The sequence below is a fragment of the Calonectris borealis genome, chromosome 5 (genome assembly GCF_964195595.1).
Source record: "Calonectris borealis chromosome 5, bCalBor7.hap1.2, whole genome shotgun sequence".
In the NCBI taxonomy this organism is placed as follows: Eukaryota; Metazoa; Chordata; class Aves; order Procellariiformes; family Procellariidae; genus Calonectris; species Calonectris borealis.
This window is the reverse complement of record NC_134316.1, coordinates 29,410,017-29,482,105: the sequence shown is the minus strand read 5'-3', so window position 1 is coordinate 29,482,105 and position 72,089 is coordinate 29,410,017. Positions and strand designations below refer to the sequence as shown.

Genomic DNA, 72,089 nt, shown 5'->3' with positions numbered 1-72,089 from the left:
ATTTCCCTCCATCATTGTATCAATTAGGTCATCCCCAGCCTCCTTTCTGCAGGTCCTTCTATTGGTTCTCTTCCTTAACGCATCTCCAGTTGTAAGCATGTCATATTCCTACTCAAAGCAGTCAGGAAGATGAAAAGCTGCTTTGTGTGTACAGTTAGCAGAGAAGAAAACATGTTCATATACTCACACAACCTTCCCCCACCCAAAGCTGTGCATCAATGTCATTAACCAGAACTGTAACCTCTTTGAGGCAAGAACTGCACCGCTACTTTGCGCAGGGGTCAGGGTTCAGCCCTGCTGGATATTTCTGAGAATGACCACTGACATAATGGTGATTGGGCTGATAATGAAGGATAATTGCTCCTGATTTCTTAAGGTTACCATTCACAAGTAATCCATTTAAGAATACCTGTTAGATCTGCTGTGAAGAAGTCTGGCATTTTTTTCAGCTGTTACTTTGCACGAAAAGGCCAACCTTTCATCAAGACAATTAAAACTTGTTAGAAGCCTGTTTCAAGAGGGGTTGTGGGGAAAGTCTCTGGACAAACTAGACCCAGGTGACTTTGGCTCTAGACTGTAGAAGACCGAGGTCTGACCCCAGTGTCAAAGCTGTAACACTAGTTCTCAAATTCCTTTGCAGTCAACCCGACTGCATTCATCCAAGTATAACACAGGATGAACAGGTTTAACCCTGAAAGCATATTTTACTAGTCTCAATTCTAAGAGTTTTCCCCTGTTTGCCGCTAGAACATACTGACAAATACTAAATCCTTTTTTGCGGCTGTGTAGAGCCCCATCCATTACATTTATGGAGAAAAAAAATCCTGTGCTGACTTCTAAGAAAACTGAGGCCAAGCTTGTTTTCTTAGTCTTACATCTATATGACAGAATACTGATCCCTTTCTTTTCCTGGAATACAAGCAGGTTTCATGTTTCCTCTGTGTATAATAAAAGTAGTTACCCTCTGGCCAACTCAGATTGTTGTTTCTGAAAATTGTTTTTCTCTCTGGTTTTATTGGGCAGTGTAATTATTTGAATTGCGAGAGCACTGTCTGAACAAAACCTGGGATATCAAACCTATCAACTCACAGATTTCCTAGACAGTCAGGGGCTGTAACAAAGCTTGCTATCTTTTTCTTTGCATAACAAGGCAATAAAAGTGCAGTCACTAAAAGAACCAGTTTGTGCTTTTGAGACATGCATTTTAAAACCCAGTAACCCAGTTGTTATGAGGAACTTTAATATTTAATGTGCAGATTAAGTGCATATTTAAGAACTTGTGCATGCATGCAACTCATGCAAGCAGCAAAAAATACTTTGCTTGAACACAAGGTCCCTGTCATGTCAGAAGGATGAAGCAGGGAAAACAGCATTCCTTGGTGACCTTATAGATCCTTGCTACATCACAAGGAAAGTTTACATTCATCTCCTAAAATACATTTACATCTCATTCAGACCCCTACAAAGAAAACCGTTGGCAAGAGAATTATGGACACCTTGCTTACCAAGGAGTGACAATGGCAGCACTGTCCCCTGCAGTGTGCAAAACGGAAAACCAGTCTGCTCTAGAAAGGCTGGCAAAGAAAATGAGAGGCAGAGGGAAATCCAGAAAAGTAGCTAGGTCTTGTTTAAAAGCAAGTAATAAATGTATCAATAAAACTGGGGCAATGAAGTCACACCCTGCCACTTCTTACATCACTCTGCAGCAGGGACTGACATGAGATTTGCTTTGCAAGAGCGTCGTGGTAAGATATTCTGATGCATGGGACACACCTGATTTTTTTGAGCTTCTCTGGTTCCCCCTCAGCTGCCCCTATGCAGAACCCCTCTACTTATCAGCAGGCAAAAAAAGGACACCTTGTTCCTACTCTTAGCAGTTACATGTCTAACTAAAACTTTAATCATTACGTTCCAGAATACATCTAACCTGTGCTGGTGCTCTACACTCATGCTCTTAGTTGAGGTCTTGCATAAAACTTCTGAATGGAAAAGACTAAGAACTAAATGCTGCTGTATGTGGCTCGTTTTCTTAAACCACTTAGAAATAATTGGTCTAACATTTCCAAGAATCCCACCCCAGGCTTCAGAGAAAGGCAGATGAATCTTGTACATTGTATTTTTAAATTTAAGAAACATGTTTTGATTGAGATAGCTCTGCTTTTTGATTAAAGTAAAAAAACAAGTGGAGCAGAGCCTCTCAATAATACTGAACTTGTCACTTTACAATGCGTGCAATAATTTAACATTGTGTGCTCAGCACGCATGAAGTAACAAGCATTTCATATTAATGCTGTATTCATAATGGTATGTCTGAACTGCACAAACAATAGATAATTGAGTCAAAAATGAAACAAAATAAACACACTCAGAGTGCAGAGTTTGAATAGAAGGATTAAAAGGGGTCTGAAGTTGGTTGTCATGACCCTCTCTTTGCAAAAATATCGGGTGATAAGCTAGATACACCCCATGAAAGTTATCATCACGCCAGTGGCTTCAAAGAGCTTACACTGGTTCAAACCATCCCACAGCATTCATGTTTTGACACCTTATAATAAATATTTGGACTTTATTGTCCTTCATAACACATGAACACTTAGGGCCAGATTAAAAGTATTAAGGCTCCTAACGCTACTGAAATTTTATTGATTTCAGTGGACCCTTAGACACAAGGGTGGAAATCATGTGTGAACCTAAGCCTTAGCCAGCCACTACTCCATGGCACCTACAATTCCATTTATGATCAAATGGAATATAAGGAAACGTTATATATAATGCAGAATAAGAAGAATAGAAAAGGAACTAAGTTGTGTGGGTTTTGTTTGGGGTTTTGTTTGTTTAATTTTTAAATTAAAAAAAAATCTAGGGTCTCATAATGAAGATGACTTTTGCCAAGGATGTGGGTGGGAGGAAAAGACATTGGATTACATGATGGGATTGTTTAAAGTCAAGACAGAAACTAGGTTAACCACAGGCAACCTTTCAAACAACTATCAGTGATATGGTCTTAGCACCAAGGGCCAGTAATTTTGGATTTAACACCCAAGAAAACAAAAGAGACTGTGAAGGAATATTTGCACATCCCATTTAAGTGTGAGACTTAACTGAAGACATTGAGGTCTCTGTCAAAATTAGTGACATCCTAGAAGCTGCGTTTTCCATTAGCTGCAGGAAAAACCTTTCAGCCGTATTGAATGGCAATAGCTATTATACATGCTTGGATGAGGCAGCTTCATTTCTCATTTATCAAGCTGGTTTCCTCTTTACAAACACCTCTCTATCCAAGTGCTCAGAAAGCTACTTTTAAATACTCTTTTATATTTTCAGACGTGCATGCGAGGTTTGCCATTTTTATCCAAGAGAGTAATTTTAAACTGATGAACCTTTAGCTATGAGGATCTAAAGGTCACTTAGGGAGCACCGCTTTCCACGTAGCTAATTCTCACCATATACTCAACTTCCGTGCAGTTGATTTACTTCTGCACATAACCAATCCGTTCCTTTCCTGTCAGAAAACGTTTTTATTTTACTCCAGTCATTCTCACACCTCACTGGCTGCTGGGGCTAAAAATTATTTTCTTAGATGTATTCAGTCTTTCCTTTCTCTGCTGTTACTACCTCAAGTGGAAAAGGATTCCAGTATCTGGGTAATTTAGCACATTTCCAGGGATTCCTCCAGCCCACCACCGTCTAGTAAAAACACCAAGGAGGGTGGTAATACAAGCACCACAGACCTTCAGAATTTATCACCCCTCTTCCCGATTCACTAGCAATGTTTTTGCCGTTCCTGCTAGTCTTGAGAATCACAGAGAATTTATTGCCTTAGTGCTGTGTTGCGGCTTCAAAGATCTGAAAAGCAACTTCGTGTTTCAGAAAAATGTGTTCCCCTGTTTTCCAAAGCTTGAATGATCTAAGTTCAGGTTTTTCATTACTCGTGTCACTGAAATATAATTCTAACTCCATAAAAGTACCTAGTAATCAAATCCAAGGGAAAAAAAAAAACAGTTTTGAAAGTTCAGATCTATTTCTAACCCCCCATCTTAGTCAGTAGGATTTTTAACTAAACATTTTGACATGTAGTGATTTACATCTAATGTAAACAAAAACCACAAAAAAAAATTAAATAATCAGAATGGTGTTCCAGCATTTTCTTATGATCTAAGGCATATGAGCAAGTATGACTCTTTTGGGATGAAACTTCCCCACGCAACCTGAGCTGTCTCTTGTGGCAGACAGGTACGTACATTGTTCTTCTCTGCCCCAACAGGATCAAAAAGAGGTCCCAGGCTTCTCTACTTCTAAACCTCTTATCAGCTTCAATCCATAACTCGTGTTTGATCTTCATTCTGCAGACTAAAGCTTGCCAAGCACAGAATTGCTCATGCCATTCCCATGTTCTCATCACATTCGTTAACACTTTAAACAAAGAAAAAAATGGGTTTGTTACTGCTGTGTTTTGGAAACAGAATGAGCTCTCGAAGGAAGGAGGAGTTCTCAGGCTTTCACTTCACTCAGCTGCCAGCCGGCCCTCGGAGTCTCTGCTCACGCATACATGGCAATCACCTTCCTTGGTTTCGGAGACCTATTCTAACCCTGCTGCAAATTCTGCTGCTTCTAGTGACATCCAGCGATGGGATGCTCTGTTGGGGAAGCTGGGAATGCTCTTGGTCACAGAGCAGCAGGAGTAACTGACTAAATACCTCAAGACTTGGGAAAATGAGGGTGGATGGGAAGAGAATCAGGTTATCTTCTCCACTCCTGACTGAAGCACATCCTCAAGTTCTAGCCATTAGAAGACCTCTATCCATTCTTCTCCTGTGTCCTTCATGGGCACAGACATCACTTCCAGATGCAAGATCTGTCCTTCTCTCACTACAAGAGTCTAAAGCAACTTGAACCCTGAATCTCAGACTTTTCAGGAAAGCATCCATATCAAATTATTGTGCAAGAGCCTTCAATTTGCCTAACTTGCCATTTTCCACACGCAGGACAGCCTGTGCCAATTAAAATTAAATGAACCCTCAACAGAATATTCTACTAGCTGCTTTTCAGGTCCAGACAGCTTGGCTCCCCTGACACGGTATCAAACCACTCCATACGTACAGAGCACAATTTTGATATGTTGACTGAAGGCAGCAGGGTGCTTTTCGCTCTCTCCCCCCAGCTTAAAAATAAATCCTGTAGAAGATGCAGTGAGTTCAGTGGCCTTCATTTCTATCACTCTTTACATTCAAGTCTCCACAGTGTGATAAAATAACCACTCCTTTTCCCAGTGCTGTATGGGGGCTTGGGCTGAGGGGCAGTTTCTGTTAAGCTCATGTATCCCGTTCTTCCTCCTTTTGCTCAGAGGAGTTCCTGGTAGTATGTAGCTATTTGGAGGTCAAATCAATTACTGTAGTCGAGGATGCTGTTTCTGGACTGGAAGCAAGAGCACTTTCAGTTTAACAAGACTTAATAGAGGTTGTTAAGAGTGTCTGACATTTTTTGACCTTTGCTTTTCTATTTCAGAGTTTGAATAGGTCTGATTTAATTAGACAAAAACAGCGTAAGAATGAATGCAAGTGCGAAGGCTCAGAAGAAAACACGTATAGGAAAAATTACCAGTTCGGTAACTTCAAACTGCAGCCAAACAAATCATTGTTCACACTGATGAGGACAAACAGAGCCAAGGGGAGAACTTTAACTGGTTGGAAATTATGAAGAGATCATGCCAGCACCATAGTTTTGAGTGCATAGACAATGCCCACCACGACTTCACTTTCTCGAATTACGGTTAAGGAAAGTCTAAATGTGGATCCAGACTATGGGTTTTGTTTTCTTTTTTTAAACATAGTCAGCTTTTGGAAATGTCCACACAGAAGCAGAATAGTTTTTTCTCTGCCTGGCCATCTCCTCTCTCTGTGCTGGGGATTGTTTTCCCTCTGAAGGAGGGAGCCTTTCCTCCGAGCGGGAGAAAGGGTAGATAAATTCAAATCATCAGAAATTCCCAAACTAGCAGGAAAGCCTTGGGGTCCCACATGTAATCTCTCTCCAATTTGGCTTGGAGCCTGAAAAACAGACACTAACATCAAGTTACTATGAATTTTCTGAAGCTCTTGATTTGTGTAACTCAGCTAAAAGCCAGCTGGGGGTGAGGGGTTCAGAAAACATGTCCTTTTCTCATTGGGTTCATTGTTCCTTACTGGAGTGTTAAGCGGGTAGTTTATTCCCAAATGTCACGTTTACCTCCCGCTTCGAACTGGTGCACTCTGTCATGACCCTGGCTTTTATTATTTTCACCTGGTCTTCTTCCACACATTATTACTACTTCTATTGTCTCATCTCCTAAAAATAAAGGGACACTGACATGAAAAAATTCCTGCTCTGTGCCTATGGAAATATATATCACGAGGAGAGCCCCTGAAGTTTCATAATGTCAAAGCTTTGATAGGAAAATTATACTGTATCCTAGGTCTGGGTTATTCCAACAAACGTAAACAAACCATTGCAACTTGTAAAGTCAACTGACCAGTAGCCCACATCCCACCATCAAATGGCTTATTTATCTACATTACTGACAATACGTCCTTTATCAGAACAAAGTTCATTTTGTAATATTAAGGTCAATATCTTGGGAAAGAAAAATAAATCATAGAGGACACAGTTGTAGTATTATTTTCAACAGCTTTCTGGAAATCATTACATCATTCAGGCTGTAGGATTGAATTTTCTAACCTAATGACACTCCTGTCTCCCAGACCTGATTTGTAGGTGTGCGATTTACAGCACATGTAAAATACATGCAAAATACATTTCAGCAACCTTGTGCAGGTGGAGACAGATGCACATACAGGTGGATGTACAGGTAAAGCTGGAGCTGATGTAATCAATGGTGGCAGGAATAAAACTCCTCGACATCAGTTAATTTAAAAAGAAAAAAGAAGTAGTTTATGTTTTACAATATTATCTTAAAAGGGAAACAAAAGTATATTTAGACAATGGCTTGGGAAAAGTTTACAAAACAAATAAAGCTAAAAAATATTTATCTCTAAATCAAGATGCATTGGGGCAGGGAAGGGGAAGAATAGGAAGGTAGTCATCTCAAAACCCCAGGAGATAACAGTGATGAACAGAACGATAAAAACTTAGATAAATGTAATTAAAATATTTTCTACAGTACATTAGATTTGGACTTCATTATAGCTGATATTTTGGAGTCCACACTGATGCAATCTAAAACATACTAGAGATATCCAAAGCAATCAGGAGAATTACATTTACAACTAAGAAAACAAGTAGTCTAGCTAACAGCCAGTTTCTGAGGTTACTGCTCTTTTCTTGAGGCCCTCGTGGGCCTCAGGAGAGAGGGTTTTCAGTTCAGGGGGATTTGATGATCTAGCAGGAATACCTAATAGAAATTTTGGCTTAATAGCTTCCACAGCTCTAAGGCATCTTGCAATAGTTTATTTCTGTTTACCGCAAGCTTAGTTATTACCAGATAGGGGTGAACAGAGAATAATCTGAAAAGAGAAGCCAAGCAAACTGCATACTTGGGAAATGAAGGACTTGTACGGTGAAATTAAAATGTGTATTAGAAAGCGTGGGTTTCAGTCAGACGAAGAGGTGGGCTTTTTGGAATGAGTAAATCACAACATGGGATAATGCACAAGGCATAAGACACTACATAAAATATTTGTCTGAGATTCTTCCTCATAGATACCCGGGACAAAAGTCAAGCTGCAAACTTTCAGTGACAGTTGTAATGAGATGTTTACTGCATAGCTGAAGAAAAAAAAAGACTGAGAGATAAATAGAGGAGCTTGGCAACAAATCATGTATGATAGGCTTTTGGCCAATAGCAAAAAATGGGGAGTTTATCTTGAGTGCTCCGGAATGAGTGTAGTTAAACTAAAAGAAAGATTCAGGCACCTTTTGCATGGCTTTGTGCCAAGAATCAAAAATTCCTGCAGCTCTTTTTATGAGGCCATATACAGACCTGATTTATTCCAGCAGGATGACAATTCAGTTTATTGACAGAAAGTGAAATACTGAAAGGGATTTGCATTGATGTCTGCCAGGAACAAAAGTGGGTTTTAGGCAGACTTTTCTTCACCTTTTCTGAAGAAACATCAAGGTTTTGCCGCCAGCAAATTACAGCTCGGGGAGCTGGGACTTTGTTTGGCCCACACGGAAGAAAGTGCACTAAAGCTACTGAAACCAAATATTTGGGTTTTTCCAACAGTCATAGGAAGCCGAGACTCTTTAAAGGAAGTGTGGGTCTCAGATGTATCTTCAATACTATTTGAAAATTCAGAATTGCTCAAGACCAACAATTGCCAAGTATTCCGTTTCATATGCTAAATAATTTATTATTTAACTTACTAAATAATAAATCATTAAATTATATTTATTATTTAATAAATATTATTATGTATTAAAATAAATTATTAAATAATAATTTATTAAATTACTATGACTAACTCCTGAAACCCCATGCCTGACACCAAGTTTCTCCTGTGGTTCCTTTGATGCTTTGTCTGAATATTTTCACTGTTTTCCTATTGTAGCAATGAATACAATACTAATACTTCCCATTTCCCGAGATAACTGCATCAGAGCCATGCAGTAAATACAGACCTTAATTCACATTTCTCCTCGTGGGCCTCAGGAGAGAGGGTTTTCAGTTCAGGGGGATTTGATGATCCGGCAGGAATACCTAATAGAAATTTTGGCTTAATAGCTTCCACAGCTCTAAGGCATCTTGCAATAGTTTATTTCTGTTTACCGCAAGCTCAGTTATTAGCCAAACCCTCTGGCCATCAACCAAATTATCTTGTGCTCTTGGGAAACATGGACATTCACTTTCATTTAATCTTCAGATGGAAATTAATGAACTAATTTCAGCAACTCAACTCTTGCACCACCACTTATTTCTTCCAAAGAGGCCAAAATAGAAATATTGAAATGAAATAATCTGAAATTTTTGATGTCATGTCACAGAGGAGGAAAGTGGAGCCTGCTCTACTGGTGAGTTCTTGGACTCTGAAGCATCCTGAGAATCAGAGTTGCACAGGATATGGGCGGAAGACCAAACCAGCAAGCTTTAAAAAGAAAAGTAAGCACCACCTTCAAGCCATAATCTGCTGCCTTTTAGCCACGCAGATAGCATCCACTACTGACAGCTACTTCATTACAGTGGCTGTATTTAATTCCAGGCCAAAAAGGCCTCTCAGACTTCCCACAATTATTTATACTCCACAGGAGCTACAGAACTGGAACTCAGTATTTCAAAAAGATTATTTCAAGGCTTGACCAGAGTGTCATCTAGGATCCATAGCTCTGCAAGCCAGTTCTTTTGACAACTGTGAAATGCTTTTCTGTCCCCTTGAGACAGGCTGTATCTCCACCTGGAGATTGACTCTTTGGCCTGCCATGGGACTGCCAAAATACCAACTGGCAGGACCTCCAGGCACAACATTGGAGGGAAAAAACAACCAAAACACATTCTGCATCCTGACAGATAGCACAAATTGGCTTCTAGGCCACTTAATGCCATTTACGGTTGCTTCAGAAGTGGGTATAACGCTGAACTATGCCATCCTTTCTGCTATCGCAGGATTTAACCCTTTGGCGTATTTATACGTATAAATTGTGTCCAGGATAGCCAGCAAACAACTGACAGACAAAAGCGATACCTTGTACATAATTAGGTTCATTGTGTACTTATACAGAACTCTGACATAAAACACCATAATGATGTCATTACTTTTCCTATGTGTCTGGATTTACTTAATCTAGATGAACGTTTTATACTAGTGTTCCCCTTACCAAAAGCTGTTCCATTCACCTCATCTGATTTCATTTTCACCCTTCCTGAGAAACAAGATTTCCTCCCCGAGGCTTCACAAATAGCAACTGTAGGGAAACTTTGCAACACCCACCAATACAGCATCAAAGGAGATAAGTGTCTGTTGAAATATTTACAAGCTCAACTTCCATGCCACAACACAAGACCAATCTTTAAGAAACTTCCTTCTTCTACGTGAGTAAGATAAACACCTATTCGAAGGAAAACATATCTATCTAAGCTATTCTGTGATGTGTGAAGTAGGAGAGTAAATGATTCAGGTCCAACTCAGTCACTCTGAGGCTGTTGTAAAGGCCATGACAAGAACATAGACCTAACAATTCCAGTTAGCAAACTCCATCTCGTGATGGAAACTTCACGGACAGGCTATGACTGATTCATCTAGAGGGCTGAATTTGCTAGGACCTCTAAAACACAGGCATCCCTGCAGAGAAAGCAGAGAGAAGTTTGTACTGACACTGTTCACACTCTAGACAAAATGTACCAGTTTCCAGCGGTGTCACCCTGGGACCTTTCAGTAATCCTTAGGTAAATATCTATTTCTTTATTAAACTCCTGCAGGAAAGTTTTGCATTTTGGTGCAGGCAGGAATTAAAGAACTGAGTCTCTGTCAGGACTCGCTGGCCAGGTGAAAGATCTAATCAGGAGGCCCATACAGGCATTCAGCTGGAGGAATTTCAAAGGCGGATTTAGTGAGGTGAAGAGTGTATAACCATTACCATATTACACAAAGAGAGCCTGCATTCCCCCTGGCAGTACCCCGTCATCCCTCACGTCCCCATCAACACTGCAGCTACATCCAGCCTCACCTGACACTGGGTTCCAGAAGACCAGCTACACTGACAGAGTTTGGCTTAGTGTCATCTCAAGGTCCTGACCGCACACCTTTTACTGCACAACCCTCAGCTCAGGTGATGTGGATGTGGCACCTTCAAAAAGCTGAGGATGAGCTTAAGAAGCAGCCTTAGTATAGCAGAGCGACATCCCCATCAGCTTCCCTTGGCAAAACACACCCAATCCCTTGCTGCATCGTACTAGCTTCAGAACCAGTTTTATCAAGTAAAGCTGGGACTAACAGCATGAATAATTCCTTCCAGTTACTTTTCACTTCCCTGTGCTGAGTATATCCAACAAAACTAGTACATTCACTTCTCTAGGAGTAAACCAGAAAATTTTTCACCCACTGGAATGACTGAAAACAGAAGATGAATATCAAGACTGTCTGAAACCTACGCAGTTAGACTCAAAAATTGCCCGAAGGCATGTACATTGCCTCTCCTCCCTTGGCAAACTCACAGGCACAGACACTCACCATTCAAATACTTCGGCTTACTCCATTTGCTTTGCTGCTAAATAAGCATTACTCAAGAAAAGGCAATTTATGGGCCTTTCTGGACTTACAAATCCACTCTGGAAAAAATAACTTGATATCAAAATAAATCAAATCCCCTAATGAGATCAGAGCTACCTACCTGGGATGGGAACCCAGTTTTTAAATGCAGTACTTTTATCAGTGATGGAGGAAACCAGAGAACGACACACACAAAGATATATAAAAAGAGAAACCTGAGTAAGTATTAGCCTTTCTGTTGGTCAGACTAAACTGGAGCTCTGCTACAGCTTTCAGAAGTGCCTCAGGCAAATTTCAGTGTGTTTTAGAGACAGCTAGTTTTATATTTAGCTTAGGTATCAAAGAAAAGGGTACCTGCCTAGTGGCAAGGAGTCACTCCACAGTAGACAGCAACTATTTTAACGCTCAGAAAATATCTGACTACTGATTGCAGAATGGATATGCAGATATTTGCATCAGGCAAAGAAGCAGTGGTGGTCATGTAATATTTATCATAGCATTTAACAAACATAACATTTACAAAATAGCATGGTCATACATCATCTTATTAATGTGCATAGAAAAATACGTTGCTGCTCTACAGGCATTCAATACGCCTCGAGAAAGCCACGGAAGTGATAAAGGATGTAGTGGGGTGAGATGACAGCCTGAGAGAAGAAAAGGTACTACTGATGCATACAAGAGATTTCAAAAGTCTCCATATGGAAGCTGCTTATCTTTCATCATTCTGTCCAGCTATTGGAAAGGCTTTTGCACATCTAGTTAGAAAGGGGCCTGGACAATATCTGAGGAATAGAGCTGCTCCTTGATTTTATGAGAGTAAACATATAGAAGGCAGCAGGAGAAAGGTGGTGGTGGCAGGAGGGAGCAGGGGAAAAAAAAAACAACCACCAAAAAAACACCAATGAGGAAATGGCAACTCAGATCGCTTTAGATAAAAAATTTGGGGGGAGTGATATCACTGGAACCTTGTCCTACAAAGTATCTCAATACTGGCCTTAAAGATGCCTTCTCATATGGAGCAGTTGTCATTTTAGACCTTTCCAGAGCAGGACCTCAAGGTAGAAAACAAAGAACCAGATAAGGAAAGAGGGACTCCATATCCATAAGGAAGGTGATCAGAGCTAGGCAAGCACTTTTAGAGGTAGCAAAATGCAATCCCCATCTCAGGAGAATAATTTGCTTGGGGAGAGCCTTCCTGAAGGCTCCTCTTGAGCCCACTGAGTCCTCTTGTGGAAGGATTTGCAGATAATTTTTCTTTTATTCCACTCACAAAAGCATTAATTGAGAGGCATTTTATTGAGGCAACACAGACAGCGTGGGTAGGCTTACCAATAGCCATGACAATTTTACATGAATGTTTAAAGCCCAGTTTCAACATTTCTGCACTGTCAAAGCTGGTATAGAGCTTTTATAGGCCCCATATAACAAAAGCAAAACATCCCTTCAGGGATAAGGAAAAAAGATAATGAGTGCTTATTATCTAGAGAATTGTTTACGCTACACTATTTATGCTATAAAGGTTGATTAAGTGATGTGAGCAAAAGCAGTAAAGGGAATTCATTCTCAGCCATGGACTGCATGAGGGTTTAGGGCAGGCCCCCTCCTTCCCCAGGTGAGAATGCAGATTGGAGGAGACACGGTGCAGACACCATGTAAACAAGTACTTTGGATCTGTGCAATCACTCAAAGTGATTTATTTGCTGAGAAACACAGGAGGTGCAAGAGTTCAAGTCCCTTAAGCGCGGGCGATACACACACACAGGCTTTTAGAAGTTTTACTTCTCGTGCCTTCAAATTCTTCTGAGCACTTGCTGCCTTGCAGAGAGAATGCCACCAGGTTTCTAGAATAGAGCTACTATTACAGAGCAAGGGCAAATCCTTTCTTCATTAAGAAGAGTTCATGCAATACAATTCCCTCCTACATAATTTAAGAATCCCACAAATGATCCAAAATAACTTTTTATGAGTATTCCTTAAGTAGATTGTTTCAGTGCTTCTGCCACAGCTCTGCTTTGGGCCGTGTTCTTCACAGTCCTGGATGGTTTTGTTTTCTGATGTATAGTACCTCTGCAACTTAATAAAGGTGTAAGTTTAAGTAACAGTTTCAAAAGTTAATAAAAGCATTTTAAGTAAGAGGCAAGAATCTAATTAAATGCATTTCCCAGAGGAAGATGATTCTAAATATTTAGTTCCTTAAAATCACATCAATCACCTCCATATTGTGACAGTGGTATATACAGGAAATATAATTTTAAGTAAAACTGCAAGGCTCATATAGGAAATTTTATAGATAGTCATCTCAATGGAGGAGCAGGAAGACTTGACTGGAGGAACTTAGGAAGGCCTGTTGTCCACACAGAAGAGCCTCCAGACCAGCTGATTGTTAAGGAAAAAAAGAAGTCTAAAACCCAGATGTTAACATGGAGTTAGATCTTCCAGCGAGGCAGCTACATCAGGGGTGCCCAGTGTAAGGGTCCCACACCGCACAGCAGAATCTCTCCCTGCTGACCTCAGGCAACCCCTGAGCAGGAGAAGGCATGTCAGTCCCTCTTTTCAGTTAATCCTTGGCTTTTTTCCAAAGACCTCTCCAGAAAAAATAATTAATGCTAATTACAGGGTTTGATTTTTTAAATTAAGTATACAAGCCTCCATCTCCATAAAACTGGGCCCTATTAAATGCTGAAATAAAGAAATTAAGGAGTTCAAGGGTTTTTTTTACTCATTCTCTGAACCATTCAGTACATCTTGCATCAAAAATAAGTTGTATTAAAATTAAATTGCTTTTAAAGCAGCAGTGCTCTCATGCTTGTGAGCCAACCTACAGCTTTGAACTTCTGTCAGTGTTCTTAAAGACAGGCAGGAAAAAAAATTGCAAGAGAAATTCATTTTTCACTTAAAAAAAAAATGTAGAATGCATTTATGGAGTGCCTGTTGAATTGCTCTAAACCAGTGATTAAAATAACATAAAATACATTATCATTCTCTCTTTAAAAAGACATAAAGTCTCCAAGTAGAATCAATTGTTAACTTTTATTTGTACAATATTTACAAATATGGTATTGTATTTACTTATTCTAATCCTATACCACACCTTTTTTTCTTTTTATTTACACAACATTCGTAAACATTTCATCTCATTCTCTGGCAACAGATTTTCCATTTCTTCCCCTCTAACAGATGCCTCCTGTATTAAGCTTTCCTATGCACTGTGCAACACTTCTGGAACCAATGATGGTATCCTGGGGTTGCCCAAGGCTGGGACTTGGTACATCCTGGCCATATTTTTTAAGTGTTCCTTTAGGTAGCAATGGTGGGCAAATGAGTATTGCTGTTCCTGCTACTACTTATTATTTGCATTGCGGTAGCTTCCGGATATCTCAGTCAGGTGGAGGCATCCTATTGTGGCAGACACTGAGAACCATGATGAAAAGTTGTTCCTTACTCAAAAAGTCTGCAATCCAAGCAAGACTGGAGTAAGAGTCAGGTTTAAAGAAGCCAAAATCCACAACAGAGTTGCCTTCAGTCAAAGAGGTAAGAAAAGTACAATACGCAATACTGTAAAGAGGTGGAAAAGTCAGGGGAAAAAGATCTATCAGCAAACAATTTCTGCCACTTTATAAAATTTTTCATGTCCATTACAGAAGAGAATGAGAGAGTCCAGCTCTGAATTTATAGTGATATTTTTGTTTCAGTTTCTTGTCCTGAAAAGGCTCTCCACAGGAAGGTCAAAGCAGCAGGGTGGGGGTTTTTCCCCTCCCGATAGTCCAATCTCTATTTCAACTAAGGAGATTTGGGTAACAAAACAATTTGAACATAAAGCTCAGGTTGGCTCTTGCATAAGTTGTGTATGAGGAAAAACAGCAGCTGATGCCCGTGGAAGTAAACTGAAGCAGTGACAGGTTAAGTGATACCAAAAGCGGACCCATGTATTGTATTGCAGAGCTTTTTTTGCCAGACCTTCCACAAATCATCCTATCCAATGGCTTCCCGTGCCAAACCTGGCATCTGAGTCCTAGAGAATCAACAGTGGTGAATAAAACTAGTCCCCAGGCTGCCCATAGCAGGAGTACGTCAGGTCCTGATGTGCACCTTAGACATGGAGACTAAGACATCCTTTCATAAATAGCAGCTCTTCTCCCGGAAAATGATCAGGGAAAAGAGAGACAAAACATTATTTTCACTTTTTTCCTCCCATCACAGCCATTTTAGATGGCACTTGAGCAAACAGCTCTTTGTCTGTCTTCTTTTTAACAGAGAAGTTCACCCTAAAAAAGATGTAAACATGCAGTTTTGATGACCAACATCTGAGCACTCATTTAAATGTTCATATTATGCATTTTCCTGAGTCACTTCCAAATACCGTGAGAGCAAAGAGGGATTCTTCCAAACACTCAGAACAGCCAGAAGCGCACCACACAACACTGCTTCGGTGGTTTAAGAAAGCGTTTTAGCTTCAGCTGAATGCCATTCATTTCTGAAGGCACTACTCTTGGGAACCTACATTATTTTATCTTTGAGGAAGCCTTGTAAATGATATTATCATGCAGTATTACTAACTTCCTGGATTGCACAGGTATTCAGGGTCAAAAGCAAACAACTTATTCTGTTCTTAAGATAGTCCTTATTTTTCTCCTTCCCACAAGCTCTTGAACATCCCTAAATATCTACATTTACTCCCAGCTTCTCGCCTGGTCTTTCACAGATGTTTGCCCTTATACCAAGTGAAGGTGATGCAGGTGAAAAACTTGATCACTGTGATTGGAGAACATGTTCACTTTGGTATATTTATGTGACAAAAGGGACAAAGGCAAATACTGAAAAACGACTGCTCCTCCCCGCCACATCTCTGTATGCTTCCACAGCCTCTTGACTATCTCCTGTGCTTCCCTGTGGGTGAGATCAGCTCCTCTTTCTAACCCTGGCAACTGCCTTGCCTCCTTCAGCTTGAGCAAGCTTAGATCTCCTTGAGCTGCTTTTCTTTTGCTGATCTTTCCTGCCAGAGTTCACATAAATCACAGAGACAGCAAGGGTCAGATTTGTACCTTTTCTTCTAAGAAAATGGTTTGCTTTTCACAGTTTTTTACTCACAACTGCAAAAGGCCAACCTAATCCTGCTTTTCATCTTGGTTCTCCAAATGCATACAAAAATAAACCCGCATTTTAGCATAGAGTATTTTTCTGCATGACACTCGCCACCGCTTGCATTTGCACAGTTTCCTTTCTGTTCCCCACAGTGTACACCTGACCCCTGACCAGATCACTTCCCCAACATTATGAAACCTTTTTATGATGTACCTAGTCCTTTCAAATCAATCTTTACTCACGGCCAAAGGTTCACTAACATTGTATTTTTAAATGTTATTTCTTCTCTGCTATTTATTATTATCCACTTTAGGAAGCCAGTCCGTGAACTTAGATAACAGTTACTCCCCAAGATGATTAATGAGGTGATCTTAAGTATCAATAGCTCAACACCAGCATTTTGAAAAATTGTTTATATTACAGAGCAACAAAGCAATTTGTAACTTCCACAGAAAACAACTCCAGAACGGACTCCATCCAGAGGAGATGTTTCCTCCAGTTAGATCTTTGTTTATCTTAACCATGAGGAAAGCAGGCCCCTTTACTCAAAGGCACATGCTGTAGGTTTCCGACATGGAGTGTTTTACGTCCACTGGTTTCAGAAGATAAACACAGAGTATTTTCCTATGAAGTGAAGATGCAACTCTGTGGAATTAACTTCTGTATTTATAAAATAAGCTTATAAATGAAGCAATTTTCCTGGAAGGGATCAAGACACGGGAGTGTTCGTTTTCTAAACATAGTGAGATACTGTACAAGTCAAAGCTGGTACATTAATGGGCTGTATACAAAGCCAAAGGCAAGTTGATTATATTGAAGAGCGCCTTTGAGAGCTACCATCCTAACACTGACAACACACTACGCAACAGAGTCAGGTTTCCTCCTCCAGCTATTTACATTTCTACTAAACACATCGGCAAATTTCTTTGTATAAAGACGGAACTAACCTGGAACTTCACCTGTCCAAAACTTTAAAAGATAAAGTTGGCAGATCTAAAAAGCTAAGGTAAGAGGGTTTTATAGCTTCACGGAGGTTTTTTGTTTGTTTTGCAGTTTCTCTGCTTGTGTCCTTCTACGTCAGTCTATGATCAGAAAAAGAAAATGAAATATCACAAAGAATGGCTATTCTCAGAAAGCCCAGCTATGCTGAAAGCAGCAGGTACCAAAACCACAGTGACAGCCTCTCTTGCACGAGATAGCTCAGCTTAAACACGTTGGGCAGTTCAGATAAGGTTTACCAAAGCCTCTGGATATGATTTTCTGAGCCTCCATGGCTGTCCACTGTCAAATACGTGCATTGCAGTAGCTTGTTCAGCAGTCATTTCCCATCCCTTCTGCTGGGAGTTAGCAGTTACACAGACAGCCAACTTCCATAAAGCCAACTTTCAGCTCTCCAGGAGCTTCCCAGGAGTTACCATGCTTCCTAAATCTGGCACCCGGCCCAGCGTCGCCTTGCTCTTTGCCCAAGGAGGTTGGGGAAGGCAGTGGCAGGAGGCCTGAACAGCCCTGGATTTGGGCGAGAGAAAGCAAGCACCAGGGAGCACGCCAAACAGGCAGACAGTAATGTGCAGGAGTCCTGCGAGCCCAGCCGCTGCTGAGCTGCTGGCAAAGCTGTCCTGATGCTCCCCCGCAGCAGTCCCCCACGCTTGCAGCCCTGCCGACCACCTATAACCAGGGCCACTCCAGCCCTTCTTCTATCACATCATGAAACAGAGACTTGGTGGTAGAGACTATTTACAATGCATCAGGATACAAATCTTGCAATTGATGAGCTCTTCAGCACTCATTGCTTCCCTTTCATGCATAGCTATGGTATTTGCATGCCTTCTTTACCCCCCCGCCAGTGCAGATACTGCAGGAAAGTCCCAGCAATCAAAGAAAGGAAATACAATATATACACACTGGTCTTTAGTGTCCAGACCATGTTTTGGAAAAAAATTCCTTCCTAGAACATGTACATCTATTCACACTAATAGCAATAGCAATTTCCAAATTTGAAATGTCTATTTATGAAAGACTGTACAAGTTCACCAGAGGAGAAATGGACGAGAGGTGGAGTGAATGGGATTTTAGTGATGTTCATTGTCCTAATAACAGTGAATAATATTTTGGCAGAGTGACTAGAGTCCTGATTGTTCCAGGAACTTCTAACAATCACCAGACTATTACCTCACTTAGTCACACCAGAGACCTGATCTTCCAGTCCAACAAAGCACGTAGGATGGGCTTAACTTTAAACACGTGAACAGTCTAATTGACTTGTTTGGCATGACTGAGGTGCTGAGGAATGAACCTGAGACTCAAGTGCAGGTTCTCCTGCTAAACGCTTTCCCAGTCTTCTGTATACTGAAAACACTCCAGCCTCCATTTCTTTTCCCCCTAAACCTCTGTGGTATACTCCCTGCTGTGGGTCTAGCTGAACTATGGGACTGTGGGAACGATTAGTGTCAGGGTTAATCTGAAGAAGAGGGAGGCAGCTCCCGTTAGCAGCAGCTTGTAAGAGGAAAGACAGAGAAGGTTATGGAGATGAGCCCTGGCACTTCGCTTCCAGGGGACTGCCTGGGATTTGTTAATACATTTCACCATCTAAGATTGCTATTGATATCTTGGCTATTTAGCACTCAGTTATCTTCTCAGGTCTACATTTGGATTGAGGGATGTGACTTTGCAGTCAGGGGTATGTCTCATCAGAAGTGTCACCGCCAGATGGGAATAACGCAGCTCACTCAATGCAAGTCCCCAGCTGAAAGTCACCAGGGAACCAACCATTACAGGCAGGGCCATCTTTGAATGCTCCCCCCAAGCACTGCAGTCTGCCACAACCACCTCTTTGAACAGAGCTGGCGGGATGCCCTGCCACCCACTGGACTGGCATGTTTTAATTTGAAAATTCACAGTTTACTGATGGTTTACTTGCACAAGAGCCCAGTGGAGCTAAAAAGCACAAGTGGGTACCCCAGTCACTTAGGAATGGTTGGAGAAGGTTGAGAGGTTTGGCTTTGTTTGTAGTAATTACAAAGCTGGTAGCTAGATGAAAGCAGACTCATGAAGTTCACCCCCCACTTTTGCTCGCACTGAGAACTTGTAGCCAAACACAAGCTTTACAAAAGGGTAGAAAAATTAAAAATTCCAAGTCTCCACTAAAAAAAACTCCCCTTCCCCCTCTTGTGACTTCCTTCTTTTAGGGCAGAGAAAGCTAACAAGGAATAAACCTAGAATTGGAAATCAAATAATCCTATTTAATTTTATAGTTGTTGACACAACTTGTTACATGTGTTTCCTACCAGAATAAATGAAATCACAATCATCTGATTTTCAAATTACCATATCTATTGTTTCAGAAATACAGGGTGTAAATAATTGCAGTGCAATCGCCTATGTCTGGACCTCTCTCATCCGGAACCGTTATCAGGATTAGCATAAATTACGGTGCCATCTAATAATGAAATCACTGAACACTGATTGTGCCAGCTATTTAAACTTGTAATTATTGCTCATTAGAAACGTGTTTCACGTTATTTGCCCCTTACAGACCCAAAGTTGTTGTCAAAAGGCTCCTGCAAAGAAATCTACAGAGAAAAGCGTAGAGAAATTTCAAACAACGGGCACTAATTTCTTCTGCAAAGACTGTCTGCGTGGAAGAAACATGCTGTGGGCACCATTCATCCACCCTGAAAGACCTTTGTATCTGTTACCAGAAAGAGAAGTTGCAATAGGTGAGAACAGGAAATCTCCAATGTAATTCAGATAGGTATGAACAATATGTGGTTTTCTACCTAAACGGACAGTGATTAGCTCACAGTGTTCATTACCATAGTACACAATTAGGCATCATACAGTTGACAGACTAAATGAAATAAGCTCCTGACCTAGCCAGAGGGAAGGCTTTTGGCAGATCTTATCATGGCTGGGTAAGGCTCAGGTGGGACAGGTAGCTACTTTGAGCACCACACCAAAGGCACTAAAGGACAGATGCCAGAAGCAAAGCGAAAATAACTATAACCTTTGCACGCTCCTCTATAAAGGGTTTGCAGAACACAGTTGATTAAGATTTGTCTGCTTCCCTGCAGATCAAGCTCTTTACAAGATGAACTGGCTAAAAAGGGGCTCAGATAAGTGCTCTTCAGTCCTAATAGATATTTTTAATCAATTCTCCTTAACAGAGGGAAACTGATGCATTTTTTGCCATCTTCCTCCTACTGCACATACAGACTTTTGCTACAGAGGGAAAAATAATGGTTTCTACCACTTTCAGAAGCAAAAAGGTACAAAAGCAAGCGGGGAAAGACACATATATATTATTTGGTAAGACTCACCTTAGTTTGAAGATCTCAGCTGACAATGAGCCTATCCATCTTCCCTGATGACTCCTTCCAACAGTTGATTCAAGTCACAGTTTAGAGTTTCATTCCTGTGGTGAGTGGGTTCAGTGGACACACAAACAACCCAGCTGCCAAGGTACACCTCCTCCTTACAGACTGTAGATCCTCACTGCAACTGGAGCCACACCTGTTAAGGCTAGAGTACTCTTGAAAGTTTAGCTTATATTAATGCATCACAGTCTCGTAGGAGCCCATCTCCACTTCAGCTGGGATGCAGAAGGCTCAGTCTGTCCTCTCTCTGACCAGAAGGCCCTTAGCTTACTTACTACAGGCCCTGGGGCAGGGAGACTCTCCAGCCTCCTGATAATGGAGTGATCCTGCCCAGCTCCCAGCCATTTGCACTGCTATAATGCCCTGATGCAAGGTCAACAAACCTAATCATTGGATGGTGCATTTAACTAATTGGTTCTGTATCCTTTAATTCCTGACTATCAGCTAGCAGGCATTACAAGCCTTACCAGAGGTTGTCATTTGATAGGAGTTGGCTATAAAGCAATTGCTGACACTAGGTTCAGATGCAGAGTACAGGAGAAACTATATCCTTAGGTGATGTGAGTGCAGGTCTTCTTTTTTGCATCCCAACAACTAGCAGCTTCTAAAATAAAAACAGAAAAACTTTTTCTTGAATGAGTGGGACACAACATGTTCAGAAAGCAAGCCACAACTGTTCTGTTGGCAGATGTTTGCAAATAAAATGAAATAATCCAGACAAAGCCAATGTAAGCCTTTTTGTCCCCATATTTACCCTCTGACAAAGCTTTGCATACCTGAATATTGCCTTACTTATGTCTGTAGTCTATGGTGTTACTACTACAAATATTTGAAATTCAATGGCTGATGGAAATAATGAGCTGACTTGGACTAAAAAAGTATTAGGAAGTTCTGATGTACCGCCATTAGCTCTAGTTGTCTGCACCAGTACTCACTATGGTGAATAACTTTACAGAACTGTTAGTTAATAAAACAACGCCCCCAAAAAAGCCATACTTGGCTCTGTTCTGAGCTGTACCTTTGAATTATGAACAACCCAAGTGTATTTCCTTTTTTATTACCAAATTATCTTCTTCAATAATTTGCTGGGCACTAAGCCAGATTCTGTTATTTGGTCTTTCTCTCCAACTGTTTGGCTTTGCCAGATTTTGCAGGTTTATTATTTATGTTTCTGGAAAGAAAAAAGCTCCAGGAGATTGTTTATTAAAAAGAAAAAGAAAATCAGCACTTTGATCATTTGTCAGTGTCTGTAACCTTCAACCTAGACTACTCTGCTGTGTGGACAACCCTGGTTTCAGTTGCACAGGATGATGGATATGCCAAATGAAGAAAACAATATCCATTGTTACAGAATTGTTAAACTTCATTAAAACTGTTGAAACCTTTAAATGACTCGCAGTTTATGAAATAAATCGGTTTTCTTTAACAGCTAACGAGACAAACTGCAATTCTATTCAAGTCATTGTTCTGCCTTTTCTGTCTGACAGTAGAAACCAGGAATTTTCTTTCCATTTGACTGCAATATTATATTTGGTGTTTTTATTCTGTTTTGTACAAATAGAAGTGGTGATGTGTTGTGACAAGAAGACAGACCTCATATTACCATATATTTATACTCTGCAGAAGAAACGATGGTACATGAATAGGTTTATTAAAGAAGGTTGCTGTCCTTTATGCACATCAGAGTATAAGGCATCAACCAGCTTCACAATTATCTACCCACTACCTATTTGTTTACCCAATTTAATATACAGAGAACTAATCAGAGAGGAGAGACTGGGGAACGAGGAGAGTTTAAAATAGCAGCAGTTTGCAAATACATCATTGGAGAGCTGAGAGGTTTGCACATCTTGGATGAGATACCATGGCTCTGAAGTGACTCCACCATTTTAATATCAATTAATTGCCTTGCTCATATTTCATTGCAAGGTTTTTTTAAACCTTTGATTAAGAATATCTTAGTATACCTCTGACCAAGGGAGAAAAAGAGGACTGCTATTGCTGTTGGTACAAGAGCAAACCAAGAGTCATTCAAAGGAACTGCATTAATGATACAAAACACGGGACTTGTACTGTTTTGTGTGTGTTTTGTACCTGCTTTCATCTCCTTAGCATCTAATACAGGTTAATAGCTAAAGAAAATTCTAAAGAAAAATTAAGTAAAAATTCCCCTATTCCCTAGTCACATGGTTACAGATAGAAAAAAGGCTACTAGCAAATACTGCTTTATTATAAATATGAAGGGAAAACCAGTAAGTCTTAAAATACCAGATACCAGATACCAGACCTTAAATATTTCATTTCTCGATGGTCTGAAATAGCAGAAGAAAACTCAGTGGAGGTAGAATAGGGAGAATAGAATGCATCTGTGTAGTTAGTAGTATACACTGAACACAGTTTAGCACAGGTAAGATAAAAATGCAATTATCACATTTAATATGTGTGAGTATATAATGGGTTTGTTGAGAGATATATAAATATTTGTCTACTACAGTGTGCGTGTGTTCACATATAGGTATATTTAAATATGATATAATGTACTCGTATTAAAAAAACTGGGAGTTGAAATCTTAGTGCAGTTATGTTCCCATGAAAGCCTGCCTAAAAACTCCAGGCCAGCAAGTCCTCAGCGATAGATAGCCTAGTTCCAAGCTGTTAGCAAAGCAATATGGTTCTAGCCTAAAAAAATAGAAAAAAATTACACCGTGAAAATTGGTTTTATAAATAAAGGAGATGATAGCCCGGATGCTTAGAAGTCATTTCTGTCCACGCAAGAGGGTAAGATCTTTTTGGTATTTCCACATGTAAATTCAGCGTCTTAACCTCTCTGGGAAAGATAAATGTGATATCAGACTCTAGAGCATTACATATTCTCTCTGTCTCTGTCCCTTTGTCTCTGTATATATTAATTTTATAGATCTTTTTATTGTCTCAACTATATTGGTTGCGTGAGAAGCAGAACAATAGGCCAAGTACTTCCATTTCACACATGCCACCTCTATAATTCAACAAAGAATAGTAAAAAAGATCTATAAACTTGTTATAAATCAATGCCCTAAACTAAATTAACCATTGAAATAGATTATCATAAAAATAATGTCATAAAAATATTCTTCACCTTTGCAGTCTGTGCGCGTGCGCGCACGTGTGTGTATGTGTGCATGCTTGTGTGTGCCCACGTGTGGGATGCTACGCGTGTGCCAAGGCCAGTGGCAGTGCTAACAGCGGCAGGCCGGGCTTCTGCAGCCTTGGAGGCGATGGTAGGCAGGCAGGGCTGTGAGGATGAGCTTTAATATCTCTGTGTCTGGGAAAGTAACTCATAAACAGATCCACTAAAATCTAATTCCTCTATATAACTCACCTTTAGTAGTAGTGAGTCATCTCCGCTTTCTTATTAGCAGTGAAGCACTAGTCTTTTTGGTTATATTTCTGAGGCACTGTTGGAAAAAAGATAAAACCCAATCAAGCTGCAGGCTAAAGGATATGACAGTTTAAGCAATACACAGCATTGGCCAAGGTTGGGTCCTACTCTGCAGTCCCTACATACCAACTGCCCCAGCATTTGACCTTTATACATTAAGCTCCATGAGAAAGGCACATGTGAATACAAGGAGAGTATAGACAACTGCATGAAGTGCGGTACTGGACTGATAGGGCAGTGGTTCAAGAGCTGGTAGGTCTTCTCCATCCAGATGATATTCACTCTAGAAGAAGACACAAGAACAGCAGAGCCCAAGGTGGGTCTACCAGAGGCGACGCTTTCCTTGCCCACCTCCAGCAGTGTCTTCTGCCTGAGCTCACGTGTTGCCATCATTTACTTCATAGTCATCGTGTGGGAACGCACCTGTATTACTCAGTTGTTGTCTAACCTTACCCATCAAAAGGAGGCCTTTGTAAATGTGGAAGTGCCACACTTCCAGCCATAGCAACAGCCACCTCTGAGAGCCAGTGGCACCAAGGTGAGAGTAACTCAGGTCCAGCACTGGCCTCCCTCTGCAGCCTGCCGTTGCCGTTAGACGTTGTATCTCACTTTCTCAATCTGTATTTTGACAAGGATACTCTCTCAACAAAAGTGAACTGTGAAATCTTCCAGAAAGGCAATTCAGCTGCTGAATGGCAGAGCTGGGCGGCAGCCACCTGGCACAAAGAGGATCTCATCAGCGCTGGGCAGCATCGGCTTTGGTAAAAAATGAAACGGAGCACAGAGAGCAACCGTGCCCGGGCAATAAAACCAGTTAAAAACCTAGAAAGCTGCTTTCATTCCTGCTAGTGGGATGGAGAGGGGAATGTGAAGAGCAACAACCACCTCATGAATGAGAAAGAGAAAGCCTGGGGAAAACATGTAAGGGCTGAACTGAAGGAGAAGGAGTTGTCATATAGGAGAGAACTGAAAACAGCTGTTTGGGAGGCATGGGTGGTTGTCTCTCCCCAGTTTAAAGGGCTGGTCACCACTCCAGGAAGAGCCTGTGAGGTATTCCTAACTGGGGATTTTAGAGCTGGCCAGGAAACACGGATCACGCTGAGGAAACTGAATTATTTATCTCTGCTCACTAGGTTCACATGTATATGAGCAGCCTGGTTTCTCCACAACCGAATGCTGGTGTGCTGTGTGCACGAGTCTTTATTTTGTTCTGATGTAGGACATAGTGTTGCTGTAAGAGCCAGACAGATCACTGTCGGCTAAAGTTCCCTTTGTTTGAAGTTAGTTATATCTTTATCTCAAAATAGCAAAGCGCAATCTATTGTTATCAGGGCTAGTAGTGAGCGAGTAGGTGCCGAACTAAGATGGAGGTAAATTAAAGCAGCTCTACAGAGTTGTAACATAAATTTGCTAATGTCATTGGCACTGAAGTTAATCCAACCTGTGCAGCAGTTCCCTTTTTCATACATTGCGGGAAACACTGGGGTTCAAAGCATCACTGCCCCTGAAGACGAAGGACTCTGCATTTTGCTTTTAAATGTCTCAGTCCAGTAGATAAGCTAAACTCATCCTTCAAGATAGGACAGTCATCACGTCATTCCAAATAATCATTGTTAGAAACGCACTGAACTGCTAGGCCAGTTAATAACAACATCACATTTTATTTATATGGCTCCCATCTGCTGAAGCCTTCTAGGCAGCTCACAATGGGTTTGATTTTCAGCCAGACCTTAGCATAGCTTCTGTTTATATGGATGCAAATAACAGTGGTTGGATGGCTGCGTGCATAAACAGGTCTAACTACTAATCTTTGTGGCCACAATGCATGGTTTTATTCCTTCATGCAACAACAAAATCTCCATCTGAAAAAATCCCTCTGACGACGTACACAAAGCGTGAAAAAGAACTAAGTTTTTCTGAGTTTTTAATGGTTTCAAACAATTCAGCATTGGGCTTGGCAGCGGAGGGGGACCATGAAAGGGGCATCAGCACTGTGCCCACCGCTTAGCAAGGACCCCTGACTCCACGCTCCCCAGGATGGGGTACAGCCCTGCAAAGGTGCAAAAACTGGACGTTTGTTTCCTTCTCCCATCACCTGTCTCGCTCACCACAATGCCCCCCTCCTTCGGCCAGCTCTAACACCCTTTCTCACCCCACTCTGCAGGCATCTCTCCACCAATCTCCTTTCTCTCTTCCTTGCCTTCTTTCTGAGCTTTGTTTCAGCTGTTTGCATGTTCCTCACAACCTGTTTTCTGATGCAGGGCACTGACTTCTCCCATGGCCCCTTCCTACACCACCCGCCACTGCCGCCGCTACGCTGCACCAATGTCTGCGCCCGAGCAGCATCTCCATGCCCTTGCTTGATGCTGCCTCCCACCCACTTGTCCTTCACCAGCACGTTTCAGCAGTGGCCTCTCTCTTAGGTGTCTGCATAGGACAGATTTCATCTTTTTGTCTTTCGTGCTGAAGAAAGACAGAAATATGAATACCCTGTTGAGCGCAGTGCTTATTGTTTGGAGTACTTCTATCAACTTGATGGCAGCAAGCGTGGTGCCTGGCAGTGCTCGCAGAGCTGGGCCTTCGGATAATGGGTATATTTATCGTATATGCATTGCTTATGTACCAATAGCTGCCAAAGTAGTAAACAAACAAATGCTCTCCATAAAACAATGAGAAAGTAGGATCATAATCTTTGATCGATGAACGAGGATGACAGGTTTAAAAAGGCTTCCTCGCTCTTTTATGCAGATTGCTTTTCTGACTGCCTGAATCTCAGCCAGCGTGAGGAGGCTGAAAGTCTGGAAAGGGAGCGGGAAGAGCAGTGCCCACCCTCAGCCCACCCTCTGCCTCTGCCTCGAGCCAACCCCACTGGACAGGAGATGCGAGAGAGGGACAGCTCAGAGCCGCGCTCCAAGCCGTGTGCCAGCCAAGCTTCACCTGCAGGAGCAGTATCATTGCTCAGAACACAGCATAAAGTCTGCCAGGCCCTTTGAGATAGGTCTGCTGCCCAGCAGGGACTTCCCAGATTGGTGGAGACCTCAGTGGGTGTGAGAATGGTCTTCCAACAGAAGCTGTTTTGAAGAGCGTGTTTCATTGAGGTTCCCAACCTGAACCTGCTCCCTAAGGACGAGTCTAGGCATGGTTCATCCAACAAGTCCCCCAGTGGAATGCATTGGAGAGACATGTTAAAACTAAGATCCATATATCAGTCTGTAATTTGGGGTTGTTTGGATCTAAGTTTTGAACCAAATCTACCTGCAAACTCTAAATCCACATTTGCATTTCCCTCCATACACCCGCATCAAAATGAAGATATGCTCAGTGCAACTCATTGTTTTTTTAAATCAGATAGAAACGAACCAATCTGTGAGCCTGATCTTGGCTCCATACACCTTCCTGGAAGTCCAGAGAGATTTAAAATCAGTGATCTTGATCAAGTCATTAAATAACTGAATAAATTCCATTTAGATCTCTGTTTAAGTGCTACTTTCTCAATAAATTGAAATATATGTGGTTTAAGAAGCAGCTTAACTGAAAATGTGGGACAGTTGTAACATGATGTTTTTGAACTAGTAGATGTGAATGGCCTGATTTTCAGATTGCCATGCATTAAGAGCTGCAAGTTAAATCAGCAGGTGTTCACATCTTTGAAACCCAGGCCATAAGAGACATTCTCATTGAAATTATATTAATAATATATTATAAATATATTAAAATATATTATTAGTGTGGATCCACTAAAATAATATTATTACGAAGGGTCTGTACTACCTGAATAAGAACCATTATTTGTTGATTGAAATACAGAATAAAATTAATGTTGATGACTCAACTAATAACTTCATATTTAAACAGCAAGTTTCAAGCAAAGGATCCTTAGGCATTACGGAGATGGGAAGCATAAACATGTCATTACAATTTTAGGTAGGCAGAATGCAATTATCCAAATTGGATTCTGGCCAGAAAAATGGGCACTACCCCCTCCTATCTTGTTTTTAAAAAAGTTCCCTGACAAAAGCAACAGCAGCTGTTACAAGAGAGGAATCCATCAGTTGCTCACACCACCCACCTACTTGATTTAAACAGCCCCAGTTCCTACCACAGACAGACGGCCAAAAGGAAGACACTGGCCCGTCACCCACATGTGGAAAGCTGCATGCTAATTTTCTCCTTCCTCTTGGATTTTCTGCTGGAAAAATTCAAATTTCCTACCCGAACAGATGCTTTACTTTTTCCTGGAAGAAGTGGGTTCAGACCTGCTTAGAGTGGGGTGAACCTGCTGGGAGGATTCACCCTGTCAGCCAAGACATACTGAAACATGCAGGGGAAAAACCGTGTGTCTCCTCAGACATCCCTTACTCCCCGCCACCCTCCTGTATACAGAGCATTTTTACGAAGTGTGCTGCTACATCTCCACCATTCCCTTTTGAACTCAAAGTCACCAGGATCTTTCCTGAGGAAGGCATTTTACAGATACAGATGGTAACTAGCTCTGCGCCCACTGAGGTTAGCATGAAGACCGGCGCTCACAGGAATGCTCCCTGTGCCGAGATGAGGCTGCAGAGCAGCCTTCTCCTCCAGCATCAGCGTCTTCCACCACTTTAATATCCCAAAATAAATATCCTCAAAAGACAAGTGTTCTCCCTACAGTTTCTTCTTAGATTACTAGGCATTACATAGTCTCTCTGGGATTCAAGTATCATCTCAATCACAGAACAACCTCACGAAAGGCCTATTTCAGTGGAGGACTCAAGCCTGGCTCCAGACCAAAAACTGCAGGTCAGGAGAGCACTTACATCCTGGAAAAAAGAGTAGAACTTAGGCACATGTCAAAATCCTCCCTGAATAGAGAGGGGATTATTCACACTTAAAATGCATAAAATGCACTTTACATGCTTTACTGTTTTGGCACCCAAGACTCACAGAAGAATTGCACTGGACCAGTACTGAACCCTGACAAAAAAACCATTATCTCTGTCCCTTTCCCCCTTAAATGCCTCCAGAGCTGTTGGCGGACCAAGGCTATTCTAGAACTAAAAAGGGAAATGTATTCAACACGCACTATAGCAGGTGGCAGCTGCTAAACAATCTGCCACCAATCAGCAGTTTATGAAAGAGAGTAAAGAATCCAATAATAACTCACAGTTGGGGAGGGAGACACCGAGCCTGCAGTTACTGAGGGAGGCTCGTAATTAGACAGAGTCAACTCTCTGGCAAAATTATTTCTCCTAAAATCTGCTTAACTGGTAAAGTTGGCACTCCACAGCTCCTGCAGGCAGGACACCTACAGCTGAGCCTGCTGCGATGTAAGCTGTAGGTTAGAGCTGGGAGGCTTCTTGGGAGGGCTGAGTCGGTGAAAAACGAGGCGGGTGGAAAACCCAAATAATTTTATCTGTGTTCTTTTGCCCATTTCCTTCTCCTGGAGAAAGTCTATCCTCATGGAAGAGCCCTGAATTTTAAGGGCATTCAGCCTTTTCCGAGACCGAAGTAGATGAGTCAATGGCACAATTTACTTCAAAATCTCCCATGATGCTGGTTTGGTGAGGTGGGTTCAAGCCGTACAAAGTATGGGGAAGATGGTGAAGGTGGTGTGCCAGGGCACCCGAGTCCATCTGCAGGTTTCTGTAGCTATTTATCTCGAGTGAACCGAGTTTGCCATGGTTACTTAAAGCTCAAAATCCTACAGGTATGCAATTAGGCAAAACAGATCTGAATTCAACTTCTGAGAAGGACTAAGAAAACTGCATCCAGCCTCACGGTAAATCTATTTTTTCCAGTTAGATTACAGCACCACCTACAGGCCTTTCCTGACTTAAAACTCGCATCAGACAGGTTGTTCCGCTATCTGTGTATAAATATTTTGTGGCTTCGGCGGCATGTCTAGTGCAGTGACAGACTGCACAGTCCAGCTTAGTGTAAACAGGGCAAAATGCCTTTAGACTGGGCAGAGAAAATAGTTTGGTAACAGATGACAGACAGGTTTGCTTCTTCACAAGAAGCGGCAAATTGTGAGTGCCCTTGGATTTTAATAGCTTGATTCTAAAACACAGTGTTAGGGGGTCCATCAATTCAGTTTTATTTTAAATATTCAACTAAAATTGCATTTCTGTTATGCAGTTCTGCTTAGTGCAGTTGAACCAGAACTGCAAGAGAGAACAGTAAAAATGCAGAAATTAGATTTCAGCTAAAAACGGAACAATAGATTTTTACTCCTGTAGTATAGGCTTAAAATATTACTGTTCGTGTTGGACCACATATGCAGAGCAGTAAGAACAGTTGATCCACCAGGATTCATTATACTTATCCTTAGCTGTTTAACACAGATATGAGAACTCTCTACAACACAAAACCTGGGTCATCTCTGTCTGGAGAGTATTATTTGCTAAATTACTTGCCAGACCGAAAGAAACTTAATTGCTCCTATGCATTTAGAAGATCCTGGGATAAGCACTGGTTCAGTGTGAAGAGGGCTGTGGTGAAACAACCTACAGCACAGCAATTAATTGTATTAAAACAGCATCCCTGCATGCAAAATTTACCTGCTGTAATAAAGCAATTCTGCCTTCATCTGAAGCATCAAACCACAAACACAACGTAGGTTGGCCATTCCTGACACCAAACTCAGTCACTCAAAATCCAGAATCAAGCTCCAAACAAAGAAGAGTTAGACGGGCTTCAAAAAATCCAGAGACTGAAAAAAAATATGTCTTTGGGAAAACTTAACCTGCCTCCTGATGTTTTTGGCTTTTAGGAGGTGAAATGTTATTTCAAGCTATTCTCTGCAGCTAGGAGAGAAATGGGCCCTTTTTTTTTTTAAACGAGAGTTGAGATTCAAACAATCACGTGATGAGAGAGCCTGGAGCTTTAAGACAGAATATCAAATATCACAAGACTTGTGATAATATCACAAAAGCTGGCAGCACTATGTGAATCAGCACACAAAGTCTACTGGAAATTTTCTTTATTTGAATCTCTGCCATGAAAATAATTTAGCTCTATACAATATCTATGCAATGCAGGGACCACATACATAAATGCCTTTCAAATAAGACATTCTCCCTCTCATCCCAAAATGGAGAAAGGCTAAGTGGACAGGGGGATATGCATGTGTCACAGTTACCACCTATGTGAGGATTTTGTTGTCTTAAATGCTGTCGTTTTAAATGCTACACACCCTATGGAATTAAAAGCCATAAAGTTGCCGTCTTACTAATGTGTAACAGTACAGAGTGCACGCCGACCGCTTCGGATTAATTGCACATATAAAAACAGATTTCTTTTTAAAAAGTCTGCGTGCAGAGAAGAATCATTAATTTCACTTGAAGTGATTCCCAAACAGGATATGGAGCCTCTAACAGCCCTTTGGGTTGTGCCAATTGTTTTGTGCAGGTGTTTAATCCAAGTGCTCAACCGCACGTAGGGAACAGTCATTCTGCAAGCACCGGGTGGAGCGGGAGCTGCATGGTGGTGTCACATAGCTGCAAGGGGTTGATTCCTCAAAATCAGCAGAAACCTTGGGAAGCTGCGAGTTCTTGTAAACAAGAGCCTGGGTTTTATGGAGCAAAACGGAGCAGAAAACACTGAAGTACACGAGAACCAAATCCCTTCTGCGAAAGCCTCTTTTATTATACTAGCGAAGCACTAAAACCTGCCATAAACAAGCTGATTGCTCATTTCAGCCTCTCTCTGTGTCTGCAGCCAGGAAAAGCAGCAGCAGCCGCAGACTGAGTTGAGCTGCTGGGATAGGAAACATCTCCTGAAGGTCAACGCTCCTCGTGTTTTTAGGTTTCGTTAGAACTTCCTCATTCACACAGACTTGAAAACAATATATACATATTTAGTATAAAAGCTGAGCTACAATTGTTGTATGTACAATACATCCCACCCTTTGCTCCGCTTTGTAATGCAGCAGTTTGATACAAGGCTGCAGAAAAATTGGATGGCTCTGAGGTGAAGGAAGGGGAGAGGTCGCAAGGCATCGCAAAGGGCTTTTGAACCTACCACATCTGATCGTGAAGAGTTTGACGAAAATAGAGGCTCCCTTAAAAGCCGGTATGGCATCTGTGAAACAGATCGCGTGCCCACCTCTGACTTCCAGGAAAGCAGCTCTGCTGCAGGAACCAGGGTGAGACAGTGGCAGTGTCCTGGGAGAGGAAGAGGAGGAGGAGGCAGGAAGGCTGCACCCCACAGCCTTGCACAATCAAAATATGTTTCCAAAGGGACAGTGACTGCAGAGCTCTGTGTGGGGCTGCTTCTGGAGGTTGAGTCACAGTCTCAGACCTCTCCTGACTGTTTGTCCCAATGTTTTTATAGAAGGCCACCTGCCTCGGCCTTTCCTGCTCTAGGTGACTCAAGCAAGTCCCCAAAGTGGCTCCCATGGGACAGATCTGAAATTCACTCCAGGCAGTGACAGTGTAGTGACACTTCTAGATAAGTGGAATCAGGACCTCGAGCAAAAAAAAGGTAGAAAACTATTAAATGGATGCAAAGGCTATAGATGATGCTGTTGATCAAAACCCAGGAGGTCAGCCCCGAAAGGTGGGACGCAGTCTTAGGAGAATCTGCACTCCAGCTTGCCTTGATCCAGAGTTAGCAGCAGCTTTTACTCAACCCTATTCAAAAATCTGTGCTGCATTAAATATTGACAAGCCAAATAAGTGAACTTACTAAAGCAGCTGAAGCACAGAAACTAACACGCGGCAGCTATGTGACTTGCAGCGCCCGGCATGCCCGCGATGCACAACCACAGAGAAACCCAATTAGTGCTTCCCAGCCTACCTTCGAAATGCCACGCCAGCCAGCACCGGCTCGGCACCCGCCGCTCAGGGTGGCCGCAGCCCTCCCCGCCCTGCACTAATACCATTGAGTCTTTCTACAACGCATGAACTGGAAAACAATTTCTTCTGCCGAATGGAAAGGTTGGCGCCATGGGCAGGGGCCATGGCTGGAAGGGAGCGCGCAAGCTCAGCCTGGGTTTCACCAATGAAATGTAGCTGGCATAGAGCAAGTGCATTCACTAATGAATTATTCCAAGATAATTAACAGGCTGAGGGAGACGCTTGCAACAGCTTAATGCTTACTGTCAAGGGAAGCTAGTACCAAGCTCAGCACTGCCTCGCCAACTCACAAAAGGAAACAAGACAAAAATAGAGGGGAGGGAAACATCAAGGAAGAAAATACAGCATCTGTGAGCTCTTAATTACAAAGATGCACATGTTGGAGTAACAAGGATGTTAATAGAGTTTTATTAGGAGACAAGAGAACCATTTCCAGTAGCTTTGTAAAAGAGCCAGAGCCCAGCGGTCCCAACACTGGGCGGGTGCAAACAGCATTTTGCTAAAGCCCACGCGGACCTGATGTCGGCACTCGGCACTTTCTGCATCGCGCAGCTGGTCAAACTGCCTGCGTGGTGCACGGGGAGCCACAGGGGTCCGTGACTTTTCACACACTCCGTGGTCGCATGCCTGGTCTTTGACATATATTTGCACGTTTCAAGCCATAAAGAGTGTTTGTTTTCCAGTCTAAGTACTGGCTGTAAGTGTAAAACAGCCTGCTGAGGTGCCGGGGAGTCCCCATGCCCTTAAAGACCAGCAGCTAGCGTACACAGCCTCTGCGGGGAAGACACCCATGTGAGATTAGTAGCTTACCCACGTATAACAGGAATAAATAAACAGCAAAGAATCTAATATCAATCTTACTCTGCTCTTTTTTTTTTTTTATACCATGCTCAAGGCAACATAATTCAAATGCTTCTGTGCAGTCATTATGCACACAGCCAAGTTGAGCTCCCACTTATTAAGGAATATTTAGCACCCTTATTCTGAAGCTCTCAGATCAATGGAGTCCACATTCTTAATCTCACGTTGCTCTTGCTAACAATGTGGTTACTGTAATGTTGGCCCTGATCCTCAAAGGAAAGAGGATATTAGAGCAGAAACCTCTGGTAATGAAATCTCGTGTAATGAAAGAGTGTTTACAGTGAAACATTCGTGTGTTGCCATCAAATCGGAGCCTCGCAATGTGATTTCCGAAAGCCTCTGTAATTATACAAGCATCACAAAGTGGGGTTGGGTGGCGGGCAGGTTATTTAACATTTATTGCTACCACATAACACACTGTAACTCGGCAAGCAAAAAGGGTGTGAGGGATAGCAGTATTTCACAAAATACACACAGCACAATTAAGAATCACAGGCTCGGAACATTTTTAAGTGCTTTCAGTATATGTTACTCCTTACTAAAAATGAACTGCATGCAGCTCAAGAGAAGGTCTTATACCTGTAGATAACAATAAACCATAAGGGAGAAATCTTTCCAGTGGATGGTAAGAGAGTGAAACAGCCAGATTAATGAAGAGGGGAAAAAAATTAAGCATGGTAAGGAGAAAGCACATGGACTATGAAAGTGCTGCCCCTGTGGAACAAGGTGTTTTAGCCTACCTCATACCAAGTGATAGGAGAATCAAAGCAATCTTCTTGTCACCAGTGGTATCCAAAGTCTGGAGCCCTCACAGCACTGTAAGTGTGAACAGAGGCTCTGCATCTGCAAATCCTCTGCATGTGATGATCCTACAGCAGAGAAAGTAAGTTATCTGTGTTAGGAAGGGTTGCAGGATTAAGTCCTCAAGATAGGAGTTTAAGCAAAGGAGGGCAGAGTGACTTGCATGCACAGGTGCTTCCTCTTGTGTCGATAAATGCAGTTAAGATATTTGCTTTTGGCTTGTACTCTGAGTTAAAGCTAAGTGTGACCAAAACCAGCTTCACCTCTTGCAGGTCTAACCACAGTCGTGACACCCAGCAGCTCACTCTGCTACAAAAATGGTAAAACTCCGTATTTAAAACATCCTTTCTGGATGTTCTCAGCTTACTTTACATAAACAAATCTTTACCATAATGAACGCTCAAATCCTAACGCAATTCCATTTCCTCCAGCAACAGCCACATATACAGACACACTGACTGAGGAAAGGCTCAGGGCAGGATTGCAGAGGGACTCGGAACACCCGGGTATGTGGTGCATTAAAGTCAACAGCAGTGTCTCAAAATGCACATAGACTCAAAGGAGTTTCTCTTAAGTGTTTTATTAAGTGTAAGTGGTGAAAATGAGAATTTAGAAGTTTGTCACATCCTACTCAGTCTCGGTTTTTTTCTTCCTTTGCTGGAAGCCCTGCTATTCACTTTTCAAGCTTCTGATGAGGTATTGGTGCATGCGAAGTGTTAACTGTTAGATTCAGGTGGTTCCTGAGCAGATGCTATTTGCCAGTGTGGGCACTGTAATTACAGTCCAGAGGTCCATGTTGCTTAAGTGTACTGCATCCCTTAGCCACTGGCCAGCAGCGTGTGAGTTGGGGACAGGGCTAGATCCTAGCAGTGTCTTTCCTGTGTCACCAAAGTTGATCATCCACCTTTAGCAGTATCGCACACTGGTTATTCTCTCCTGAACAAGAAGATCCATAAAAAGCCATCGGTGTTTGGCTCTTAGTCATCAACTGATTTTCAGAGGCGGTGCGTGCAGGGGGTAGTAAGTCAGCTACTAAGCAAGGCAGAAAACGAAGCATCTTCTCCGCATCAGCCAGCATGCCAAAATCACACCCATCAGCTTGGCCAGCTTCTGCCAAGATCATCTTCCATCGATCACTTTCAGGATAGAGTAGGTGTAGCCTGTGAATCCAGTATATTCAACAGTAGAGCCTGGAATCTATGTTAAAAATTGGAGCTCATTGATCTAGGCGCTGTACAGATACATCAGAGCCAGGTCCTAACATGGGGTATTCAATGTCTGAACAATACGGCAGATAAAGGCTGGGAGGGAAAGAGGCAGCGCAGCTCCCCCATGATCACGAAATAAAGGAAGAACCAGGAACAGAAGTGCTGTAGCCTACCCTGCCTGCTGTGCTGTTCAAGGACCTTTTATTTTCTGTTTGTTACTTGTTAATTATTTCGGAATGATGGAGAAAGCAAAAAGCTAAAGACAAACAAGCCCCCGTAGAGTTAGAAAACATCCCTGCTGTAAGGCAGACTCAAATTGGTTGAGCTTGCAGCCAAAAGAGTTCCCAGGAGAGGGAGCAGAGCCTGCTGCTACAAGAAAAGGGTCAGTTGGTTTCTGAAGCAACCAGTTGGTTGGTTTCTGAAGCCTGTGAACATATGAACAGAGGAGGTAAAGCTTGAGACAGAAAATTGGAGAAAATTGCACCATGGAAGTTCCTCACACACAGGAGGAGTGCTGCATCTTTCAGCGGAGGGGAATGTGCACTAACAGGCTGCCGTGTGCAAGCATGAGATGACTGAGACACAACTGTCCCACAGTAAACTTGGGGTAGGGCTGCCCCTGGTCCTGCACACTCTGTCGCAGCTTCACAGCTTTTTAAAATGAGGGCAGCTGGGTTACTCTAACCCTGTGTCCCTGTAAACTAACCAGCAGAATTAAAACCACCTCGGGTGCTGCTGAAATCCCACTTTCTGTACTGAGGAGCAAGTGTCTGGTGGACTGGGTGGACTGGGTCCACTTTGGTGGAGAGCATTCAAAATGATTTGAAGTCTGTATGAAGTGTGGGCATATACATATTATCACAGCTACTCTGCCTCAATGTAGATGCTGTAGATGCTTACTCAATTTTCACAATAAACCCACCTCAGACACCAAACTCCAGAAAGTATCTTCCATTTTGAGGTTTTATATCACATCAAGTCACAGGTCAATAAAAATTAAAAAATAAGACAGCTGCATAGAATTTTATAGCAATGACACAAAAATTGTGATTTCCAAAAAAGAATATTTTTTTTCTCTTTTCTGTACACTGAACTTGAGGGGCAAGCACTTGTCTAGAAAGAAATACCTTTCAGTTAAAGCCTTCATAAAGATTTTAAAACCCTGATAATGATAAAGGCCAACGTTTAATTTTTCTGTACTTGAAATACCTGTGCCTACACACATATACAGAGTACAGAGATATTCTTTATGGCTTTGCCCAGCATTTCTCTTTTTTTTTTTTTTCCCCTCAACAAAATTCTCAGGTAAATTTCCAACACATATCCATAGCTATTTTAACATAAAGTTGTTTTTAAAAAGCATTTGTAGGAACTAATTACAAAAGATCTGAGCAACAGTTTTCTTTGATGGAGTTAACACTAGCGTTAGGTCAAGCAGCAGAACCCAACTTTAGAGCCGTTTGCAGCCTTTATTACAACAGTGCATAAATAAGTAATCTGAAACTGCCCGCTTTTTGACTGAGCTCTGCCCTTTACACTGTGAATTTCTTTATGACCGATGGGGACAGATAGCCACTCCTTATCTGTGTGACCCGGGACCCGTTCCGCGCGGCAGCAGAGGAGGCGTGCAGGGAACACCACCCACGGCAGCAGGTCCTCAGGCAGGCAGGGCTCTGACGGGGCAGGGGCAGGCAGCTGCCGGCTCCCCGACCACCGTCTCTGCCCCTGGGGATGGGGAGTTAGGAACTTCTTCACTGAGAAGCTGCATTAGTCTCACTGTGCCTGACAACCACCAATTGACCTACCCCTCGAAAATCCTTTTTTGAGCCCATTTAAACCCTTGGTCTCCACCCAGGTAAAAAAAAAAAAATCCACAATTCAATTAGGAACTGTGCAAAACAAGAAGTTTCTTTTATTTCCTGCCTGAAAAGTTCACAAGTTACTGAAACAAAGCTACAGCACTGCTGAGCACTTTCTTCTCCCATTGGCTCAAACAGCTCCATGAGCTCTTAGCAACTATCGAAAAGTAAGCCCAATATAGACACATAACCTGAATTACACAAACATTTCCTTTCTCATTCCTGTTTCTCAACTCTACAGAAATTTTGACTTTTATAATGATGTTTTAGACATATTGGGAAACTGTGTAACCCATTACATAGCCATAAACATAACTATGAAATTACACTGGTTTTCTGATCTTCTAAAGAATGAGCAGGGATATGAATGTCCCACCTTGCCAAATCAATTTACATATTCAACTTAAATGTTTATCAGTGAAAACTTTTAAATTTCCAGTTCAAATCATCATAATGAGTGCTGCTCTGATCTTCCTGCAACAGATCTAACTCAAGTAACAAAAATAAGAGAAAAAGCTAAAAATGGAAATCAGAAAGTGAACTCTCTGTGATGAGAAGGTCAAAATATTGTTTAAATTTGAAACAGAGGCAGTGGCATTTATGCCAATACAGAGTCTGTATTACTCATTGCTTTTCACCAGCTGGGTAGCTATGCCAAGCATTACATTCTGCTGGGTTTCAGCTATGCTTGTGTTGGATGTTGCTCCACAGATACAAAATATAGAGCCACAACAGCGGGAGTCATATACATTGTGCTCCCATACCATTCATTTGGTTGCAGAGCCGTAATAGTTGCTATGTCACCACTAATTCTCTCTTTTCTGGACAGCTTTTTTATGTTATGGCTGAAACTGTACTTATTTCTTTTTAGTGACTTGGTAAGGTAGATAATACTTCACACAGGTCTCTCGCTCACACACATGCAGGCAGACTACAAGCGTGCTTTGAAAACACCACCACGGTTTCACAGAGCGCAGATGACTGACGCGCAATTCATGGCCACTGTAAGGCGCAGGCAATCAAAGTGGTGATGGAGAGCTTCCACGAGGTAAAGCATGGCCCAAATAAAATTCAGAAAGGTTTAACATACTCACTGTAGATGACGAGGATCCTGAATAATTGCTCCAGGGGGTGTGTGTAGTATACAACCATTTCAGTGTACTAAATCAGAGCAGTGATTTGGTTTGAATTAACGTCTCCCTACCACCACTCCTGCATTGATCATGCTGCCAGACCCAAGATAAAATGTCTATCAACAGCCTCAAGGAGCCAGGGAGAGATCGGTAGCTGCTGGCCACTGGTGGGTTGGGAGGTTTCCCTCTCCACAGCAATGCCCTGGCAGGAACAAGAATGTGAAGAGTGGCAAGCAGGCAACACACAATTAATCTCTCTACTTCTAAACATGCACAGTCCAGGACTGCAGTTAATTTACAGGTCAATCTCTCATCTCCAGATCCCTTTAGTTCCCTCTGCAATGCTTTCTAACAGGTCTTAATGGTTCAGCTGCATGGTAAGTCTCACTAGCGTGAGAAACTGGCACTAGGAACTAACCTCACTATTAGAATAATGCATTTCTTGTTCATCTTTGCATTTCTTTTACATGGAAAAAGCACAAGATTAAATTAAAGCACATGGTAGAATTACTTCTTGTGCCTGTCTTAATTTTAATTTGTTGAATAAAAATTATCAACATGATATGTGGGTGGAGATACAAAGAAATAGAATGCGTAGAAATAAGATCTGAAGTCCATGAGTAATTTGATTCAGCTTGTAATTTAATTGTGGTCATCAGTGGCTCTTTTAAACAGTTTCTGGTCTGTTTCGGAAAACTGAAAAACTATCGTCATTGGAATCAACCCTGATGGACTTAGTACTAGGACACGACATTTTGGAAGGGGATTCATGCAAGTTGTGTTGCTTTCCGTGGATCAGCTGTAATGTAGGGCACAAAAGACCCTGATCTGTCTTTAGCTTAATATTCTCCAGTCATACCTTTTACAGTTTATTTGTAAATTCTGAGCAGAAAGCAAGAGTCTTGAATTTGTTCCATCAAGCACCCAATAAATGTCTCATAAAGCCATAATTCGCCCTCATTTTGTCCTACCCATTACCTTCTGCCCCATAGTTCTGTTTGAGGGGTTCTTTTTTTTTTGGTGAGGGGAAGGCAATGAATTTTTTTTTTTAAGATACAGTTGCACCTGCTGCAAATTCAGTATGCCTGTAGAAGAAGGATAATCTAAATCCTCTTCACCTGCCATTTTTCATAGGTTACAGGAACACGAGATGTATTTTCAGTTCAAAGGACCCAGATACCATTTACAGAATTTCCAAAGGTGCTCAGTGTTGATCTGGCAGCGCTTCCTTTAAAAGTGAACTTTCACTTGCCGTCAGTGTGGAGAGACTAAAGTAGCACCAAGCACTTTTGAACCCACCCTTAGCACACTAAACGGAAAATTACTTCTTTAAGGATCATCCTTCTATTTTCTTTTATACCGTCTTACCCACTCTTATCCTTTTGCTTATCTGTGGTCATCACATGGGTCTCATACCTTCAGAAATGGGTCCCTTTTCTCAACCCTAGCCACTGTTATGTGACCTAATGCAAAATCCAAGTAGTTTACATTTGTTTCCTTTTCCTTACCTTCACCACATTTTTTTCTCTCAATGAGCTTCACAAAATAACTTTCCCAGCCTTGCCATATAAAGTGTATTCCCTTTGAAGCCAGTAACTTTTATCAGAGCACGCTTCCCCATATATTTTGTGATCTCAGCTCTTAAAATGCCCAGGAACTTGCCTGCAACTGAAGTCAAACTTACTAGCCTATTATTTCCTATTACTGTAGTGCTTCTTTCATAGACTAAGATAATGTTAGTTTCCTTCATGTCCATTTACACCCCTTTGCCTCCCTACAGAACCATTAAATATTGTAATTCATTCAGTATTCTCCTACAGTGACAAAACCCAGCAGGCTCCTATCCCTCCCGCTTGCCGAAGAGAAGCTCACAACCAACTCATCTGAGATCACAGATGCTAAAATTTACAGATGTGGCCTTTATTTGTGATCTCCCAAAATAACACAGGTCTCTTACAGGTTTTCCCAGGATGCCGTTTGAACTAAATAATAGCTTTTTAGAAATATACACTCTAGGTTTTAAGAATTTCCACAAATGGGAAATCCACTACAACCTATATGAATTTGATTTGAATTTGGCTAACTTCAGTTTTGTCTTGTAGACTGTGAGCAAGTCAACCCTAAACTTTCCTTCAACGTAGCTAACCAGACGCTTGCACATGTGGCTCATTTATTAACCTATTTATCTTGTTACAGCCTTTTTGGGTGGCAGACCTCAGCAGGGGACAGGCGCTCCATTGCAGCAGGGTCTGGCACAGGGGCAGTGCCACCAGCCTGCTCCTACCCTCCCTTCCGCGGTGCGAGAGCTGGGCTGTGCCACCGCGTTGCTTTAGGAGCTGACGTTACGCAGAGTATTCATCACTGTTCCTGAGGCTTTGCCAGCAATCTGAGCCAACAGAAAGTGCATAGAAAATCCATTAACTCAACAACCAAACCTCTTTCCAGGTTTTTCTTTTAACCTTCCACTCTAGGTTTGCACAGCCCAGTAAGACCTTCATTCTTAGCAGCAAGAAGCCACCTTTTCAATAAAAGGAAGTTTCAGCAACTGTGAATGCTAATACCGTGATGTTATTAGTAATTTCTGGTGACTATTACCCTGATCCCCCCTTGCTCTAGTCAATGTAAGCTTTTACCATTTACACAAATGGGTGCAGGATCAGAGTCCCTCTCATGCAACACTAGTCCAGCATCGCCATACCGCCACTTGCCTGGATGTCCTGTTTAAATCAGTGGCACGCATTTCCAAAGCTCACGAATAGATAAGTATATCTTGGCATTTTTACCCAAAGTTGATATAAACCTCCAAGGTCTGTATAATTAGGTTTAAAACACCCTATATTATTTGGCAAGACTTCTTGGATATCTAGGTCCTATTTCTGCCCGACCTAAAGTTCAGAAATGCACAACAATGTTAAGGAGCGCATATCCCAACTCTTACATATAATGGTGTAAGCTACACCTTGTAGATAAAAGTGTTTATTTAGAAGGTGGGGGGGAGACTGGGGGCAAGAGGGGCAGGTTTCCTCCACGCAGCAGTGAGGATGTCATAACTGCTGAGTACGAAGAAACCTCTTTACAACATTATTTGCAAAGGGGAGACTGGAGCGTTTCCGCTCCCCACGGCAGAGGGAGAGTGCAGGGACCCCTCTCTGGCCAGCCAGATCTTCAGAGGTAAAGCCCAGTGAAAGGGGAAACTGGACAAGAGATAATTTACAAAGTTCTGGCTTTAAAATACACTTTTCAGGAAGGTAAAGGAAGTGCAAAGTAGATGTCAGTAGCTAACCTGTCCTCTCCCGCTCTGTAAGACACAACGCAATGAATCACGCTTGCAGGAAAGCAATGCAGCTGATGCAGCCCTTAAAAAAATGCTTTCTCCGGGTGCCTTGCTCCCACAACTCGGTCCTCGGCCTCTCCCACAGGGTCTGCAGCCCGCCTGGGATGGCGTGGCTGCTGGCGATGCTGCTGGCGTGGCAGATGCTGCCCGCTGGGACGAGGACCCCGCAGTCACTCCCATTTCACAATCCTTGGCCACAAACCCTTTTCCTGGGTCAGGCCCTGGAACAAATTGGCTGTTACTGCCTGGCCTAGCAAACACAGAGGACCCCGGGGCCTGTTGCACCCCGGTCCTCTCAGGGTCACCCTGAGGAATTTTTCACTTTTCCTATAATCAGATTTTTTTCATAGGCGGGCCAGCCTATGAAGGCCTTCTGGCAATCTCTCCCCCAAGCATTTCTTTGGAGTCAATCTTATGCTAAAGCAGCAAGTAGCTCATTAGCCATGAGGAGGAGTTAGGTGGCCTTGCAAAGGCCACTTGCCAGGAGACTTGGGGACAGAGACGCCGGGGCACCTGCAGGTGCCTCTGCACAGGCCGGCAGCGCCAGGGGCGCTGGCCTGGGCTTGGGAGGAGGCACGGGCTTCCCCGACGCGCGGGATCTGGCCGAACAACAATAATTTGGCAGAGCTTAAGCCATGAAACGTTTCCAAACTCAAAAACGGGCCTGCCAGTCCTGCCTCCACCTTGAAACTCTGGGGCTTTCCCAGACAAAAAAAAAACACCAACTTGAAATAAAGCAAAGCCTTCGTGGGCTAAACCACAGACAATGTCTCAATCCCTCCCTGCTTATGTTAACCCTAGCAAATCGAGTCAATGCTCTCCATATCCAAAAGAGCATGAAGCAATATTAAATTAACCATTAGCTTCAATTTATGACAAATCCTTTATTGAACTTTAATACTTTATGCAAAGAGAGAGATGTTTGCATGTGGGCTTTTTGTGCGCGCGCCTTTTGGTTTTTTAATTAGAGGCTGGTTTTGCTAAGTCGCATGCCTAGTAGGAAGCCTGGCATTTACCCATCTTTCTCCTAAAACACAACCAACGTAACAGGCCTCGTGCAATCAACCGCAATGGATCTGATCCTTAAAAACAACATTTGAGAAAGCAGGTGTCTTCCAGCGAGCCTCGCGCTCCGCAGATGGGCGAGACGATTAAGTACCATAGGAAGTGCTGTCTCACTCTGCAGAAACCATACCAACAGATTGGTAATGGTGCTATTCTCATGAGAAAAGCGGGGTCATTATTAAATGGATGGAAACTGTTGTTCGTAAAAGACGTTCGTACAAACGTAAACCCTTCTTTACTGCCACGTTAAATTTATCACAACGCAAAAAACTCTCAGTAAAAGGGTGTTCGGTCTTCCCCCACCACCACAAAGGCCATTTAAAGCAGATAATGTTCACCACTTGTGTGTTAATGCAAAACTATATGTTCAAAAATTGATCAAAATACTAATCCTCCTCAAGTCCTTTGCAGTCCCGGTGGAATCCCTTTCATTCCTGTACAAGGTAAAGTTACTTACTCATCGCATGAGGCGCTGGGAGCAATGTCTATGTAGGGTACTTAACACCTTTCCTTATAAAAGAGAGAGAGAAATCTTTCTTCCTGAATAAATTTGCATGCAGCTAGTACTTGCAGTAGCCCTATGACATTTGGTTTGAAGAAAAATGCCTTTACTTTCTCTCATAAAATTTCACTTGTCCTTTGCTTGGCTAGCAGCTGAGAAGAGAAACCTTCTCTCTTCTCTGGCTTCCATTTATCTGAAGAACAGCAGCTCTGCAAGAAAATGCATAAACAGACAAGCAAGCACCCCAATTTTTGCTGGAAATCCAAGGAGCTGCTGCAGCACTTGGAAAAACATTATGGAGACAAAGAGGCTGACTCTGCAACCCAGCTACAAGGTCTGTGCTGCTTACACCCCAACACCCAGAGGCAGCAGAAGCACTCCCAGAAATACAGGAAAACAGAAAAAAAGACTGTCCTAATCTTCCCTCACTCCGCTGAACATCACCAAGACCCAACATGTAACCTTTACAGTCCTATCCATCACTGGGATAACAGGATCTCCTGCTATCATTAATTTTTCAGTCCAAGTGGTAGTAGTTGCTGCTGAAATGCTTAAGGAGATGGATGAAAGTCCTATAGGTGACAGGGAAAAGGCAATTCATAGCATCATATAGTACTCAGTTTAACTTTTTTTTTTTTAAAGAAACCCAGAAAGTTCTGTTTTTAAACCAATGCTTTGGTTTTTAAAGCGATGCTCTGTTTTTACAGCAATGTTTGCAGATCCAAGCATTATGAAATACCGGTTCCTCTGGAAATGCATCCCCACTCCCACATGGGCACACATAGGGGACATAGCTTTGGACTAGCATTTCTCCACAGGAACCTGCCTCAGTCAATGTACAGACTGAAGAATGAAAATCAGAGCAGCAACTAAATCCCTCTTTGACAAAGGCTGGCTGGTTTTCGAATGTAAAATTAGCAAAGACATATAATTTCCTCAATTAACAAAAAAAACCCCAACCAAACAAAAAAAACACCAAACCAGCAGTTTACTACAAAGGAAATGAATTTTAGTTAGTTATTTTTTAAAATATTTTCCCCAAAAAGAGATGAACAGGTAGAGACAGCCTGACCTTGAAGTGTTACACCATTATCTTCTGTGATATCCAAAAGAAATAAAAACCCACAAGTTATTTTATAGGCACCTGGCTCATTATGTCTTACAAATTAAATCCTCATTTATCTATATGCACCAAACAGTACCTATTCATCGCCTTCACTTAAAAACACATTGCCCTTCTTTCTAGCCTTGTTAATTTCCAGATGCTAATTAAATTTATACTCATAAATGTATCTGTTTAGCATGCATGACTAGATCATCCCTCAATATCCATTATCCATTGTACATTCCAACATGTTTACCTACTGCTTTTGTTTTGCTTTGTTTTGTTTGGATCCATTTCCATCAGTTTAAAGGAGGGAGCTTATGAACTTAAGTTTCCCATTTTGATGCTGGGTGGCTGGATTCTCAGGCTTAGTGCTTTTGTAAACACCTTTGTCTCAACCTAATGTGAGGCAGAGGTATTTTCAGATTACAGCATCAGACTATGGAAGAGCAGAATGGGAAAAAACACTCTGAAAAGCAGCATTTGGGGCCCTTTATTGGGCCTTTTGGTAAAGGCAGAGAATCTTTTTCTCCCCAGCGCTGCCCTGCCCACCGCAAAGCCTGGACGCGTACTGTTTTCTGGATGCCCTGCTCTGCTCAGTGCAACTGGCACAGCCCAAACTGAGCCTCATCAGGGACAGACTGGGACTGCCGTGAGGGAAAACCGTGCCTGAGTTCTGGTCCGACTCCTCTTGCAGGTTTGCAGGATCCGGCCAGGAGGACGAGCTAGTGGCACTGCCGAACTCTGTTGACTTAAAACGTCCCCCTGACAGGCAGGTAGATGACTCTCCGGTGACTTCTGTATCTGACCGCGGCGCAGAGCCTCGGAGATAAGTCTCAAAAAAAGAAAACCTGAAAGATCCCTAAACCCTGGCGCTGCTCTTCTCCCGCACATCGCAATAGCGTTCGCCCTTCCCTGCCCGGACTTGCAGACTGGGCGGCAGCAGCCCAGCCGTTGCTGTCTGTCCCTGCTCCTAGCTCCTGGATTTCCCCAGCCACCGTGGGGCCCTTAGGGGAGGGACAAGGAAAGGCACGTATTTCCTCTTCTTTGTTTCCAAGCATGTACCAACTCCTCAGTCCCTGGTTCTCTCCACACTCTCCATTTTTTGGTGTTTTGCACTTTTTTGGCATCAACTAATGCCATTAACTTTGGTCTGCAACTTAGTGACTGGGATTTATTCTCATGAAGGATACTTGTCCCATGAAAAATCCTGAGATTTCGACAATCATTTCTATTTCAAAATAGGGTTAAAAATCTGGTTTTTTAGCAGTGAAGAGCATTTTGAAAGAACCTGCAAGTTTTTTTCCTCTTCCTTCTCCCTTACTAAAATCTCTAATTTTGTTATACTGATTTACATCAGATGGGGAGGGCTTCAACCCTATTTGACATTTCACAGTGCAGGCTACGTATCGACATGCTGCTACCTCATCTCAGTGAAGTTAAACCTTAAGTCTGTCTAAGACTCCTAAGCATCTCATCCCAGGCTGTCCCTACTCCCCTCCCACACCCCGTCACCCTGCACGGCCGCAAAAACCCATGGCAATGACTTCCAGCCTGGCTCTTGCAATCGGAGAGCTCTGTGTAGCATGGGAAATGCACTTGGCCACGGGGTCTAGGTTCAGAGCAGCAGTGGACCACAATGTCCCCAAATTTCCACTAGCAGAGGTCATTGCAGCTGCTCGTTGGGACACAGATGAATGCTGATTCGATCCCAAAGCTATCTGATTTGATTGGCATCAAGCGTATTTTGAATTAGATCAGTTTAATACAAAACAGAACCTACCCACCATTTTCTCTGTGAAAAATATGACTGTGCAAAGCCTGCATTTTTCTGTTGAGAAAATAGAAGTGAAAAGTTCCCAGTGAGGAACTGGTAGACTTGAAACTGTGATGCTCACTTAGGCAAAACTCCAAGTTGGTTTTAACTTACCCCTAACGCACATCCCCAAAACCACCAAAATGTATCACTGTTCACAAACTTAATGAAAAAGATTCCTTAAAAAAACCCACAACTATTCCAAGGAGGATCACTTGACGGATTTATTTAGCTTTTAAGTGTTACAGAAATAGCCTAGCAGGGAGAAAAAAGCAAATACAGCTCTCGTTACCAGTAAGGAGAGGAGACTCTCACCCACTGTAAGAAATACCTGAGATTCTCTACGCTGCACAGTGCAAAGGCAAACAATGCAGGCTACTGGTTAGCTTACACACCACCGAATCAACGATTTGCTTCGGCACAGGATCTGCAGTGATATTTCATTCACTCTAACACAGACAATCATTATCTGCATGTGGGTGCTGAGAGGACAAGGCACAAGCGTGGAAATCAAGGTCAAGGAAGCAAGAAAAACTCCCTCATTTATCCCATGGAACAGTTATTCTATTCTGCAATAACTCGGGTTAACAAATAACGTAATAAAGATTGGCGTGCTGCCAGGATGACTGAATTGATTCCTACACTGCACAGCACAAATCTTTTGATCTCCCCATAAAGAATGGGAAATTATTGCCACAGTGGGTACCTCGCAGGAAAAGCAAATAAAAATGAAATGAACATTTCTAGCAGTTTTGACCTTGCTTTGGGGAATACTGCTTTAAATTTGATTGCCCTGCCCACTTATTATTTCACGAGAAGACACAAGCAAGTCACAAAGACAGTTTTTAGTATTCTCTTTGATGAGGCAGAAAACTGGATAGTCTTCTCCCACCCACTTTTTCTTTTTGTTTTTTTTTTTTTTTTTGGTTCATATACTCAACAGAAAAGATTTTATCCAGGCTTTGATTTAATTTTCAGGATTTCTGGTGGGAAATTCTTACAGCAGATATTTTGCTTCCATTGGGGTTTATGGTGCTATTCTGTCTAATTATTTCTGGCATTTTGCCCATCAAATTGTGAGTTTCTTCAAAGGAACAAAATGACAGGAGGCCTCCTTTAGAGCAATCATGGACAGGGTTTGAATTTTGTTGTCTTGGAAACAAGCTAGTTCTTGTCATTGAATATATTCATAAAATAATGGTTGAAACATCACTGATAATAATGGGCTCTTTCCTTGTCAAAATTCATGTTCTGGGGACTTTGCTGCAAAAGGCTCTGTCAAAGAGTTTTTGCAGATGTTGAAGCTAATTTCAACACTTCTGTTTAAAAATCCCTGGCTCAGGTGTCCCACCCCACCACACCGGTGGCCAGCTCGGGAAATCCCCAGCATCCCTCCGCGCCCCCAGGAGCGCTGGCTAACCGCGTCTCTGCCACAGAGGCACCAAGGCACGTACCCTCCCGTCCCTGTTTGTCAGCACCAGCTGGCTCTGAATTGTGGGACCGGCACCCAGCGTGGATAACTTTGTCTACGTTGTGCCGATTAGGTAGAAAATATATCTTTCCCCCTGCCTGCTGATATAAATCCCAAGGTTCAGGGTATTTACACTCTGTGCCAGGGCTCTTACCAGCTTCTCAGAAGGTGCTTCACTTTTTAAACAGATGGATATTGATTGATGAGTAAAACCCAGAGACAGAGGTGCGGTTTTTCAGGAAGGCTATTCAAATCGGGAACCCGCTATCACTCTTTGAGCCTCCGTATCAATCAATCCGCCTTCGGTTTTGGTTTTTCGTATAAATTTAAAACCAAGAAAAAAAAAGACCCTGCATCGAGATGCTGCTGGTTTCTGAATCGTGTGAATTTAGCTGAGAGCTGACAAACTCCTACAGCTCCCTGAGACTCCTGATGTGTCTGTGTGGACGTGCGCGCGCGTGTGTGCGTGCTTGCGGCACACACATATCGGGGAGCGGGGGGAAACTATAAAAAGCCACCAGTGGGGACAGGTCATAAAAAGCTTCCATTCTGCCAACTTTTCCATGAACCGTTTGGCTGGATATAGTAAACCTGTGGGACACTTGAGAAAATTAAAACTCTAAATTATTACTAGTGAGACTAGCCATAATAGATCTGCTGTGAGAATCTTACTAGCAGTTTTACGATTTTTTTCTGTCCTTCTCAAATCACTACATAATGACACTCAATACTCAAATGTCTAACAAGGCCGTTTAACATAGCCTGCAGAAGAGGATTCTCCTGTGAAATTTTACTACAGCCTCTTTAGCACAAAGCTTTCTCAGATTATTAGTAATTTGCATTAGGTCTATTTAATTTTGAAGAGTGCCAGTTCAGTGACCACATGCATATTAGAGCTTAGCAAGTGCATGTGTCTAAAAAGTTACCAAAAGGTCATAGGAATTCTACAAGGCAATTGGGATTTTCAAATTTTCTCTTTGTTGCAGCAAGGAAAACCAGCACGAACCCTTTCACAAGGCCAGAGCCTCTCATCTGAGGCATGATGAGCTGCAGGCACTAGCCCTGCGATGTGCACGTTCCTGCAGCAGAATCCTCTTCCGCTACGTACAAGAGTCTTTTAGCAAAACTTTCCCATTTCACTGTGAAAGAATAGCCTGACAGCAGGAGAATTCCTTCCAGGCAATCTGAAGGAAAAGCACGGCTTTTCCTGTAAGCACTGGTAAGAGCCACCTCTTTCCAAGCAAGAAACACGTGGACCGCTGGTGTGACGTATACGCTGCCACAGAGTCAGGAGTCACTAGAGAAACTCCATAGTGCTTGAAGACAGTGCTGCCAAAACAATCAAAAAACCAAAGGATAGCAGCAAATAAAAACAATATAAAGAAAGGTCAGTTTTCTTTCAAGAAGGTATTCCTACCTTCTCCTTCCAAAACATCCAACATCATGCTCTGAGTGCTCCCAAAGCCTACGACAAGCATAACACCCGTAGGAACAGGCATGATAAACCCTGGACGTCACCTTGGCTTTTTTGAGACCCCAGTTGCTTGATAACTGTGTTTCAGCAGAAGGGCCACATCCTGCACCCAACTTTAAGGTCATGCCTCAGTGGATTTAAAAACTGGTCTCAGAGCCATGTAGTCTCCTGACACAAATGCCAGATGATGAACTGCTTCTTCACATTGGTGAGATGGAAAAATGCCCTCACGATGTCTGCTCTCCTGTGCACCAAGGGCAAGTAAACTGTTCATAGCCTCACCACTTTGTGAGTATATTTTTATGCCTTGACTATTTTACACACATGCAATATTTCAGACTCCTATCACAGCCACCCAAGCACCAGAAAAAAATATGATTGTCCTGGCTCAGGAAAGCAGGATCTTGCCAACAAAATTAGCTCATCCTTGTGAGTCAGACACTCCAATCAAGATGATAGAGCCTCCTACAGTAAGTCTGAGAGGGAAACGCAGCCTTACAAGGACAGAGCATTTCAGGTTGTCCCACATCAAGATTCAAAAGTGATCAGTGTTATCCTTCGTACCATTGCATTAGTCTGAATGCATACTGAAGCATGGGAAGGTGAGGAGCAGACAGGAGGGGGAAAACTCTTTGCAATCTGTTCTTCATAAGTCAATGATTATGAATCAGATATCTAATGAAGCAGTAATAGGAATGATGACTAAGTAAAGTAGCTAATAAAGCTAATTTATGTGAAGTTGAAATTTTTAGTACTGTGCATTAAAGCAAGCATGATGTCTCAGCATAGTAGGGGCAATGTTAGTGCTATATATACCAAGCGCTTGCAATGCTTCAAGATGATAATACAACTAGATATGCTGAGCTTCTGCATTTCTGATTTAAAGCTTTGCTCTTCAGCACAGTCCAACCTACTGGCCTTTCCATGCCACCTGCACGCTTGCTGGGAAACGCACCCTGCTCAGCAGTTCTGGGTGCCAGCATACCTGCGCAGCCCCACCAGGAAAGAAAAGAAAGAAATGAAGGGCCTAATAAGGCAGATGTTTCTGCTATTACTAGTGTCTCCATTTTCCTTTCTTTTTTTTTTCTCCTTTTTTTTTCTTTTTTTTTTTCCTTTTTTTTCTTGTTTAAAAAACATAAGACCAAACACAAACGTCTGACTAACCTTGACTGGAACGAACCTGATACTCTACAACGTGTATAGTGGGCAATAAACTATGGCACATATAGCTTCTCAACACTGCATTTCCATTTTAACTGCTCAGCTATGAGAGTATTTCACTCATACTGTAACTCAAATGATTACAGATTACTTTAATGCAATTTGCTCTTTTTCTGCTTTCATGGATTTTAGAAAATTAATAGACATGAGCAAGCTTGCCAGGAAGTTTGAAGGCAGAGACAAATGAAGGTCTTGGGAGCCCAAAACACAAGCTACTTAGCTACTCAAACTATACCCTTCTGAGAAAGGAAATGTGTGGCGTGATATATTTGTTTGCTGTCATGGGCAGGAAGGCCTGCCAGGATAGCCTCACTGCTCTGGCATGTGGTCAAGTTCTCTCCCCATACACAAAGTCAAACCAAAGCCAGGGACACAAGGACACCCCGGGGCTCTAACTGCCTTTGGCCTAAGAACACCTTTCCTGGTGGAAATGTAGCTGAGGTGAATCAAAAATGAACATTTGGGAGAAGCCTTCACAGTTCAGGTTCCCAAGCCAAGAATCTGAACACACCCACCAAGCCGTCGGTTCATCCCACCACGGAGCAAAGGGCTCGGCAGTGGGTGCACGGGGAGATTGGACACCTGGGACCCCAAAGAGGCACAGCGGCTGGCAGCTCCTGGCACCGAGACACAAAGGAGCATGTTCAAGAGCCCTGACCAGACAAACCAGCCCGTATCATCCCTAAAGCACACCTCACCTCAGCCAAATGCCATCAGCTGCCCCGGAGGGACTGGTATGCAACAGATGGGGTGTCCGCGATGCGGGGAACACCAAGGCGCTTGTGCACGGCTCCCTGCAACCCAGTACCCTCACCGCCCTCAAATGAGAGCACGACTTTAAAAGTTGATTTTTCGTACTCGTATCAAAAAACAGATGATACTTTATTAAGATGTAATTCAGGGGCAAGAACGATCAGCCAAAGGCACTAGCCAAAGGGCTAATATTTCTGAACACAGGCATTTTATTGCTTATCATTTCTCCTAACCACTCTCTCTCCCTCTCTGAGCCTCCGCCCATGAAATTGAAAGATTTCTAGTAGAAATGCCTTTGTTGTATCAGCTTGGGAAATATGGATTACAGTATTCTGTGAAAAACATTTATTACTCTGAACTGTGACTCGGACATTGTTGCATTTCTAGGGTTATAGATTTTCTTTCAGCTAAACTAAGGCTGTAAGTCACAGTGACAGTTGTAATGTGTGTAATACCACAGTACCAGATTCTATTACATACATATTTTTGCTGGAGGTTTACGATGTTAAAAATATTTCTTCTTTTCCCAATACTTTTCCCTACCTGTTGTGTAAATATATTGGAACCTATAACACTGAAGTCAATTCCAGATTAAATGTGCATGGGAACAAGTAGTTTGTCCTTTTTCAAGAAAAAAAAACAAGGGTGGGGGGAAGGGAACACTGCATACAAACTAATTATATTCAAGCACAATATTGAATTGTAATAAAAGATGAATGAGAGAAAGTGTGTGTCATTGTGAGGAATGGGGAAGGTTACAGAAAGCTGAGACTAGGGAAGGATTTATCATGTGTGATGCTTCAGGCATTGTGTTGAAAGATCTGCAGACTTATTTGCAAGAGTGTTTTACGGGAAAAATAGAGCAGTCTACATAGGAAAGAATTACTATGGATTTTTATCTTTTATACAAGACAAAGATACAAAGATAAAACACTGTTTCTATTAAAAAAAAATCTATGGAAGAAATCCCAGTTGCAACACAGAGGGGGAAACCTTTCAAACTGAGCTCTGAGGCCATCAACTGCATAAATTCAGGGAACAGACATTTGTTAAAATACAGCTGATCCATAATTTTTAATGTAAGCACAAAAGTGTGCTGCGTTTAAAAAAACCACCACAACACAACAACTGCGACAACTAGAAAGCTTTCCAGTTTTGCTTGCAAAACCTCGGTGCGCATATACATGCAAACAAACCTTTTGGCTGGTTGTTAGAATTCAGCTCTAGTACAGTCATAACACAGCTGTGGAAGCTGGAAAAATAATGGCATTCGGGGTGTATTAGTATGCAAACGGGCATGCCAACACTTCCACTTTGCTTCCAGAATTCCTCCAGCCTGCACATGTCGTGTTTCAAACCAAACGGGTGGAAATCAGGAGGGTCAAGTACAGCTGACATCTCGTCTTCCGTTGTTCCTCCTCAGCGTAACGCCCAGCTGGGGCAACGCGAGTCTGCTCCGCGCCGTCTCCAAGCAGAGGTGGGATCAAGACGCTCGAGCACCATTCCCAGCAAGTACAAACCTCCTGTTGGTGTTGTGTTTAACGACTATGGGAAGGCTCTGGTTGGGCTGGGGTGTGAACCAGACCCACAGAGTGGGCTGGGAGATGAAGCTCCCTACTGAGAAGCATGCTTTGCTCTTCCATCGTGCTTCCAACCATGGAGCTCAAAGCCCTCTAAAACAGCATATCTGAATTAAGTTTCAGGACATATTTACCAGCTCACAAGGGTATTCTAGTTTACAAATGGAAAAACTGGGGCACCGAGAGGTTAAGTAACTTGCCCAAGGTCATTGAGCTGAATCAATTTCAGAACTAGGATTAGACTGAAATTCACTTTGAGCGCCTGATCACAGAAACACAGACAGCATTGACTTTTTTTTCCAAAAGAAGCTACTTATATGCTAAGCTATTTAGGGTTGAAAGGCAGAAGTAAAGAGCTTATTTGGGGAGTGTAAGGATCTGTTTTTAAGGAGTTTAAATTCAAGGAAGAAAGAAACAGGAAGCCACTGTACAGCATCCCCTTCGGAGCTGGAGCCTCCCCTTGGATACCCAGCCAGTTAACCCAGTCCTTAAACCCGAGGGCTGCATGGCCCATCCACACACCAAAGTCCAAACCATGGCACCCCAAACAGAGCCATCGGGGCAGGGAGGACCGGTTCCACCACCTGGGGCTCAGCACCCCCGCGCATCCCAGCGAGGGGAGGAAGGGGACCACGACCTCCAGCCTGGGCCTCCGGCTCCCGCACAGCAGCTTCCTCAACGGCACCGCGCAGGTCCGAGCAACACCAGCAGCCTCCCGGCCCACGCCAGCAAAGAGCTGGGACGGAGGGTCTGCCCTCACCCTCTCTGCCTTCCCCTTCACAGCCCATTTGAATGGCACGGGGGCACTGACATTTCAGCTCCTTTCCGGGAACTCCACTGCATTCAGATTTCTCTGTGTGGCATTAAAAATAACATTAGGAGAGAAGGCTTACCAACCACAGAAACTCAATTAATAGGGCTGTCAAAGCTCTGGCAGACTTCAGTGCCACCAGGATTTCAGATGCAATCCCCATGACAACCTTAGCTTGACCCTTCTGTACGTATGAGCTATGATAATATCTACACAGCTTTAAAAATATTTCCCTTTTTTAACCACAGGCAAGTGCAGCTGGGCCCATTCCCACGGTGGATCACATGAAAGGGGATGTAGCACACCCTTCTGGGCTGCTGCTCAGCCTTGTATCTCCTCTGCAGCCTTGGAGGATCCAAAGCTTCAGCTGGGACCATATGAGTTGCATGAGCTCTTAGGGGAAGAGAAGACAAGGGTCACTAGAACAGCAAATGCCCCCTATGTTCTGCTGCTAGTAAATTCGTGTCTATTAATTGCAAAAAATTATCAGGTTATACCGGCAAAGTGACACACAAGAAGTTCTCAGAAAAATAGATAATGACAGGAAAAACAATCAGGCTACGGGTTTTGTTTGCCATCCCCCAGGAGACTATATAAATTAAAGCATTTTTTCTTATGCAAAGAGCGGCACCACATAAAGAACAGTATTTGCAAAACTGCTGATAGTCATATGGAGTATGAATACGCATTACAATTACAAGACCAACTTTTAACTGCCAGCACAGGAGTGACTCCAACAGCAACAGCAGCAACCGCAGTGATGCCTCGAGGCCTGGCAGAGACAGGCATCCTGTCGTACCGATTAGTGTACGACCACAGAAGGACATTCTTAACCTGAAGAGCATCTCATCCAAGATACACTCAGAGATCTAGCTTCTTCTGCTGGAGAGGTTTTAAAAATACTAGTGTGCAAATGAACACTTGCAGACGAGCGTTGGCTTTCTTTCTGTGTTCTGGAAAACGTGGGAACTTTTTGAAAATTTCAGTCTCTAAAGTGAGATTTCCCATATATTTAATTTGTTCTGGGGCAAATTTTACTTAGTGTTTTGCAAAACTCTTTTGGAGTTATGGAAAAGCAAAATACCTCACCATTTTTCTGTGTAAGTAATGTTTTAGATACTGGCCTATGTACAGTTCAAAAAGGGGTTGTGAGATTACAGGCTGAGCTCCACAGGTTAACTAGCAGGTTTAAAAGCTCAGCTGTAATGTTACATTAACATTGATTTTTGTACTTAACAGCCTACTGAAGTCTAGAGCACTGGTACAAATTCATTCCATTTTCCTTTCATCACAGAAAGCCTCCTGTTTTCATCCTCTTCCTATGGCTACGCCTATGCGGCCATCACCACAACACTGCTTGTCCCGCAAGGGAAGTCCATGCACGTGGGGTGCCGTCGTGCTGCAGCTGGGTTGCTACCAGGGTTTGCATTGGCCGGGTGAGTGCAACGGAGGCATTTCCCTGTGGCTGCAGCGCAAATACCTTCTCAGACCGTAAGTTAGAGTTGTATTACATCCTTTGTGAAGCTCCTGACCACTGCACGTAGGAACAGACCAAGCGACTTGCTCAAGGTCACACTGGGAATCAGTGATGTAGCCAGGGCTGACCCTAATTCAGAGCTTCAGCGGGTCCCTCCAAAGCCCTAGACCACCTTCACGCTGCCCTTCAAGGTGCCCATGTGGGTGGGCTCCTCCTTCACCCATTCGTTTGGGAACAAATGGCAGAGAGGATGCTTTTGCAAACCGGACTCCTTGAAAAGAGCGTTCTTCTGGATCCTAAGAGCCAGCCCCGGGAGTCGATCCAGATCAATAAGTCTAACAAGCTTTTGGAAGCCCTTCCTTCTAATAAAAAGCTTTCGGGGAGGAGGGGGAACACGATGCACACAGCAGCAATGCAGAAGTCGTATGTGCTTTACAGAAAAGAGTAGGAAGAGATTGTGCAGCACTAGTCAAGAGAGTCCGCCTGCTCGGAGATCAGAGCATGCCACGGTGCTCTCCGGCAGCCGTGTGCGGCGGACTGGTTTAATTCCCTTTCTGTGAGCAGGGGTGTTATTTGTGAGAGCTTTCAGCAGGGAGTGATCTGCAGACACCTTATTATAAACTTCTGCAGAGGTGAAGTCAGTGCTGAAAAGCACTTCTCGTTCTGTCTCCTTCCTGCCTGCCTTGTTCCTCACACATCATTTTCTTTTATCAAAATGGATGGCGGTATCAAAATTGAAAGGAAGTAGAAGCTGTGAAAATAACAGACCCAGGAAAAGAATTTTTAATTTTGCCTCAATTTCTTTGATGATGAAACTAGTGTTGAATATTAAGCAAGTCCTGAGAGTTGAACATCAAGAACAGCTGAAAGTTTTGCTTCTGTCAGAAATGTGAGCAGAATTCCTCAATGACCCATTTCAGCTTGTTATTCAGACACAGTTAAAACTCTCCTGAACTTCAATGGGCAGACCCTGCTGTGCTGCCTCCATGCCCCCATCCTTAGACTTTCCCGTGGCATCACAGTTAAAGAGTTTGTCTGCATTTTTGCTAGAAAGGGTGGGGTTTTTTCCATTTAAAACTAGGGTAGATTTTTATTTTACTGTGCAAAAATAATTTTCAGAAACTTATCCAATAAATGAAAAAAACTTTTTAAAAATTCTATGATAATGATTATTCTCTGATTCTTGTTTGGTTTATGAAAAAGTTAAATTAAACCTTAAGGCCTAAGGGCAGAGGAAAACAAATACCATTTTTCTTTTTGACAAAACCCAAAAACACCGTGGAAGAAATTTTCCAAACTAGATTACAGTAATGGTCTCTTCTAGCCCTAAAAACCTCTGAGCCTCCCTTGATGTGATTAATAATAAAATCGTATCTAGAGCAGCTATACAAACAAAAAGCTCCACTTTGCCAGCCCTGTGCAGGAGAGAAGTAATTCATAAAACCTGAGGCAGAACCACCACCAGAGGCAAAGTGATTGCTTCCCAAGAGGGGCGCAGCAGAATCCTGCCGGAGGGGCGAGCTGCACCTCCCAGGATGGAGCAGGGACGTGGGGCGGCAAGGGGAGGCGGAGGCACCACCGGCCGCCCTCCACACTGGGGAGTCGGTCCTGGGAGGGAGAGGAGCCACTCACTGATGGTAGGTGAGGAGAGGACTTGGTTGGGCGAGATGTCCCAAACACTTCCCAACACAACGAGTTTGAAATCACAGAAACTTTCTAAAGGTCTTTTTTTTTCTTTTCTTTTTTTTTCTTTTTAGGTTGGAAGGTTTACAGTAACGTCAGTGACTCATTAATTTACCGAACTTTGGAAATTTAATCCTTTCTCCTTTATAGGCGCTTCCAAAGACTTGAGAGAAGTTCCGATGAGAGCAGTGGGCTTCTCACAAATTTTGTCAGTGCAACCTGGCCTGCCTGTGGATGTTAAAAACAAGCTGATGGGAAACCCAAGGTTATTCTAGCTCTAACTGTCTCTCTTTTTTTTTTTCCTCCACACACACAACAAGAAACAAATAAATCCATTTCCTGATATTTAAAAATAAAACACTGTTTCTCTGTTATTCATTAGAGAAGCTCTACATCATAAAAAGCTCCGCAAATCTTAACTTTTCTACGTTGCTCTATTATTGCAAATAACCAGACAAAAACCTGCTAGCCTCCTACTTCCTTGAACATTAGATATAATATTTGCTAATATTTTGGGTTGCATTGCATGTTAAAGAACATCAGTTATTAATTTTTAATCCAACTTTCTGAGGCGATGTGGTTGATATGGCAGTGCTGTCTGTATCTGCCAGTTCTGCTTCCTGCCAGTAATATCAAACCTGTTGTCCAGTTTTAACCAAATCTGACATGAGCGTACTGCTTCTGCTAAAATGAGTTTCTAGTGGGAACAAAACTGTATCATTAGATGCCAGAACATCTACACTGGGGATACTTTATACATGCCGTAACCACAGGACAAGCTTTGATCAATCTTTGCATTTTGTTTGACAAGAGAGAACCCCACCACAAGATGCAAATCCATAGCAAATTAAGTGCAACAAACTCCACTGCTCACTGAACTCGCAGCACAAGAGCTGCAAAAGAGAGTCCCACTCCACTCCCCCGTGCAGGAGGGAAGCGCCCAGAAGCACCGAGTCCTCCTCATCCCACCGCCTGAGCTGCACCAGCTCAAAAGAGCTCTTATCAACCTCTCCACTGCCATCACAAAGGATCTTCAGTCTCACGCAGGGCTTTTCAAGTGACACTGTTATGAAATACGCTGAAGACTGGACAGGGACTTCTATGGACGTTAAAATTTGACCACTTTTGCTCATGTCTTGCTCACCAGCAGGAGTGATGGTGAGCTGAGCACCCAGCACTTGCTCTCGTGAGCCTGGACGTCAGGGCACACGTAAGAAACATCTGTGGCACTCAGGAGCAGAGACAAGTGAGAAGAATTACCTGAGTATCGTGCCACTGGGGGAAATCGCACAGGCCAGCTGCAGGCGAGCGTGGCCGACCCCGGTGGTCCCTCCACGGGAGGCAACCACGGTTCAGGACCAGAGTCCAGCCAGGCTCTCCGCAGTGCGGCCAGGGTGGCTCACGCTGCAGAGGCAGAGGAGCCAGAGCCGACAGGCTGATGTGAGCCTCTCCGTGTGCCTTTACTCTACGGACATTAACCTGGGGCTAATCCATCAGCTCACGGCCAGCGCTACGCTTCCCATCCCCGTGTCCAAGGTCCTCCCATTAGCTTCCCCTCCCTCCCTGAGCTGCTTCTGACTATCCGGTGTGTCCTGCTGAGCACCAACCTGCTAACCAGCTGCACCCAGCCTCAGGCAGGAGAGACAAAGCAGCAGCGTGGCGACCGCGCTTCGCCGCTGGCAGTGCCCACACTTCCCGGCACGGCGCGTTAACCAAGCAGCGGTGGGAAAGCCAGGGCCTGCGACAAAAAATATGTTCTGACAGTGAGGATGGGACCTTGGATATCAGAGGTGGGGTGGCCCGGAGCAGGAGACAGCAGGTAGGCAGCGGCTCAGGAGAGTGCTGCCTGCAGTCCTTATGCAGATGCAGACAATGAACCGCGTGAGGAGGCTCTTAACAAGCCTCCTGCCGTAATTCCCTTGCCCAGCTCCAGAGAGCGCTGGGATGGCGGGCCCTGCCTCCAACAGAGCTGCCTTGTCCCTGAGCGCCACTAAATCATCCCATTGCAAACCTGAAGCTGGTGAAGACACTTCTCGACTGTCTTTCATTAAGTGCATCGGGGCTAAATGGAGAAAGCAGACGCTGCCGAGCCCTGCTCCCTACCTTCCCCCCCTCACCAGCTCTCACGCTGCTGCCCCTGCACCGGTGTCCCAGTGTACTCATAGACTTTGGCTGCTTTTTGGGACCCAACATGACTGTTTCCTGCAATCGTGCTTACTGTAAGTTTGTTTGTCAAATACCTTCCGTTCTGGCTGCGACAGGACTCACGTTTAAGGGAGGAAACAACACACCAGATTCCCCAGCCTTCCTGTTTCGCTAGCACCTACTACTGACGGCACGGGGTGGGAGCACCTGCAGGGAGCCCGGCGGGACCGCCGGCCTCTCGAGCAGCGCTTCAGCCTTAGCACAAGTTCTCCACCCGAATAAACCAACCCGCCGGCGAGAAAACGGGCAACTCCGTCGCCTCCAGTGGACAGGCGGCAGCGGCTGATGAAGGGTTTTTCGCACAATACATAATCACAGCACAAAGGAGACTCATCCTTGCACTGGAACGCAGCCTTCCGTCCCCAAACCGTGAGCGCAGTTTTGGCCTTTGTTGTCAGAAATAGCTGGATCATTTCAAGGGCTGACAGACCAGCTTGGGTTGTGCTGGATTGCCCCCTGCAGTCGAAAGGTCGCATCGCCCCCAGCACAGGGCTGGCCTCTCGCATCATGGCACGGCGCCTAAAAGCCGAGCGCTTGCAAGCACCGAGCCCTGAGAAAAGGCTCTGTGATAACTTTAATAACATTTTCCTTCCCGGCCGTAACCAGAGAAAGCTGGTTTGCTTGTTTGTTTCCAGATGTTCCTATCTGATTACAAGGGCAGCTTGGCAAAAGAAATTAAGAAACACTGCAGCCTCCCTTATTCTTTTCTTCTGCTTGTGGATGGCAAACATCTTTTTCTAGGTATTTCCTCTGTTTTCACGATATGACAAGTTGGGGAGAGAGAGGGAGAAGGAAGGGGACAGGGAACAGGTGATGAAATATTTTCTAATCCTCCCAAGCAAAGGAAAGCAGCGTAACAAAGGAGATGCCAAGAAAAGGCTTTTTTTTCTCCCCCCTCCACACATTTCGAAGAGATGCACCCTTGTATAAAACATACAGCGCAGAAGGCTAGGCAGAGACAACTCTGAAGAGCGTGCAGAGCACAGACGCAGAGAGAACAAGGGTGGGCCCCATTTTGTTTAGCAGCAAAGGCAGTACCAGATAATCAGTTATTTTACTCGTGTACTTACTTCTCTGCCTCGCCACACTGCTGTAAAACTTTTGAAGTATCTTGGTTTACTTGCTAGTAAATGCTGGACTTCAAAGGAATAGGAAATGGATGCTGAATGGCAAAGTGACCTTTTATTACTCCAGCTACAGTTTGTAACCTGGAATGTGACAGAACATTTTTCATTCTGCTTTTAAAAAAAAAAAAAAAAATCCTGCTAAGGATCACACTTTCAAAGCAGCTTCAATCAGAGCGTTCCAGAGGAGTTTTGACAAGATACCGAAGTGTATTTCCTGGTTCCAGTCATGTAGCATGGACCGAGGTGACAGGAGGTTATAGCTGTGCCTCAATTGCAAAAGCCTCTTTCTGGCTTCATTAGCTGTCATTACAGGCTCTTCGCTGGCCTCAGATATTGCCCTGTCTCTCCGTCTCCAGATGTTTTCACTAGCAAAAGCAATCTTCAGTTTCTACAGGTAAGCGGCTGCCAGTGTGCAGGGCGGGCTGAGGTCTCCCTAGTGAGCACGCTTTAATTCAGATTTCGTGTACCCAGTGCTATATGTCAAAATGTGGTGGCCATTTCGGAAACATATCTGCTTGCTTGGTATTGTCGCTTAAGAATACTCTCACCATGAGAATAGCCAAAATATAACATCTTTTGTTCATGTGTTTCATGCATTTGCCTTCAGCTAGAATAATGGGAAAGGATTCTGGCAGAGACTGGAGACAAGCGGCTGCCATTTGAGGCTTCAAACTCCGATCAAATGAAAGCAAAAGAGTAGCTTCAGACTTCAAAATATGGTACAAAAGATATACTCACCCTCCTTTCCAGTGTCCACAATATTTATTTTACCTTGGGAACTGACAAGCATGGAAGTTAATATGGGCATATCAGTACAACTCAGGAAGGACAGTGACCATTTGTGCTACTATACCCAAACCATGCTGTTTAAAAAGCAGAAACAGCAAAGACCCCATCACTACCCAGACACTGGTCCCTGTCTCTAAGTCTTGGCAGGATTTCTAGGCTGGGCAATACAAAATGACCAGATGTGATGCTTGTCACATCACCAGTACTCACATTACATTCAACTGCAGCGCCCATGTTGGCAGCAAGGGCTAAAGAAAGATGGGATACAGCTCCCCAGATCAGACCCAGCACAGTAAATCCTGGCATTGCTCCTCGTAGGTCCCTGCCAGTCCCACAGAGACTGCACTCCCCAACCCCGCCAGGCTCAGATGGGAGCTTTGATCCACCCTCACCCTCCCATTTTTATTTTTCTTTAAGATGAAGGCTGCAGGGCCTGACCAAATCCTTTTACGTCAAGGATGCAGAGGGAATGAAAATATGGCATTTAGCAGCAAGCTAAATACGGAAGGAGAACAGGAAGAGCGAGCTGCAGCATCCATGTGATAACAAGCAAGGGCAAGCTGATGAAATACGTTGGTAGAGAGTGGTCAGGACACAGGAAATAAAAAGAAGAGAAAGAGAGAAGCCTGAGAAGGAGAAGAGAAAAAAGACATTAGAATTAAAAGGGAAAATATTCAGCAGTTTGAAAACGATGAGGAATCTAGCTGGAAAGAAACATATGCTAGGAACAGGTGAGGAAGATAGGAAAAATGGATAAAAGGTCACAATTAGAAATTCATATAAATTACATAGCAAAGTGAGAGACTGAATGAAAAGCTCAACAAGCAAAATAGTAACAGGACTGGCACCACTTGCTATAACCATTTCAGGTGTGTTATGACGTGACTAAATGAGGGCGTCTTTACTTTTGTTTTTCCAGAAACTGAGAACAATACGTGATGGCATGGAGAGGTACTCCTGCCCAGGCAGAAAAGAAAACCCAGTGGTTAGGAGGATAAGCCAGGACTTACAAGACTTACCATTTTCTTGTTCTGATCTAGAACAAATGGACTGAGCACAGCAAAGAAAAAAAGAAAGACAATATAATGGGGTTAAAAGGAAAGGCAGGGGGATCTAGAAAAAGAAAGGAAAAAAGAAAAATACAGCTAAAAGAACAGGGCAAGAAGTACTAAGCATGCAACATTACAGATTTTAAATCCTACCGACATTTCGTAATGCACTTTGGAAAAAAATACCGAGTTTAACAATCACACCCTTAGCTTGAGAGGTGTCAAAAGTTCCTCAGCCAAAGGTTGCTCTGATGACTCCTTGCTGGATCCTGGAATAGCTCAGCTTCCTCCCAACTGGCTCTAAGGGTCTCCACCATCCTTGCAAGGGAGGTGGGTACATGCCTAGTTGCATGGGCAGTTTTAAAAAAATCCAGATGAGTTATTCAACGGGAAGAGCCAGAGAAACCCACCTCCTCGATGGAAGAAGTAAAAGAAGGCCACAATGCCTACATCACCCCAGCTGAAGCCAACAATTAGAAACTCCAAATTAGCCAACAATTAGAAACTCCACAATTAGAAACCACAGTCTGTGGTTTTTTAGGGAAATAATTTTAAAAGTGTGTTTCTCTCCGCCTGGTGAGGAATAAAGCCAGCCTTTTGGCTGAACGTCAGAAGATTTGTGAACGCGAGCATGGAACCTCCATAAACAGCTTAAATCAAGGTTTTCTTCCAAGCATGCTGATACCGAGAGCACGTGGGAGGCAAATTTAGACATCAAACAAGGGCCTGCACAGTAGAAATCCATCTGGCTACACTCAAAAATGGGCATTCACTGACTCAGACGTGCTTTTACATTATATACTAAGCCATTTGGATGACAGTAAAACTGAGCCAGTCAGGAACATCATCATGTTTATATCTGCCAGTCCTGCCAGGATAAAGTTGGTACATCATTTATGAGCGTTCAGCATTCCACAAGGCTCACAATATGGGAAATTTATCTACGGCCTCCTGTACATAAATAAATATTGCATTATCTCCTGTGCTGGTACTACTGATATTGTGTAGGAACAGATTTTGTCTTCCATCAGCAGACTGGTGGAATTTAATAACATTTGTGGTCATCCTGTCCAACTGGAAAGACACATCACACGCATCATACTGAATGGCTCATCATCAGCTGAATATATAAATCTGAAAGAGCCGCAGACAGCAATAGAGTGACAGAATCTTTTATTGAACATGGATGCATTTTTCTCTGACAAATGGGAATCTCCAGGAAGTTATAATTTATCGGTTGTGCACCAGCAATGTGCTCAGTATTGCACATGACTCAATGAGAAGATGGCCCTGAAGAGTTTGCACTCCAAGGTACTGATTTTGCAAATGCTCTGGATGAAATATTCACGTGCATAAAATTAACCTGAGGCGTCTGTTGGATCGAGTGGTGTCTAATGTCCATGGAGAAACACAGTAAGTGGAACATAACATGAAATACAGAAGAACTACCATCACAGTTACACAGAATGGAGGTTTCTCTAATGGCAAAGGATACCAGCACCAGGTAGCTAGTTGCCATCAGATACACAACTGTGCTCAGTGTCTCCAGGGCTTTCTTTCAGTGTATGCAATCATTTTTTTTCCTCTCGCTAATTCACAAGTCCTTCGTCCCCAGGATAAATTATATTGGTCAAAAAGACACTGCAAACCAGTTCACAGCCTACTGAGCCATGCAGCGCTCTGCCTAGGACTACGTGGCCATTAGGCACTACCTAAAGGTTGCAGCAGGTTCCTGCTTCCCCTATGGAGGTTCAAACTTGGTCTTGGCCCTGCAGCTTCCCTCTAAGTAGTCCCTCGGCTGTGGTATTTCCCCGTTTTTGCAGGTGGCATTATAAGATAGCTCAAATACTCCCATGACTGCAGATTCTGGTTTAGATGGCAGCTGCCTACTTTTGCCTTGGCTTACACTGTTTCTCCTTGGATGTCTTCCCCAACTTCTGCCTCAGGCTTCCTCAGAAGGGGCCAGTACAGGCTGTGTTCCCAGCTTCCCCCTTATCAGGGACTGAATTTGGTCCTAACCCAGGTTCTAACCCTGAGATGCCAAGGGGACAGTTACTCTTCCACGAGACCCCACCAATGTACTCGCACGTGGCTTCAGCCAAAGTCTCCCCAAATGCCTCCCTTAATAATTTCTTGACCCTAGGTCCACTTTCAGCCATCCAAGGACTTGTCTTTTACCTCCTGCTGCTCTGCTGCATCTAGGAGGAAAATCGGAGGCAGAAAACGAGGCGGAGGTGCTGCCGCAGAGCCTGCGAGGAGAAGGTGGCTCCCGGGGGCTGGGGAGCACCGCCGCGGCAGCAGCCAGAGCACAGCCAGCAGCTGCCTGGGCGCAGGGAACAGAAACTAGATTGAGGGAAGGAGACGGAAAGATGTGATGGTAGTGGAGCAGCTTTAGGAAACACCTAGTCCTATGAAAAACCCTGACAAGGCAGCCTTTGAGTTCAGTGGAAGTATGATTTCACTCCGATTGTCGCTCCGGCACGTGTGTACAAATGATACTGCGTTCCCTTCCTCTCCGGTGAAGTCTCATGTATTATAACTACTCTGAAGTACTGCTCTATTAACCCTGCTCTGGGCGCTGTGCCTGATTTTGATCTCTGTTCTTTGCATGAAGAATGCAACAGAATAGAACGGAACAGAACAGAAGAGAAGTAAGGTCTGTGTAAGTCTAAGGCATTATAATAAAACCAGAACACACCTTAGGTGTAAGAACCGGTTCTAAGCTGATGCAAATAGGAACCACATAAACTTTTACGGGTTTCCCCACAGTTCTCCTACTCTCTCTTTTTCAATCATGCAAAGACATCAGAAAGGCTGCTGAATTTTGATAATACAATAAATCTGCCTTAAAAAGAGGCTGAGTTCTGGGACCATCCCCATTTCCTTTCGAAATCCCATGTGTTATTTCTGAACCTGCAGACACCATTATGTTTTTTTAATTTAATTAACTTCCAATAAAGCTGCTTATACTGGAAACAATAAAACTCTTTCTACCATGTCACTCTTCCTTCTTTAACACACATACAAAACACACAGAAGCCTCAAGAAAGCTCCAGGCGTTCTAAGAAAAGAAATAACCAAATACCACCAAATATTTAATTTTCTATACCGGAAATGAGAAACAGGTGTAATTAAAATAACACTTTTTAAATTAAGTGACCTCTCTTGACCAACCATCTGTGAATAATTCAGATTTTTTTCCCATTATTACTGTAAAATTAAAACTAGGGCATATAAATGACAAGATCCTCTTTAACTATCTTTAAGCACCAGCAATATATATTTTCCACCAGTTAAAATCCTTAATGATACCAAAAATCTGTCAAGCATAACTCCCCCAATTCATTTGCCTGAAACCATCAATATTTTATCATGCATTTGCAGTTGGCTTTAATTTAACAGTCCAGGTTACTAATCAAACAAAACACCCAAGTCATTAAAAGTTAGCGTGCCATTTAGAAAGTGCATTTCACGTTTATTAAAATATCTTTCATGGAGCTATTAGAAGGCTAAAGTTTTAATTACAATCAGATATTTAGTTCTACTTCAGTTATGCTTTTGGCACTCTCTTGCAACTGCCTTGATTAATCTTCCAGACAGAGCTCATCCATTACCTCCTGAAATTATTTTCCTCTTAACTTCTTCATAATTCATCTTTTTTCTTTCCCCCTCCAAACATGTAAAATGCATTAAAAAGGTGTGCACAATACCTGCCTGAAAGATAAGTCATTAGAAAGATTCCATTTCAAATGCAATTTATTCTCAAAAGTACCAAATAGCCATAATTCAAACAGATGTATTGAAATTGAAATGTAGGTTTTCTTGTCTTTGTTGTCATTTTAACTATTTTCCTACAGATGAGAGACTAATATGTGTGGCTCTTTCTCCTGTCTCAGGTTTTGAAATATACAGTTCAGCTGAATTTTGCCTGGGTAATTCTGAGGGCACCTCAAGCTCACACAGAGCCTCTGTCACAGAAAATTTCCCATCATTTTCCTCCTCCTTAATATAATGGTCATATTGCAATACATTTTACCAAACTTCTGTGCTGAGACCATTTCAATGGCTTTTTTCCATCCATTTTAACAAACATTGCGTGGAACCTCCATCAGCAGTAATCAGAATATACTCTCATTTTGGTTGCTATTTTAGATCTTCGGTGTAACTTCAGCAACAGACACTTACACTATGTTTTGAAAAGATTCACCTTAAATGGGGGTAAGAATTTGAAGAAAGACCGATGAAGAAAATTTGGAGGAATCAATCTGGCCCAGAGACCCCTCACATCTCCAGCTGAGCTTTCACATTTCCTCTGGATCTGGAGTAGAGACAGATTCAAGCCCTCCAAACTCTACATTTGGGACCCATATCTCATTCTGCGTGCTTGTTTGCTGGAGATATAGCGAGGTTTGGATTGCACACACAAAAGCAAAACCTTGAAGAAACCCAAGTGGACAACTGAAGATCAGGCTTGCTCATCCACAGGTTTAGATTCTCATGCACATTGGATTTTTCAGCCCCTTCTTCAAGGCTCAACCTCATCCTCAGATCGGATGGGATCAGAGAATGGTCTTCCCTGTCTCTGTTCTGCAACATCATCCTTTACTTCTTCCATAACTGCAGGAAGTCTATTGAGAAACAGACCGGAGAGATCCTGCCAGACCTCAGACAGCCCTTTCCACCCGGCTGATAAGCTCTCCTCTGCACCTGCCTCTGTGCTCACCCCACAGGTTCCCACTGGCTGTTTCCAGGTGTCTCCTGGAGGAGGACCGGCTGCCCAGGCTGCCCCCGCCCCCATCCCCACAGCCGGACCAGGAGCCAGCCATCAGCGGGGAGAGGTTTGGCCATGCTCCCAGCAGAAGGCTCGCGACAGCACCAGATAAGCTCTTCGCGTCCCCCTCCTCCTTCATCAGCTGGATGCAGGGCCACATCCACCCGCACGAGGAAAGCCTCTGCCCTCGCGCTGGTCCGAGCCAAACACAAATCGGCATCTCTCCCACAACAGCATCTCACTGCAACACCGAAGCCTGGTATTTCAAACCAGCAAAAACCATGTGGGGGGAGGCAGGGAATAGACTGGGACCGATTAAAGCCCTCTACCCTCACTGACGCGATCAGCAGAACTGGGTCCAGGCAGGCTCTGGAGGAGAGACACAGAAGTGTTTCAAGGCAAAGCTCAATTACTTAGGCAGCAAAATGGGAGATGCTTGAAAAGCCTGTCTGCACAGCCCTTGTGCGGCACTGTGTGAGTTGTACTGAAAAGCCTCCCTGTACTGTCTTTTGCGGGAGACAATATTGGTTTTTTTCTTTTGAACCTATCCACTCCATTTTTTAATCTATATTTTTATTGTTGAAAAATACAGCAAATTGTTTTAAACAGATCTGTTGGGGTTTTTTCTTCGTATTCTTAAACATTTGAAGAAGTAAGTTAAGAAATGTGAGCGTGTAAGGAGGAGGGAGAGAGATGGGGAATTACAGGAACAGATTAAAGACATAGATGGGATATTGTGATTATCAGTAACCTCAGGTCTCCAATGAGTGTCACATACTCCACGTGGACTGAGGAAATACAGGAACGGCAGCACCATTTTTAAAAGAAAAGGAAACAAGCAGTCTGGGCTGGAATGATGTTCAAGTTTGGAACCAGCCCTGCACTGACAAAAGCTCAAGTTTAGCGTTAGAAAAAGGTCTTTTTACTGTACCCGTGTTGCCAATGTGGGTAGAGAAGCCCCACTCCTTCCCACGCGCTGGAGAGAAAAGCAGGCTAAAGTTGATGATGTTTTCTGAAGCAAAGCTCAGTAACGTAGCACCATCTAGTGCCAGCTGTGAAAAGCAGAGAGGAGAAACAGGCATTTCCCAAACTACCCCGAGAGAGCTGTGTTCCCTAAACCCTGCTGAAGAATGAGTCTTTAGATCATTTTAAACATGCGACTTCATGACAGCCATACGGGTCAAGGAAGAAACGGGAGAAATGGAAGAAAATGTAGGACTATTTACAGCTCTTTAAAAAAGTGAAGGGCAAAAGTTGTTGTTCTGACGCTGATGAAGCTGTATGAAACTTGTCTCACGAAAAGGACTTGTATCACTGAACCTCCTAGACACTCAGTTTTTGAAGGAAAACTTTTATTTCCTTTAATTTTTCAAAGACGGTGCTCTGATCATCTTTGGAGTTTGAGACCTCATCATTATATAAATTGGTTGTTAGATTTACTCCCAAACAGACTGCTGAGCAGTAATAAACCAAAACTATGTTTAAGATCCTTTCCACATAGGATGCAAGAGAAATTCCTGTAGGTGGAACCATTTAAGAGAAGCCGGGGACGTGCACTTACCAATACACGTGCCTGAAATCCTGTCCTCACTGGAGTGCAGGGAGTGTTATCATTGATTTCAATGGGACTATGATTTCTTTCATTCCTCCTACATCTCACTATGGCAAGTGCCAGATGCTGATTAACTTACCCGACGCCTGCCGTCATATGTACTGCACTTCACTAAACTCACAGGTGTACCAAACAATGAAATCTATTGGAGCTATAGGCAGCATTAGAGAGCAGAACACAGGAAGAAAATTGACTCCCTTTCATACATGGCTTAAGTATTGCCAGCTGACTGCTGTACTTCACTTCAGTGAAGCAAAATCTTCAGAGAAGCATATTGACTAGTCTATGTATAGAAATCATTACATAGCTGTAAACCTGGAAAATGTAGACTTCTCCTGACAGCAAAATTCTGCTGTCCCTTAAGAGGGTTGGGGCTTAAGGAGATAATACTTACTTTAATCACTGAACATTTTTTTCTTAAAAGTATCTTCATTTTCTTGTAAGTAGCGGAATAAGGACTACTGAACCAACTAGAAATCATATTTATTATTATAAAGCATTTTTCCAATATGGCCCCCATCTCTGTCAGACCTTGGGCACCATAATACCGAAAAATACTATTATCAATGCTAATACTTCTAATAATAAATGTTAAGGAAAAAAATAAACTATAATAGCCAGAGACCAACAAAATGCCAGTTGCTCTTTTGCCATAGGTGAGATACGTTAACAGAAGTGGAAAGCATCAGTTCTTCTTTCTTTACCTCTTATCTTTGGTGGTAAGAGTAAAGGAATGTAACAAGAAAACAAGGGAAAAAATCTAATGTGGAACTAATGCAACATTTACCACTTATAATCTGATTATTGTTCTTCCATGATATTTCCATTTCTCTAATCTTTAATCTTCTTGTATGTAGATTGAAAGACCTGCAGGGCAAGACTCTTTCTACATGTCTGTATAGCATCTAATACAGTGAGATCTTGATCCTCCCTCTAGCCTCTAGGAACTTAGGAAATTAAAATAATCAAATGATAAGGGTCCCCAAGCTAGACTCACCAAAGAATTTGGGCAACACATACTTAGTTTCTCAGCACCCCTAGGTACTTTGCCAGCTTGCAGAACTAAGAGCCCTACATCAGGTGCCCAGCTTCTGCTGGCCTAGGCAGAAGCAATTGCATGGATGATGGGCCAGTGCTACCATATAACCAGGAATGCACGTGTTAGGAAGTATTAAAGGCACCCTTCAGACCACCTCCTCACCTCCCTGGTAAATCTGCAGCTACTTTAGGAGCCCGACGACAAACTCAACAGAGGCGTGAGCACGCACGTCACCCCAGAGCATACGTACTTTGCAGGCAGTCGCAGATTTGCCCTGTGTTTTGTGTTGGCTCAAGCAGTACTGCCACCAAATGTCAGATCAGGTGTAAAAAAGGCAGCCCTGAGCCAGGGTGCGGCTCAAGCAGAGCTCTGCTGTTCCACAGCTTCGGCCTTGCTCAGGGCACACACAGACCTGCAAGTAGGTGTCCTGAGGTGACTGATGGGAAATGCAAAAGAGAAATGCATATGTTAAACCCCTGCTGTAAGGAGCACTCTGCTCTGGTCTGGATACACAACCTTCAGCTCTCTCCTGAGTTAAGTAGCTAACCAAGCCCTTCCTGATGGACCCCAGTGGCCACCATCCTCACCTACAGCGTGAGAGATTTCAGTACAGCATCCCCCTCAAGAGTTCAAACTTGCATGTCTCACATCACAGGTGTGCAGCATTTAGGGTCGGGATGCTGTCAGTACCACCAGATTGAAGCTGTTCTATTTTTCAAGGAATACTTAAATATTTCTTGGGCCAGAAGAGGGAAAGAAACTGCAGCTACATCCTTAAAGCCTCAACCTGAAAGAGAGGAACAAGTTCCTCTTCTAATAAATACTTAGATGTTTCATTCTAAGGATTCATTAATATTAACTGTTGTGTTTAAAGCCAACTACAAGATCATTAAAGCCTTTCTAAATATTACTTCCCCCCATAAGTAATAGCCTACTGTCATAAGAATTTTGGTAGCTATCAAAAGGATAGATGAGTTGAGGAAATACCTATACAAGATTTCCACATGATAATTTCCCTTTTAAAACAGTTTATGTTCTAGGAAAGCTTGAGAAACTTTGATTAAAGAGTGATTGAATAATCATATGGCACAAGCTGTTCTCAACATGCATTGTAGAGACAGAGTTTAAACTGTGTTCAAACCGGACACAGGAGCATAGCTTGCTTTTTAAGTTTCTTTGAGGGCAAGATACTACCACCCCTATGTTTTATGGGTACACCTGCGCATTCAGCTAGCAAATATACCATTTTTGTGCAGCAACTGAAATCTTCCTTTTTCACCCATTAGTATGTGGTTACAAGAAGACTCTTAATAGAGCAAATTAACCGAATTAAAGAGTAATAATTAAAAAAAACAATAAAACAATGGAGTGAGGTGACTTCTGTCATTCAGTCTGCCACAAAAACTCTGGGAGACGGAAAGATGCGAGCCGGTGGAGACCGCCTGGGGAGGACTCCTACCTGCTGGGCTCCCACCAGCACTACAGTGGAAGATGAAACCCCGCAAGCCAGCAGCAAGCGAGCTGCCAGAAGACAAAGTGACTGCCGATTAAGAAGGTATCAGCCGAAGAAATCAATACACAGTTCCAATGCTCCTGACTGCCTGACAGTCCTCCATGACAACTGCACAAAACTCCTTCCAGGAGGGCAGCATGACTAATTACTCAGGAGAGGCTTTTGCACTAACATCCTAATTCAAACAGAGATAGCTTTGCAATAAAAGGTTTGGATGAAACATATTTTGACTGTTTACATTTTATAGCAAGAATCATTGCTTCTAAAACCCGGGTAACTCACAGAAAGGAGGGTGTCACAGGACACTGAAAACTCGACGGGACAGAGAGCAATGCAGCACGCCGCTGCGACCAACCCTCCTCCGGCTGCAGGATGAGAAACGTAAACCCACCTGGACTCCTTCAGGCCTTTCCCACCTCTGATTTCTTTGATCCCAGCGATGATCTCTCAGGGCCGATTCGTGCTGAACGGCTACTCAGATACCTCAGGAGCACTTGCAGCATTCATGCTACACGTAGTGAAAATGTGTATTTGAAGAAGCGGAGCAACAACTACCAGCAGGTGGCCCAGCAAATTGGGTAATTTAATCTCAGCAACCACCGACTCCAGACTGACAGCTTTCCTTCCTTGGTGCTTCTGAGCAGTGGGGAACACCAGCCAAAGGACTCTGTTGAACTGAGATAGTACAAGATGTTGACTAAATGTCAAAGAAGTTGTTATTTTAGAGGTCATAGACCACTTCAGAAACTTCCAAAGAAGGCACACCAGCAACAAGGATAAAGAAATTGAAAAAAAACCAGAATTTTCCCTGAAGAGCAGTCAATAAGAGGTTGTGCAGAAGAGCTGGTGGCAGAAGGAAATTCACACTGAAAGATGGTCAGGAATACTAGGGCTGGTAGGGAGTCAAAGCATAAGGAAA

General features: G+C 43.0%; 1 long non-coding RNA gene across 1 annotated transcript; it reads right to left on the bottom strand.

Annotated features, from left to right (window-relative positions):
• Positions 1-12,693: 12,693 nt before the first annotated feature.
• On the bottom strand, positions 12,694-62,738 carry LOC142082921 (uncharacterized). The gene is made up of 5 exons (XR_012673891.1): positions 58,673-62,738; positions 34,513-34,641; positions 24,015-24,090; positions 20,597-20,789; positions 12,694-13,271 (listed from the first exon to the last, which is right to left on the bottom strand). It is a non-coding gene; the product is annotated as an uncharacterized LOC142082921 (long non-coding RNA).
• Positions 62,739-72,089: the final 9,351 nt, after the last annotated feature.